Source organism: Musca domestica, unplaced genomic scaffold (assembly GCF_030504385.1).
Source record: "Musca domestica strain aabys unplaced genomic scaffold, Musca_domestica.polishedcontigs.V.1.1 25, whole genome shotgun sequence".
NCBI lineage: Eukaryota > Metazoa > Arthropoda > Insecta > Diptera > Muscidae > Musca > Musca domestica.
This window is the reverse complement of record NW_026712277.1, coordinates 2,904,081-2,975,268: the sequence shown is the minus strand read 5'-3', so window position 1 is coordinate 2,975,268 and position 71,188 is coordinate 2,904,081. Positions and strand designations below refer to the sequence as shown.

Sequence of the window (71,188 nt, the reverse complement as noted above, 5' to 3'; positions counted from 1 at the left end):
GGCTTGGATTTAAACAAATGTCGTAGTTGTTGTTGTCGATAAATTTTACAACAAAATCGCTTATGTTGTTGGAGTTTTTTTTTTTTTTTTTTTGCTTCAATTCAATTCAAGCATCTGTTGTTTGGTGCCATATTTTTTGTAGTTGTTTTTTTTTTTTCAATGGATTTGATTACACCAAGGTGAGCGCTCAGAAATATCATGGCATTTGAACCCAAAAAGAGTATTGAAAAGAAAATTGCATAGAAACTAAATCTAAGGGGAAGGAACTCTACAAAAAGGGGGATATATGATATTCTCTCTATATTTTTTCTCTCCATAGGATCTTGTTGATATTTTCCGATTCTATTATCCTCAGGAACCCAAAATCTTCCTGTGAAATCTTGAAGTGTTTAGTTTGTGTTGGGATACCTTCCCCTTGCCTAACATTCTCAAATTATTTGTGATGGACATCTAACACCTCATAAAATATAATTAAGACATCTTGGCCAATACAACAAATTGTCTTGGCCAAAAGAAATAATTGGCAATTTATTTCGAAGTAATTTAATAGCCTTTCAAAGACCGGCAGGAAACAGATGACAGAAATGGCTGGAAAATTTAGCAGCCATGTAAGAAGGTTGTAAATTTTGCACTGGCTAGACAGGCATCCTGGCCAGGCGATCAAATCCAACAAATTAAGACGGCAATAAAATTCAAAGACAAGACACCCATGCTATTGGAAGCAAAAATTCTCACAACCAAGATGACAGTCCGAACAAACATTTGCTTTGCCACCTGGCAAACTTGTTCATGTCCAGCAATTTTTTTTTTTTTTTTTTTTGCATCTTGGAATGGAGTTTGAATTTTTCTTCAAAATTTATGATAATTCCCAACTAAAATGTTGTCAATTTTTATTGGAAATCTCACGCGAACGGATTTTCTAATGAAGCCTGCTAGCCCTGAGACATTTTTTCTATAATTTCGAATAGGAATTTGAAAAATGCTTTGCCAGTCTGAATGTTAAATGAAACTGAATGAAATACTCAGGGGTATTTTTCGTTACAATTTTTGTAATTAAAGATTTTAATTAGAAACACCTCGGCGGGCAAATGTGAACAAAATACAAATGCAGCTGAGATGCATTTTTTTTTTTTTTTTTTTGATAAAAAATGAGCTGAGCTGAGTTACACAATAATATAGTCAATTCAGAAGAGTTTTATTACAAATTTGAAAACCGAATGGAATACTTAATTTCCTATCGGAATCCTCTATTCATAAAAAATCGAAAATCTTAAAAAATCGAAAATCTTAAAAACGTGTACGTTTGGTGGCATTGACATCCTTAGCAATATTATATAAAAATTCACTTTGAATCCCAACATTATCCTAAAATTCTTGTTCTAAAATTTCTTAGATCCTCAGATTACCCTGATTTTTTTATTTCCAAATTTTTTTCCGAATTTTTTTCCAAATATTCAAATTCAATTCATAAATTTCCAGAAAATCCACAATTCAATATCTGATCCTTTAACTCCTAGATTAATCCTTAGATTGTCCTGGAAATTTTTTTAAAAAAAATCCACTCTCTAACCTCAGAAAGCCCTTGAATTTTTTTTTTAAAAAATCAGACTTCTAAAATATATATTTTCTTAAAATTCAATTTTAATCTTTAGATTTCCTCCAATTATTATTATTTTAAAATCCGCCTTTAATCCTAAGGTGGACCTTAAAAAACTATTAGTTAAAAAAATCCTTAAAAATCTACGTAAAATTGTTATTTAAAATTCCGCAGTTAATATTTACATATTTGAAAATCTGTGTTAATCTTTAAATAATTCTTCCAAAACATATTCTGAAAAATTTCACTTTCAGACATTTTAGTCCTGGAAAAATCTTGTCTTTGAAGCCTAAAAGTGCTTGACAAAATACTCTTAAAAAACTTCACGTTTTATTATCTACAGGGTGAGATAAAAATACTGCAACAAGTCAAACGGCAGAATTTTTACATTTTTATTGTTGTTGTTGTTTTTTTTTAATTTTTTTGATTAAAAGCAAAAAATGTCGGAAATCGGCATCAAATTTTAGAATAAGTTTAGATTAGTTCGAATTAGTCACCTTTGGCAGGAATTATGGCCTTCAACGGCCAATGAAATCGTCACACGCTGCCCGAATGTTGCTCTGCGGTATTTTGGCCCATTTCCGGCGAAGCGCTTGCTTGGGACGATCGACACTTTGGTATTATTTAGTGCCAACCTTGCTTTCCAAAATACTCCAGACACAATAGTCCAGCGGATTGGTATAAGGAGATTTTGCTGGCCATTAACAGCCTTGCTTTCCAAAATACTCCAGACACAATAGTCCAACGGATTGGTATAAGGAGATTTTGCTGGCCATTGTGCGCTGGAAATGAAGCGAGGAACCTTAAAGCCTCATTTTGTAAAAATTCTTGGGTGGCGCGTGCTGAGTTCTGTTGGAATGTCCAAGGTCTTCGGCCAAAATGTTTGCGTGCCCAAGGCTTGCGTGCCTTCCAGAATATTTTCGCTATAATATTCCGCATTTATTCTGATGCCACGGTCGATTAACACGAGCGGAGAACGACCATCGGCTGTTATGGCGGCCCACACCATCTACATGGCCGGCGCCGGGGAGTTCTGGTGGCCAACCCAAGGTGCAAGGTGCATCAGCTGACCTTTTTGGCAAGTAAACCCGATCATTTTGTTTGTTTACAAACCGCTGCTGGATAACGAATGTTTTCTCATCGGAGGAGAGAAAGCCAAATTCGGTAGTTCACCACTTTCGGCCAAGCAAAACAACTTTTTAGCTCCCTTGAGTCTGTTTTCTTTCTGTTGCGGTGTAAGTTTTTGCACTTTTTGGAACTTCAATGGCTTTACTCCGAGCTCATTTTTCAATATTTGCGGAATGGAATATTGCGATATTTTCAGCTCTCGAGCAATTTTTCGGTCACTGCGACGTGGGTTTCGATCAAGTCGCTTCTATACTTTTCGAACCATTTCTGCTGATATCGCTGTTTTCTTCCGTCCACCTTGACGTCCTTGACGTTGCGCTACGCTACCAGTATCAGTATCACGGTAACGAGCGATGGTACGAGACACAAAAGATTTATTCACATTTAAATGCTGGAATGCTCTAACGATAGCAAATTGTGGTTTTCCAGTCAAATATAAGGAGATCAAACTATCACGCTTAGATTCCATCAGGAATAACTTTTTCTTTTCTGAAAAGTTCTCACCAAAATGCTTTTGTACCCTTGATATATAATATAATGAGCTGCCACTGGGATAATTTTAACAGCTATCGGACAAGTGGCTTAGATGACAGCAGTCTGAAGTTGGTTTTTTCATCTCACTCTGTACTACACATTTATGCACTCCACGTTGGGCGCCACTCATTAATCTTTAGACTAATTTGAAAGCTCCAGATTCGTTCTTTATTTTTATTTATTCATTTTTTCCTTAAAATATTTAACGCCAATTGCTATATGTGTAGTGAAAACTCTACTTCATTTACCAGTCCCCACGTTGGGCGCCATTAGATTTTTAGAGAAATTTTGTAAAAAAACAAGTAAGCAAAGGCTATAGTCGTGCGAGGCCGACCATGTGATACCCTACAACACTACAATATAATCTACCATTCTCTGGTGCCTTGGTCCTACGAACAAATACTCATAAATACCCACATTTGCCTGTCTGTTAATCCTTGACAACATTTGCTGATTATTCCCTCATTAAGACCTCCGATTTTGGAAAATCGCTGCTCTCAAAAATCCAATTAATCCCATTATGTGGCAATCGCCCTCATCATTAGACCGACCCCGGGACGTGTGGACAATAATTTTAATTTGTTCGCCCATTCCCAGATCTCTGAAAATAGACAAATCCATTCACCGACGGCATTTTATGCCAGATAGCGATCTCTCTGCTACCATATTCCACAATTTTCATAATTCTAAGGCGATGTAAAAGGCAAAGCTGGGCATTTCAGCTTCTTTTGCATTGGTTGATTTCTAGGCCTTTGCTGGCTTTTTGGGGAATTGTTACGATTTTGGTGGTGTCCATGTGTGTGTGTGTGTGTGTGTGTACATCGCTCGCCCGTCAAGCCGTCAGTCAAGTCAATCAATTGACTCAAAAACCACCCAAATGAACATTGTTGTATCGCGAATTGGTGGTGGTTCACATCTAGATATGCATCGATTTGCTCTGCTTAGGAGTCTGAACGAGTGACGCGACGACGACCACTACCAGACAGACGTCATAATACAATTATGGTGATTCCGGTGTTACAAATCTTCTACTTATGGTCCATGGTGGCTGGTAGGCTGGCTGGCTGGTCGGCTCTCACTCTCTGTGTGCCATGGATTTCCCAACAAGGCAGCCTAAATGAATCGCCAGTTGAACGTGGAATTGGAATTGGAATCACATCACACACAAAAGCAACGCCTTATTGCATCACTTGCATCTGCCAATTGATGATGGAGTAGCCCAGATCTTTGTTTCACTTGGCCAACTCTCCAAAGCAGCAAAAAAAAAAAAAAAGAAAAATGATGTGTGGTTGTGTGATTTGTTAGTTACTAAGTAAAACATGAGGCCAGAAATTCATTTCAAACAACCAAAACGGGGGAAGTATGCCCAAGGGGCAACACTGGAAATTCAAGAGATATTTTTTCAGAATATAAACAACAAAAAAAAACCCAAAACTTCTAGTCATTAATTTACAATTAAAATTTGAAATACTGAAATATGCCCCCAGTTCCCCCTCTTCGGTATACCTCCCCAACTCCTTCCTTCACTCACATCGTGTCTTGTAATTATTTTGCTTTGACTCAAATTCCTGCGATCCATATTTGTGCGATAATTTATATGCCTTGCTTTCAAATTCTAGATCATGAGTGTCGCTTGGCCGGCCGTTTTTTTTTTCGAAAAGCCCTAAAAGAGGACAATTAAAATTCAGTTTCACCATTTCAGGACGACAACAACAACAACATCACAAATGAGCTACATGAAAATTTTAAATACCATGTCCATATTTTTTTTTTTTTTTTTTTTTTTTTTGTAGACCATTAGCCAGCTGTTGGATAGTAACAAGATTTGTACGGATTAGGTTTAGATGGGGATAAATAAGTTGGAGACGATTGCAGGATATGCTACATGAATGATTTCCAAGATGATGGGAAACTATTGAGGGCAAATTAAAGAACCACCCATTGAAGAAACATGGACTTTATGAAAATATTTTTATCAGCCAAAAAATTTGATTTTTTTTTTAATTTTTTCAGGAGCCTTTAAACCACCATTCGGAATTTAATAGTATTTTTTTTCGATTTTTGTTTAAGGACCCTAACTGAAATAACGGTACTTATTATTGGATTTTGTTAACTTAAGCTATCCTTAAAAAATAACAATCCTTAGAACTACAAATGTTAGTCTGCTGCTCTACAGATGATTGGTATTAAAGGAGTTCACCCTAAATGATATCTCATCAACAAATGACTAAAAGGGTAGTTCACATTAAATCATACATGGTTTAAGAACACTACGCCATCAATGGTGGAATTTTTTAAACAATTCTATTTATTTATTTTTTTTTTTTCTAAAATCCTAGGACCTTTTTAAGTAATTGATGTCAGGTTTGGCATTGAAAAAATCTTAAATAGATATTGGCCAGTCTGGCCGTATTTGCCGGCGATTAAAACGTCTCTTGGCTCAAAAATAAATTTTTGATTATTTTTATACACAACCACTTGCTTTTGTAAATGCGGGCAGCTTAAATTTACTTTTTCCAAGTGATACAGCCAAATGAGGCTCTTGTAACTTGTGTGCTTTATTTTCATAATTATCGTCCTTATCGTGGTAGAAGAATACAGGTAGGTGCATCAATGCTTGGGAACATTGATATGTCAAAAAAAATTAAATGTCTTTTCAAATATAAGTAAATTTTTATATGCTTTCTAATACGACATCATTTGGAGGTTATTATAATACGCGTTTTTTCAACGATTTTTACAAATTTAAATAATTTTTCATTCAACATTTTCAATTCTAAAATTGGTTTGACAGTTCATTGTCCCAGCAGCTGTGTCGACGCGCCTACCTATATTCTTCTTTCTTGTCTGCTGCTCTACAGATGATTGGTATTGGGGAAGTTCACACTAAATGACATCTCATCAACAAATGACTAATAGGGCAGTTCACATCAAATCACGCATCGTTTGAGAACACTACACCCTCAATCGTGGAATTTTTGAAACAAATTTATTCATTTATTTTTTTTTTTTAAACCTAGGATCTTTTTAAATAATTGACGTCACTTTTTGGCATTGAAAAATCTAAAAAAATGTTGGCCAGTCTGGCCGTATTATTTAGGTGCATCAACGCTTGGGAACATTGATATGTCAAACAATTTTAAATGTCTTTTCAAATATAAGTAAATTTTATATGTTTTCTAATACGACGTCATTTGGAGGTTATTATAATACGCGTTTTTTCAACAATTTTTACAAATTTAAATAATTTTTCATTCAAAACTTTTAATTCAAAAATTGGTTTGACAGTTCATTGTCCCAGCAGCTGTGTAGATGAGCCTACCTATATACTTCTACCGTGGTCCTTATATACTAAACATAACGGTACTTAATCCTAGATTTTGTTTACTTCATCTATCCTTGAAAAATAACAATCCTTAAAACTACAGATGTTAGTCAGCTGATCTACAGATGATCGGTATTATGGTAGTTCACACTAAAAGATATCTTATCAAATAAACTTCGTTTAAGAACTCTACCCCAGCAATCGTGGAATTTTTTATATATTTTTTTAAGGACCCTTACACGGCTTCACGTTTGACATTGAAAAATTTAAAATATTTCGCTTTAAACGCAGTTTGGCAAATGTTTTGATTATTTGCTGACACAACAAGTTGCCTTTGTAAATGCGGGAGATAAAGCCAATTGAGACTCTTTGTAACTTCTCTGCTTTATTTTCATAATTATCGTCCTTAAATACTAAACATTACGGTACTTAATCCTAGATTTTGTTTACTTCATCTATACTTAAAAATAACAATAACAATCCTTAAAACTACAGATGTTTGTCAGCTGATGTATATCTAATCGGCATTGAGGTAGCGCACACTGAATGATATCTTATCAACTAAAGACTAATAGGGTAGTTCACATTAAATCATATATTGTTTAAGAATCCTGGATTTTTTTAAATACTCGTTCAAGGACCCTAAGATCGTCAAACCTGGGCTTTTAAAGAATATTTGTCTAGATGCCTTAGAGTACTGAACATAACGGTACTTAATCTAAGATTTTGTTTTTTTAATCTATCCTTAAAACTATAGAAAGACAGTCAGCTGATCGGTATTAAGGAAGTTCACACTAAATGATATTTTATCAACTAATGACTAATAGAGTAGTTCACATAAAATACTACATCGTTAAAGAACACTACACCACCAGTTGGGGATTTTTTTAAATATTTTTTTTGAAGACCTTAGAGTTTAAAACGTTGAGTTTTAAGATTATTTTTCCAAGGACACTAAGACTTTCAAACGTGTATTTTTTCAAATATTTTTTCCTGAGACCTTTGAGTTTCAAACGTGGATTTTTAAGAACATTTTTCATAATCCTTAGCCAACCGGACTATAATTTTTTTCAATATTTTTTCGGAAGACCTTACAGCGCCAAACATGGAATTTTTAAAGAATATTTTTCAAGAGATCTCAGACCTCTAAACGAAATTTTTTTAAAGAGACCACAGACTTCAAATCATGGATTCTTTTTAAGAATTTTTTGTGAGAGACTTTAGACATCCTTTGAGTTTCAAACGTGGATTTTTAAGAACATTTTTCATAATCCTTAGCCAACCGGACTACCATTTTTTTAATATTTTTTTCGGAAGACCTTACAGCGCCAAACATGAACTTTTTAAAGAATATTTTTCAAGAAATCTCAGACCTCCAAAAGAATATTTTTTAAAGGGACCACAGACTTCAAATCGTGGATTCTTTTTAAGAATTTTTGGGAGAGACTTTAGACATTCAATCGTTGATTTTTTTTAAAAAAGTTTTCGCAAGAGATCTCTTTTAAGAATTATTTTGAAGAGCCAATAATTACCAAACATGGGCTTTTGTAAGATCCTTTTAAGATCCAGTAGGGTCGGTTTAAAGATAATTTTTTAAGTGACATATTTTCGCGGATAATTTTTTTTTAAGGCCAAAAATTATTTCGTTCCTAATTTATCAATTACCAATCCTTTATTTTAAACAAATTTATGAAGGATTGAAAAAGTATCAAACCAAACCTTTTTAAAATAAAACTTTGATTTTTGAGAGTATTTTTTAAAAGGATTTCTAAAGGATAAAGAACTTATTTTTGTATCCCAAAAAAACCCACTGGTTACCAATCTCAGAATTTTTTTAAAGAACTTCTTTTCGGTTCCCGAAAAAGGCAAGCGTAAACTTTCTAGAGGACTACCAAAAGAAGTTTTTTTCGAGTAGCCCTAGAAAACTAACCGTGGATTTTCAGAGTACTAACTGATAATTTTTTAAAGAACTTCTTTTCGGATCCCGATAAAGCCAAGCGTAGACTTTCTAGAGGACTACCAATAGGGGTTTTTTACATAATTTTTGCGAGAAGACTTAGAAAACCATCTGTGTCGATTTTCCAGAGTACTAACTGAAAACCAAAAGTGGGTTTCTTAAAAGAATTATTTTAAACACCAACAGACAATCAAACATGGATCTTCTAAGGGATTTGTAAAATGTCAACCTTTTTTAGATTTTTGAAGACCATCAGCACAAAAAAGGAGCATATTTTTAAATTTAGGTACTGAAAGCCTTCCAATTGCCCATTAAAAAATGAAAGACCAACAAACATTATTTATATTTGAAATCTTTCAGTCTGGGGTTTTTTTAAGACTTTTGCAAAATCATCAGACTAACCAACGTGGATTAAGAGATAAGCAAGTGATAAGCAATTATGAAGTTTTAAAATTTGTTTTCAAAGCCCTTCAGACTAACAGGCGTGTGGATTAAAAAATTCCAAGGAAATTTAAAAAATAAAATATTTTTTCAAAGAACATCTGACCATGAAACGTGGACTTGAAAAAATCTGACAGAACATAGGAAGTGAAATTTTTAAGAACATTTTTTAATTTGCCATCGAAAAAATCTTAGGCTCTTTAAGAATATATTCTATAGAAATATATCGAATATTCTCAAAAATATTTTAAGATAAAAACAAATTTTTTAACCCTTAACTACAGACGTTAAATTATATGAACGTTAGTACAGACCACCGGTAATTTTACCGGTTATATAAAACACATAAAATTTCTGTAAAACAATTGAAAAATTTGTTTAATATATGTCTGTTATATTTATTTTGTATATCAAGATCTTGAAAAAGTTTTAAAACTATTTACTTTAATAAAACCGCACAAGTTTTTTTGAAGCACAATATATTCAGTCATACCCGAAATTGAAAAATCGTAAATGATTCCCGTTAAAAAATGCCGGTCATCTGTAGTTAAGGATTAATTATTTAATCGTAGTAATTATTTTGCAAATTTTTAGAATATTGAAATGGAGAAATTTAGCCGTGTTTCCTAAAAGGGAAATTCTTAATATCCAGGTTTGTGCTTTCTAAATTTTTTAACGCTTTGCTCGCATTACTTTCAATGGAGTTTTCTGTGGATATGGAGAAAAATAGTCTCGCCATGAGCCTGGCCCTGCTTTAGTACTTCCATTCGGTATCATTCTTCCATAATTGTAGGAGATTCGAAGATAATTCGCCTTATGTTAATTGTCGGATTTCCGGGGCCAACTAACAATGGCCTTTTTGGCCATGACTTATTTGGAGTTGGTTGGAGGATTTTTATAACTTCGTGCTCCAACTTTTCATTTGGCGGACTTCCCTAGTTTAGAAATAAGTCATGTCTCTTCTTAGCTAAACTAGATATATTTATTCGACATGGCCAAAAAGGCATCACCTAAAAGCCAAAACACCAGCAAAAAAACGCCATGACAAAAGATCACCAGATCTAAATGGCAAGATTGTAAAGCGATGAATTCGGCTGGCAAAAGAATTAAAGCATTTAACTTTACAAGTGGCATGCAACATGTCGCACTTCAAACTAACTTTGGTCTGAGTTGACCAGAAGAAAAAGGCCCCCCCCAAAACCCCACACAAAAAACAGACCAATTGACAATGATGCGAACTCGGATTTTGATATTTCAAAGTATCGCTGCAGAAAATATAACTCCGCACTGAATTCTTGTTGGTTTTTTTTCGTTTTTGTGCGAAAACGGCCAGCCAAAAGTTGGTATTTTTGTGATTGTGCGTTTGCGCTTATTTTATTTCAGATTCGCACAACATTAAAAAATCAATAACTAAAATTCTTTTTATGTTTTGTTCGGCAGCGGCGTTTTGTATTTGTTATGATTTTTTTGCTGCTGCTGCTGGTGCTTTTTTGAAAAACTAAAAATTCATTCATTCAATATTTCTTTCCTGAGAATATTGTCGTTTTGCCGCACAGAGTTTTTGTTATAAAAGTAACGACAAATCTGTAATAAATTACAGTTCATCATAACGTATCGAAACGGGTAGTTCGTTGTCTCAAAGAGAATCGTAATCCTTCAAATTTTTGATTTCAATCCTTAAAGAAATCCTTTAAAAAATATTAAAAATGAAATTCTTGGTGAGCAATAGCTGCGATTTTAAATCGAAGATTTTTTTAAATATAAATTTAGCCGTGTTTCCTAAAAGTGTAAATTCTTTGCCATAAATATTTGTTCATGTCTGTGTGTGTGTATGTTTGCAGATCCTTGCCTGTTTGTTTGCTGCTGCCGTGGCTGCTCCCGGTGGATTATATGGCGGCCATGGTGGTTATATTAGCGCTGGTTATGCTGCTCCAGCCATTAGTTATGCCGCTCCTGCGGTCAGTTATGCTGCCCCTGCGGTTAGCTATGCCGCTCCAGCTGTTGTCAAGACAGCGGTGGCTGCCCCAGCCATCAGTTATGCTGCTCCTGCCGTCAGTTATGCTGCACCAACTGTGGTTAAGGCCGTTGCTCCTGCTGCCACCAGTTATTCGACATTCAGCACAGTAAGTATTACTTTTGGAGGGCTAGAAAGAAAATTTTTTTTATTGGGAATAATAATTTTATCTACAAGGACCTCTACCGTCCTCCTTCGTCAAATTACATACCTTCAGCCATTTTTAAAAATATTTTTTCCATGACTTAAAATGTTTCTTTGGGATTTCGTTTTTGGTCTTTTTTGTGAAACGCTTCCTGGATTTATTCAGCTGCAGAAAAAAGTATGAAGTACCTTAAAAATAATAATTTTTTGCAGCTACCTTCATCGCTTACGATTTTTCTCACTTGGGGGTGTAATTCCTAGGGATCCACCGTTCGTGCAGATACCCAGAAAGACTCTTTCATTCGTGCAAGCGCTTTAGAGTCTCGTACAGTCGCCTTAAATTTCCATATTTAACTCCTTCAAATCTCGACGACGGTTTTCCTCATTAAGAAGCCTCTAATGACTCCTTACACTTTTATCCGTTAAAAATATATTTTTCCATTTCCTATAAGGGCGCCATCTTTTATTCAGTTTCCTATAATAACTTATTTGTCACTGGAACGCGAAGAAGACATGGCAGTGTACTATTGTAGATATACCTTGTCTGCAAAGACTCCTTCGCTCGCTTCATTGCTCGTCCAGACGTCAAAAAAGTCCCTTTTAAACGTAAAACGATATTTTCCACTATTTTTTAGTGGCGACATCTTTAATTCAGTTTCCTATAAAAACTACTTCGTTACTGGAACCAAACTCAAGGATCCTTCGATCGTTCAGATGCCCACAAAGACTCTTTCATTCGTTGAGTAGCTTCAGAGTCTCGTCCTGTTGACTTAAAGGTCCACCTTAAACTTCTTCAGATCTCGAAGACAGCTTTCCTCATTAGGAAGTCTCCAAAGGCTCCTTCACTCGATCCATGACTCGTCCAGACGTTTAAAAAGTCCCTTCTACACGTATAACGATATTTTCCACTATTCTATAGGGACGCCATATATTATTTAGTTTCCTATAATAACTTTTTGGTCACTCGAACAAAACTCGGAGAAGAGATGGCAGTAAAGTTCGTAGATGAATTTCAGGAAAGTAGCTACTAAATCTGCAAAAAAATATCTAGAAAGTTTTGAATAAAATGTCGGTCCTTTTTTTATCCGGAAAAATTATATTTTTTCAATTTTCTACAAGGACGCCATCTATTGTTCAGTTTCCCTATTATAACACCTTTGTCTCTGGGATAAACACCGAAGAAGAGCTGGCAGTGTAGTGTAGTTTAATCTGCAAAAAAGGTTGTTGGAAGTTTAGAAAGATCCCATCATTAAAATATTCCATGGCCCTTTCAGATGTTTTACCATCTTTGCTATAGGAACGTCATCTCTCGTTCAGATGCTTAAAAAGACTCGCTGGAGCAAAACTTGAAGTAAAGATGTGAGAATAGTATTGTCCATATTCTCCAGAAAATATTTCAAAAGTATGCGGAAAACTGTCCGCATCACTGGAGCAAAACTTGAAAGAGATTGCAGAATAGTATTGCCCATAATCTCCAGAAAGTATTCCAAACTTTGAGGAAATCTGTCTAACATTTTGGAGAATTCGAAAAGATACCACCATTTCGATTTGATTCCTGCCTATTTGTGACTTCAAAAGAAGATGACGGAGCGGAGGCTTCTAAATATCGTCTAGATGTAAATTTCACGTTTTTATGGAGGCGCCATCTCTTGTTCAAGTGCCTCGTTGGAACAAAACTTGATGAGATATGGCAGTATAGTTTGTCGTTATTCTCAAATAAATATGAAGACGTTGTCGAAACATAATTTGATGACAGATGGCAGTATAATGTTGTCGATAACCTTAAAGAAAAAATGTCCGAACAAAATTTTTGGAAATTCAAAAGAGTTAGGCAATGGTAAATTTGACCCAATCTCCTGAAGAAATGACAGTATCTCAATTAGCTAAGACATCTACCACTGCAAGTTGCATGAAAATGCCATTTCACTACTCTAAATACAGATGGCAATTGGGTAATTGAGAAACCTGAAATGGAAATAGACTACGAGATAGTACTTCAGGACCTTTCGAGACATTAATGACAGACAGTGGTAATATTAATTAATTTTGAGCACGATATCTCTAATAGACACTTCCATCGGTGAAAATTGTTAGCAGTTGTTGCTTCCAGACCTTAAATGCAGATGGCAGTGAAATACCGATTTTATCGGAAATTGCTACAGTTACTCTAGTAAAGACATTCACCACCTAATAATATTTTACTGTGTCGTTTAAATACCTCAACAATGGCATCATTTTACGGGCGATGTTAATAAAATTCTTAGAATTAAAACATAGATGGAAGTGTGACAGATGCCATGTCCAGACAGAAGAAGAACAGATGGCAGTGAGCAAAAAACCCTGCGTATAATTTAATTATTTCGTGGAGATATAGTTGCTAAAATTTCTACGTTAGATGACAGCTTCTGGAAAATTTCTAACGAGGCCTTCCGATACATATCTTCCATGTTCCGAATCCAACTTGAAATCTAGAGGTCGTCTCTCTGACTAAGTGTGACTATTTTTCAACAACTAAAACTTTATACTTTGGAAAACTGATCCACTTCTTTTTTTCAATTTTTCCATTACAATTTTCGACCTAATGCCAAATTCCCATGCTAGGTCTAATTTTTTTCAAAATCTCATTCTCATTGTCAAAATGTATGCTCATAAATCTATTTTTATATACAAATCTTCGATGGGAACCTGTTGTCAATAACTTAAAATTTTTTCAAGGTGAATTGCAGAAAGTGCAGAGCTGGATATTATTATTTGAAATGAGTTTACCTTGTATAAGTAGCTTTACAAATCTTCAATATACAGAATCCGTGTTGACATCTAGATGGCGTTGGATCAAGAAAAGTTAGAACATTTTGTTTAAATTTTTGCTGAATCCGAGTGATGATTTTCTAAACTTCTGTGGTCTCATGGTCCCATAAGAATTTTTTCTGGACCCTGAAGAAATTTTTTTAAACAATTTATTTGAAATCTTTCCTAAAATCCCACTGTATATTAATATATAAATTTCCTTCCTTTCCTTTAAGGTTGTCAGCCATCCTCCAGCTGTCAAAGCTGTTGCCGTTGCTGCCCCAGCCCCTGTCGTCAAGGTAGCCGCTGCTCCCGCCATTTCCTACGCTGCCCCAGCCGTCTCCTATGCCGCTCCTGCCATTAGCTATGCAGCTCCTTCCTACTCATATGCTGCTCCAGCTGTCTCCTACAAGGCCATTGCTGCTGCTCCTGCCATTAGCTATGCTGCGCCAGCATTGTCCTATGGTTATGGTCACGGCTACGGTTATGGACATCATTAAGTAAAAAAAATTTCGAAATTTCAATTCCAAAATCTTCCAAACCGATTTATGACAAGCCGTATGAAATGATTAAGAATTATTTTTAGTCATTAAATTTTTGTGAGAGAATTTTATTAGAATTTATTAAGGATGTGGAACCACGAATCAGTTGATAAACAGAGAAAACGTACGTAGAGAGAAATACATCGAGAGAGAGTGATATACCATCGAGCTAAAAGACAATAAAAATTGACGTTTTCTTTCTTTTTCTTATAATTCTCATTTTGTTTGCAGCAGAAAGAATCAAATGTATTATTTTTTTTTTCTATTTATAAAATAAATTTTTCAAATATCGAAATGAATTTCGATTTAAATAAGTTTTATCGTTTTCTTTTTCGAATTAATCTGAAGTCCTATTACGAAACACTTGAGGTCATCTTTTGCGATGTCTTGAAATTAAACTTATAATTTTTTCCAGTAAAAAACTCGGTCTTAGATTATAGCTCTGGCATTAACATCCATCTATCCCTGAACTTGTGAAATGCGTTGGAAGATTCGCTGAGAGCATCCAAAAAAGGCCACACTATAATGCCATCTATCTTTAAAATTAAAACCAATCAAGTAGGTGACCGATCAGTAAGATCACTGAACGAGTTTAGGTCAACAAACGATTGAAAGATTTTTAGGTCACTGAACAAAAAAAATAGACGTTATAATTCACTCAACAAGCGAGGGCGACCTTTTAGGCCACTGGACGAGTAAGAGTCTAATTAGGCCACTGAACGAGTAAGAGTCTAATTAGGCCACTGAACGAGTGAAGAAGTCTTGATAAATCACTGAACGAGCGAATAAGTCTTTATAAGTTACTGAACAATTGATAGTCTTATAGGTTACTGCACTAGCGATGAAGTCCTTTTAGGTTACTGAACGAGTGAAGGGGCCTTGATAGTCTTAGGAAGTCACTGAACGAGTTCAGATGACTTTCTAGGCCATAAAAAGAGTATGAAGTTATTGTAGGTCACTAATAACCACTGAACGAATAAAGGGTTAATTGTAGGTGGCTCAGCGATTAAATGTATTTATTTTGTAGGTCACTGAACGAGCGCAGATGTCTTTTTAGGCCAGTAAAGGTTATAGAGTCTCTATAAGTCCCTGAGAAAAGAAAAGAGTATTTATAGCCACTGAACGAAGGAGAGGTTATTTGTAGGTGGCTGAACGATTAAAGGTGTCTATTGGTTACTTAACGATTAAAGGTGCCCTTACTAGAAGCCGAACAAGTAAAAGAGGGTGAAGAACTCTTTTTAGATCACTGAACGAGCACAGCAGACTTTTTAAGATACTGAACAAGTGGGGGGGGCTTTTTATGTCACTGAAGAAATAAAATAGACCTTATTGGGCGCTGAAAGAGCCTTTAAGATCACTGAACGAGTGAATGAGTCTTTTTACGAACACAGGAGTCTGAAGAAATAAAATAGACGTCATTGGGCACTGAGGGAGTGAATTAGTTTTTATAAACACTGAACGAGTGAAGGAACCTTTATAGAACACTGAACGAGTGAAGGCGTCTTTTTAAGTCACTGAACGAGCAATGGAGTATATTTAGGTCATTGAATGAGTTGCACTGCCTTTACACGGTGACATTTTTTAACCATGCCATTTTTTTTTTTTGTTGGTAAAAGGTGTAGAGAGACAAGGATAGAAGAAAAAATGGCACGATAAGCCACCGCACAGGGTTACATGCCATTTTCTTTGCATTTCTCTTTTTGCTTCTTCCGAATTTTTTATGCTTTTGACATTTCATATCGTTTCTTTATTGTAATTTTTGATGCGTTTCTTTTATTGTGATGTGATGTTTTTAGTGATTGAATTGTATAGTGAATTATATGAAAATTAATTGGAAGTATTAAAAAGTAAAAAAAGAAAGTTAAAATAAAAGTTAATAATGCAATATTTAACACCTCAATAACTTTTTCCATCATTTCTTCTTTAGATTCACACATTTAATTTTAAATCACTTCTTTATAAATATCTGTTACAAACAATTAGTTCTATACGAAATACTGAATAAAATAAAATGTCAGAAAAAATGCCAAGCACTATTATCGTAAAATGCCACCGTGTAAAGGCGCGAAGATTTACGCAGAAATTTTAAAAGAGAATTGATAAAAATGCCAGCTAAAAATTGCACAGTGTAAAGACAGTGTTGGAAAGTCTTTTTAGGTCACCAAACGAGTAATGGAGTTTTTTTCAGGTCACTGAACGAGCGAGTAGTTTTTTTAGGTCACTGAACGAGAGAGGTTTTTTAAATCACTTAACAAATAAAATGAAAGTTTTAGGTCACGGAACATGTGAAAAAATCTTTAAGTCTACTGAGTGAATGAAGAAGCCTTTATAGGACACTGAACGAATGGAGAAGTAGCATTAAATTACTGAAGTATTCTTCATAGACGCTTGAAAGGGCGAAGGAAATTTGATGGGCAACTGAGCTAGTTACAGATTCCTTATAGGTAATAGAACGGATGACAAAGTCTATAGGTCACTGAACGAGTGAAAGGCTGTGTTTAGTCACTGAACGAGCTATAAAGTCTATGTAGATTTCTGAAAGGGTGAAAAACTCGTTCTAAGCTACTGAACATGTGAAGAAGGACTTTAAGGACACTGAACGAGCGCAGCAGTCTTTTTAGGTCACTGAACGAATGAAAACGTATTTTAAGGTCACTGAACGAGCGAGCGAGGCTTGTAAGGTCACTGAACAAGTGATTCCGTCTTTTTAAGCCTTGAACAAATGAAAGGGACTTGTTAGACAAGTGTAAAACTCTTTATGGGAATATGATAAATAGACCAATTTGAAATAGAGGTAGAGGGGTCTTGTCAGAGTTGACCATTGAAAAGTCTCCTTTGTGTGCACGTGGCTTCTAAAAAGTCCTCTGCCCACAAATTGACATTAGGGTGCCTGTTACTCACTTCCCATGTATCGCTTATCTTCCGAAACATGAAATAGATATTTTTAGCCTTTCAAAAAAAAAGGCTCTAGGTTAAATAACAATAACACAATTCAAAAAGGTAAAGATATGTTACCATTAGTTATGATATGTCTTAATGAACATGTTAAATATGTGGCCAATAGGGATGGCAGTTGGAGATGTCGATTTTTAACTATATGTTTCTTGGTTGTGATAAAGTTTCCCACTTTGGAGTTTCGTAAATAATTCTGGGATGCCTTTAAAAATTCAAACTATATACTCTAAATGATTACATCTATCAAAAATAAAGTATTTGAAAGCAAAATTAAAATATTTAAAAACAATTTCCCCATTTTTGGTAATTTTCCAAAATCTCCTGGATTTTGTGAAAACCATATAAATTTAGCTCTGTCATGGAATGCGTATACCTAAACCAGATCTCATCGATTATGGTCAGCATTGGTCATAGCAAGATCGGGCAGACAATGACAAAAGCAAAAAAACTATGACCACACGCATAATCAACCAGACGGAAAATTTAATTCACAGCACTTAATTTGTTATAAGTGGCAAATGAAATAACAACAGCAAAAACAACATAAAAACAAGTCACATCGCCGGACAGAAAAAAATGATGCGAATTGTTGTTAAATTTTCATTGAAAAAAAATTGCATTGCATCACTGGCCAAATGCATTGCCGGTATTTTGAACTGATTTTTTTTTGCTGCTCCAGCTTGCCCACAATGGTCGCCTCACCATATGGGATTAGACGGTGGATTCTTTAGCCTCTGTTTGGTTTCAACTTCATTTCTATGACGTTTTGGTTTCTTTTTCAGTTTTGTTATAAAAAGTCATGTTAAACCAGTGATGGATTACAGTAACGTCTAAGGCATCCAAACGGGCAGTCCTATAAAACTGACAACGTCTTTTCCTTTGTAAAATTAAACGGAGAGAAAATTATTTGAAAAACACAAATCTCAAATTTCCTTTTTAAAAAAAAATCGAAAAAAAATCCAAAACAAAATGAAATTCTTGGTGAGCAAAAAAAAAATAGAAGAGAAAAAAAAATATTGAAAAAAATTAAAAAAAAACAACGTTTCGAGAAAAAAAAATAATGTGCACCTTATTGTGTTATAGATCCTGATTTCTTTGATTGCCGCTGCCGTTGCTGCCCCCGGTGGATTATATGGCGGTCATGGTGGTTTCTATGGCGGTGGTATTAGCTATGCTGCTGCTCCAGCTGTTAGCTATGCTGCCGCCCCTGCCATCAGCTATGCAGCTGCCCCAGCTGTTAGCTATGCTGCCGCCCCTGCCATTAGTTATGCTGCCCCAGCCGTCCAAGTTGCTGCCGCCCCTGCCATTAGCTATGCCGCTCCTGCTGTCCAAGTTGCTGCCGCTCCTGCTGTCCAAGTTGCTGCCGCTCCTGCTGTTGTCAAGGCTGTTGCCGCCCCACAAGCTACCAGTTTTACCACCTTCAGTAGTGTAAGTTGAAAGTGAAGGGAAAAGAAGAAATGGGGGAGGGTAAAAGTCAGAAGCTTATTAAGGATTTCAATAGATGAATTCAATTTCCAGAAATCCATTTTTCTATGTAGAGCTTTTCCCATCATCGGGGTTTTTGGAATATATAGGCCGAATTATAAGAATTCTGAAGCAAAACAGCTTTTGAGAGGACATCCATCGATTTAAAAACCTTAATAGGTCATAACAAATTAAAGAGACAGTATAGATCACTGAACGAGCGAATGAGTCTTTTTAGATCACTGAACGAGCACAAGAATCTTTTTAGGTTACTGAACGAGTGAAAGGGCTTTTTATGTCACTGAAGAAATACAAAAGACGTTGTTGGACACTGAGAGAGTGAAGAAGCGTTTATGGAACACTGAACGAGTGAAGGATTCTTCTAAACTCACTGAACGAGCAACTAAAAGTGAAGGAGGCACTGAACAAGCGCTATAGTTGCTACTGATCAAGAAAGAGAGAGGGAGAAAAGAAGAAATATCACTGAACGAGAGCAGGAGTGTTTAAAGACAACAAAACAAATGAAGAACTCTTGATAGATCACTAACGAGTGGCAGAGCCTTTTTAGGACACAGGAGGGTTTATGGGATACTGAACGAGTGAAGGAGACTTTGTACGACACTGAATGACTGAAGGAATCTTGATGGGTCACTAAACAACTGAAGACGTCTTTTTCAGTTGCTGAAGAAATACAATAGGAACTATAGGCCAATGAAAGTAAAGGAGTCTTTTCCGATAACTGAACGGGCGCAGGAGTTTGATAGGCTACTGATAAAGAAAAACAGGTCTTTTTATGTCACAGAAGAAGTGAAAAAGTCTCTATAAGTCACTGAACGAGTAAAGAAGGATTTTAGATCACTGAACTAGTGAAGGAGTCTTTTAGGTCACTGAACGAGCGCAGTAGGGTTTATAGGCAACTGAAAGAATGAAGGAGTGTACATAGATCACTGAACAGGTGGAAGAGTATTTCTAGGACACTGAACAAGCGAAAGTGTTTTTAAGGTCACTGAACAATCGAAAGAGTCTTTATAGGCCACTGAAAGTGTATTTTTAAGTCACTAACCAACGTAGCAGGGTTTAAGATCACCCTACCAGTGAAGGTGTCTTTTTAGGTCACTGACTCAAGTGAATGAGTTTTTTTAAAGAGTAAAGGATTCTCCATACCCCACTGAATGGGTAAAAGAGTCGTTATAGTTGAAGAAGAAGGTTTTGTAGGTCTTTATTGTCGCTTAAACGAATGAAGGATTCTTTTAAGGTCACCGAACGAGTGAAAAGGTCTATTCAAATTACTGAACGAGTAATAGAGTCTTTTTAGTACACTGAACGAGCGAAAGAGACCTTATATGCCACTGAAGGTGAAGGTTAGGTCCCAAAACGGACTCAGTAGAGTTTATAGGTCATCGAAACACGGAATAAGTATTTTTCGGTCACTGAACGCGTTTCATTCTATTGAACGAGCGAAGGTGTCTTTATAGGTGGCTGAGTGAGAGTAAGGCCTCTGAGCAAGTGAATGAGTCTTGTCAAGTCACTGAACGAGTGAAGGAGTCTGTTTTAGTCACTGAACTATTGAAATAAAGGTTTTGATCACTGAACGAGCGAAAGGATATTTATTGGGGATTAAATGAGTAAAGGAATATTTAAAGTCACTGAACGAGTGACGGAAGGTCACTGAACGAATGTAAAAGTCTTTTTTTCGGTTACTAAACAAGAGAAGACAGCCGGCTATGCTGTTCAAAAAATACTCCTAGAGAGAGAGAGAGAGAGATGACGTTTTTAATCTGTCTACTTTTGGCCGAAGATCTTGCCTTTGTTTCTCATAATTCCAAGAACATCCTACATTCTCCGAACAATATCCTCTTAACAACCTATTTTCCCTTTCCCTTTTCAGGTTGTAAATCAACCAGCCGCCGTTAAAACAATTGCCGTCGCCGCTCCCGCCCCAGCCATCTCATATGCTGCCCCCGCCGTTAAGGTAGCCGCTGCTCCAGTTGTAGCCGCCGCTCCAGGCATTTCTTATGCCGCTCCAGCCGTCTCCTATGCTGCCCCTGCCATCTCCTATGCTCCCTCCATCTCGTATGCCGCCCCAGCTGTCTCCTATGCTGCCCCTGCAGTTTCCTACAAAGCCGTTGCCGCTGCCCCCGCCATTAGCTATGCTGCCGCCGCTCCAGCCATATCTTTGGGCTATGGTTATGGAGGTGGTTATGGCTACGGTCATGGACACCACTAAACATTTCATATTTCACGGAACAAAGCAATTGTGAAATCATTCCAAAAACAAAACCGCCGCATTGTAACCTACGAATTTCTGAAGACCATATAATTTCATTTAATTTTAAGTTTGAACAAAAAGAAAAAAACGCCAACTGCGAGAAGCAAAGCACTTTGACAGAAAGAATCAATCGCATATACGTAATAAGCCAACTAATTTTCATTGTTTACTTTTCCATTTCTCATTAACCCAATGTTTTTTTTTTATTATTATTATTGTTATTGCATACTTTATTAAACTTTCTTGTAATCAGCTTTAAAGGGCACAGAAGAAAGTTCATCAAAACAAAACTTTTGAAAACTAAAAAAAAAACAGAACCACCGTGATTTTTTGTTGAACCATTTTGTATCTCAAGAATATAAAAAAAATTAAAAGAAATAATTTCTGAAAAATTTACCAAAAAAAAAATATGTTAAAATAAAAATGAACTTTTTTCAATTGAAAGTGCAATCTTTACTGTTTTATTACGAGGGGAGTTGGAGGGGTTTCGAAACCAATAATGTTGAACGGTTTCAAGAAGATCTGACTGAATTTTTTAATTGAAAACTTAGCAATCCCCCACAAAGATCTTCATTTTATTCTTCTTGAAAAACAGCAGGAGTTTTCATAGGAAATTGGAGTATTAAAATTTTTTCGAGGTCGGAGGGCAAATAAGATCCTTCAGTTAATCCCAAGCCACCTCAGCTAAGCTCCCTATAAGGGCATTCTAATCTTGGATTCCCTTCAACGAGCCTCGTCTCTATCTGGCCAGTGTGCGTAGTCTTCCTATGGCCAGTGTGCGTAGTCTCCCTCAGGTCTGCAATCCTAGTCTCCCACTGATCATCGAGCCTAATCTCCCTCTGATCAGCGATCCTAGTTTGGCCCTGGTCAGCGAGCCTAGTCTCCCTCAGGTCAGCAAACCTAGTCTCCCCCTGATCATCAAGCCCAATATACCTCTGGCCCAGGTTCGGTCTCCCTCTGACCAGCGAGTCTAGTCTTCTTTTAGTCAGCGACCCTACCCTTATCTCGGCAGCGAACCCAGACTCTCTTTGGTCAGCGAGTCCAGGGTATCCCTGTTCAGCGAGCCCAGACTCTCAGCTAGCCTGGTCTCCCCTGGTCACTTAGCCAAACTCCCTCTGATCAGCGAGCCCAGCGAACCTAGCCTCATTCTGGTCACTTAGCCCAGACTCCCTCTGATCAGCGAGCCCAGAATCCCTCTGGCCAGCGAGCCTATACCCACTATATTCACCGAACCTAGCCTCCTTCTGGTCAGGGAGTCCAGACTCTCTCTAGTCAACGAGCCCAGAATCCCTCTGGTCGAACCTAGTATCCCTATAGTCGACGATTCTAGTCTCCGGTCGGCGAGTATAGTCTCCCTCTGGTCACCGAGCATATTCTCCCTTGCCACAAGAACCCGTGATGGTAGATTCCCTACCTAGCGAAGATAACTTCCTAATAAGTGATTCTAACCTTCCGAACCAACGTAGACATTCCAAGCGAGAGACTTTCAAGTGGGCAACAATTTCCAGTGACTAAAGGATCCCAAAAAAGTGACGCTAGTCTCTCTTATTACTTACCCTACCTTCCCAAACCACACGCTGTCAAACATGTGACGCTAGCCTCCCAAACCACTCACGCTAGCTTTCCTAACCAGTGACGCTAGTCTCCCAAAACAGGTAAGCTAGCCTCCCAAAGAGACATGGTAGGTCACTGTTTCGAAGCAAGCCTCCTTAACTTGTTACTATAGCCTCCCAAACCAGTCAAGCTAGCCTTCTAAACCAGCCACGCTAGTCTCCCAAACATGTGACGCTAGCCTCTCAAACCAGTCACGCTAGTCTCCCAAATCAGTCACGCTAGCCTTCCAAACCTGTCAAGTTAGCTCCCTAACCAGTGGCGATCACCTCTCAAAGAGAATCGAGCCAGTAGCCTGTTCGACGCCAGCCTCCCTAACTAGTTACTTAAGCCTCCCAAACTGGCGATGATAGCCTTCCCAACTTTATAAGATAGGCTGCCTAACCTTGACGCTAGCCTCCCAAACCAGTCACGCTAGTCTCACAAACCCGTTACGCTAGCCTTACCAGTTACGCTCACCTCTCAAAGAGAAACCTATAAGCCTAGCTTCCATAACCAGTGCCGCTAGTCTCCCTAAACAGGTACGCTAGCCGGTGATGCCAGCATCCCAAATCAGTGACGCTACCCTTCAAAACCGGTGACGCTAGCCTCCCAAACCGATGACGCTAGCCTCCCAAACCGATGACGCTAGCCTTCCAAACCTGTAATCCTAGCCTCCTTAACTAGTGACCCTAGCCTCCCTAACCAGTAGTCCTAGTTTCTCTAACCAGTGACGCTAGCCTCCCAAATAGGAACGCTAGCTTCCCAAGCCGGTAACGATATAATGGAATAAGGTGGCATCTTTAGCCAGTGTCGCTGGCCTCCCAAGTAAGTCGCACTAGGTTCCGTTTAATGTGACGTTAGTCTCCCAAGCAGAGATGCAGCTAGCCAAGCGAGTGACGATAACTTCCTAAGTCAGTAACGCATAGCTGGCCTCCCAATTTAGTGACGTTAGCCTCCCAAACAAAATACGCTAGCCTTCCTAGCAAATTACGCAATTCTCCCTAATTAGGGACGCTAGTTTCCTTACTAGCAATGCTAGAATCCCCACCTATTGATGCTAACATGCCCAACTAAGTTTGAACGATGATAAGATGCGCCAGTTTCCTTAGAGCGGTCACTTTTATCTCCGTAATCGCGCACAGCAGGTCTGCCCCACACAGTCTTCCTTATCAGCGATCTCCAGGGTTCTGATTACAACATGATGTTATGACCGATCCTCAGAATTCCTATTCCGCTAGCTCAAGTCTCAGCTTATATTAAACCTAGTTTTCCATAATTAACGGGCCTATGCATGTCTCAGTAAATCTCACAGGTCTTTCTTTGCTGCGAGTATGCTTTCCCTTTAAAGAAGCGATGGCCCAAATCAGAGAAGAACTTTTGGGAGATCGCCCACCTCTATAACATGTGTAGACTTGGGTTTTAGACATTTTCCCATACCCCCAAACATTGTTGCTCCACGACTTCCACAAACCTCCCATTAAAGGCAAATCAGAACAAATAGGAAAAAAATCTACAGCAATTAGCCAAAAGTTGTGAAATGAACTCAAGAAGTTTCTCCCAATCGGAGTAGCACCATAAATATTTTCACAGCTTTTTGTTACTTCTCTCGATCGATTGCAACAATTTTCCTCATTTGTTTGCTATTGCGGTGCTGCAACTATTTTAGATTGTAAGCTTTGCCAAATAGAAAACCGAAACCGGCCAAAATTCTTGTCGTTGGTTAATTTTTGGTGAGCATTTTGATATCGCCTGGTGTTTGGCTATGGATTTCATGCGCTTGTGTTTTTGCCCAATTTGTTCGCCATGGCTGTTTGTTGCGGTTGTTTGGCTAGGTTGTTATAAAAGTTACAACAGCATCACCGTTTGATGACAGTAACTCATAACACTTCTAATCGTTGCGAAGTGTTGTCGTGTATTCCGGTAGCTAGAGCTAAGATCCTTTGACGAAAACCGAAACGACGACGAAACGTTTGTGAAAATGCAAATTTTGGTGAGCAGAACGAAATGCAAGTGACGAAGTCGGAAGAGAGATTCTAAAAAAAAAAAACAATGTCTAAATATGTGTTGTAGATTTTATTCGCTTTGATTGCCGCTGCACTGGCCGCCCCCGGTGGATTATATGGTGGGCTTGGTGGATATTATGGTGGCGGTCTTAGTTATGCAGCCGCTCCCGCCGTTTCGTATGCGGCAGCAGCACCTGCAGTCAGCTATAAAGCTGTGGCGGCAGCACCTGCCATCAGTTATGCTGCAGCTCCAGCGGTGAGTTATGCTGCTGCTGCACCAGCTGTAAGCATAAAAACAGTGGCGGCCGCTCCCGCCATCAGCTATGCTGCTGCAGCACCTGCCATTAGTTATGCTGCCCCAGCACCGGTTGCTGTGGCGGCTGCCCCAGCCATTCAATATGCTGCTGCTGCTCCAACTATTCAATATGCTGCCGCTGCTCCTGCCATTGCCGCCGCACCAGCTGTTCAGGTAGCTGCTGCGCCAGCTGTACAAGTGGCTGCTGCGCCTGCCATCCAAGTTGCCGCCGCTCCAGCTGTAAAAGTTGCTGCTGCCGCTCCTGCCGTACAAATTGTTAAAGCTGTTATTCCTGCATCGACCACTACCACAACGTTCAGTACCGTAAGTATTTGGGCCGAGAGATCATATTTCCCAAAAAAGTGAACCAGGAACGCAAGGCTACTAAACTGGAATGATATCTTCTGTCGACTAGCCGCACTAGGAAAACCGAGTCGAGGTGAGGCTAGCCTCCCAAACAAGTGAGGCAGGGTTCCCGTACCAGCGGCACTAGCCTCCCTAACCAGCAACTCTAACTGAAGCTAGCCTCCCTAATCAGTGACGCTAAGCACCAGTTACTATAGCCTTCCCTGAAGCGTGGCTCGAGGTTCCATAGCTTCCCAAACCAGTGAGGATAGTATCCCAAATCAGTGAGGCTAGCCTCCCAAACCAGTGAGGCTAGCATCCCTAACCAGTAGGGGTAGTCTCCCAAACCAGTGAGGCTCCCAAACCAGCGACTATATTATCCCTAACCAGCGACGCTAGTCTCCTTAACCAGCAACGCTAGTCTCCCAAACCAGTGAGGATAGCCTCCCAAACCAGAGAAGCTAGTCTCCCTAACCAGTAGCACTAGTCTCCCTAACTAGTAGCTCTAGTCTCCCTAACTAGTAGCTATAGTCTCCCTAACCAGTCAGGCTAGCATCCCAAACGAGTGAGGCTAGCCTTCCAAAGCAGCGACTCCCTAATCAGTGACGCTAAGCCCCAGCATAGTGATAGTGGTTATAGTTCCCTAATTAATGAGGCTACCCTTCGAAGTTGTCTTACTCTCGCCAGTGAGTCTCGACTCCCTAGCCTGCAAAATCTCGACTCCCTAGCCAGCAAAGTCTCTACTTCCTAGCCAGCGGGTATCGATTCCCAAGCCACCAAAGTCTCAACTCTCCAGCAAGTCTCTAGGCAGTGAGTCTCGACCCCTTGCCAGCGAGTATGTCTCAAGTATCGACTTTCTTTCTATCGAATCTCGGGTACCGACTGCCTTGGCTCCCTGGCCAGCGAATCTCGACTTCCAAGCCAGCAAGTTCTGACTTCCTGGCCAGCGAGTTTCGCGCCTCGACTCCCAGGCCAATGAGTATAGACTCCATGAGCAGCGAGTCTCGAGTATCAACTTCCGAGTAAACAAGTCTTGCACACCCGACTCCCTGGCTAGCAGGCCATAAAATATTAACTTCCTGATCAGCGAGTATCGACTCCCTAGCCAGCAAGTCTTGCTTCATGTTCAGCGAGTCTCGACTCCTTAACCAGTGTGCCTCTACTCCAAGCCAGCGAGTCTCGAGTGTCGACTGCCTAGCCTGTAAGCACCGAGTAGCGACTCTCGCCAGCAAGTCTTGACTCTTTTTCCATCGAATTTCGAGTACCGACTGTCTTGACTTCCTGGCCAGAAAGACTCGCGACTCGACTCCCAAGCCAATGAGTCAAAATTCCATGGTCAGCGAGTCTTAACTCCATAACCAGCGGGTCTCGACTCCCAAGCCAATGAGTCAAGATTTTACGAATATCAACTCCCTAGACAACGAATATTGACACACTAGCCAAAAAAGTTCGACTTCCTTGTCAGCGAGTCTCAACTCACTGGCCAGCGAGTCTCGAATATCGAATCCCTAGCCAGCAAGTCTTGTTCCATGTCCAGCGAATCTCGACTCCTTAGCCCGTGTGTCTGGACTATTTTCCCATCGAGTACCGACTGTCTTGGCTCACGGGCCAGAGAGTCTCGACTCCTTAATCAACGAGTTTCGAATATCAACTCCCTAGTCAACAAATCTCGACTCCTTACCCAGTGTGCCTTGACTCTCTTCCCAGCGAGTCTCGATTGGCGACTGTCTTGGCTCCCTGGCCAGTGAGAGTCGACACCCAAGTCAGTAATCTTGACTTCTGGCCAGTGAGGCTCGTAACTCGATTCAAAAGCCAATGAGCCTAGATTCCCTGGCCAGTGAGGCTTAATTCCGGGCCTCGAGTATTAATTCTAGGCTAACCACCTTTACCATCGAAGCTACTCTCGCTGATGCTACTGTCCTAACCCAATGATCCTAGCCTACCTAACCAGTGATGCTACTAATTTTTGTAAAACTTTACCCTCCAGTACATCAATCATCCTCAAACTGTTCGCGTTGCAGTAGCTGCACCAGCACCCGTTGTTAAGGTGGCCGCTGCTCCTGCTGTTCAAGTTGCTGCGGCGCCTGCTGTACAAGCGGTTCAGGTTGCTGCCGCCCCCGCCGTTCAAGTTGCTGCCGCTCCAGCCATTGCTGCTGCTCCTGCCATTTCATATGCCGCCGCCGCTCCTGCCATATCATATGCTCCTTCCATTTCCTATGCCGCACCAGCTGTTTCCTATAAAGCCGTAGCTGCTGCTCCGGCAATTAGTTATGCCGCAGCTGCCCCGGCAGTTTCATTCAAATCAATTGCTGCTGCCCCAGCCATTAGTTATGCTGCCGCTGCTCCGGCAGTATCTTTCAAATCCATTGCCGCTGCTCCGGCCATAAGTTACGCGGCCGCCGCCCCAGCTGTCTCCTTTAAATCCATTGCCGCTGCTCCAGCCATAAGTTATGCCGCTGCTGCGCCTGCCGTCTCATTCAAATCCATTGCCGCTGCTCCAGCCATAAGTTACGCGGCTGCTGCCCCTGCTGTCTCCTTCAAATCCATTGCCGCTGCTCCAGCCATAAGTTACGCGGCTGCTGCCCCTGCCGTTTCCTTCAAATCCATTGCCGCTGCTCCTGCTATCTCATTGGGTTATGGTGGTTTCGGAGGCTATGGCTATGGTCATCATTAAATCAATTCGGATATTTAGACTTTTCATGAGCATAACGGAAGAATAATGGAATCGCAACGTTTTGAAATAATGATTTTTGTGAAATTTTCGATAATTTTAAGAGTTACCATGCAAGGGAGAACCGCTGTGGCATTCAAAATCCATCCAAGGCTGAGGCGATTGCAACAATTGTGTGTTTATTTTGTTTTAAGCAGAAAGAATCATGTTTTTTGTATAGTATTTTGTTATTCGCTAATTTTCTTCGCAATTTTCCAACTAACATCCATTTTTAGGTTAGGATTTTGTTTTTATGAATTATGTACCTGTATTTGTTTATTCGTTCGCGTGTAATGGCATAGAAGAAAGTTCTTCACCAAAAAAAGAAAGAAACCAGGGATAGTGACCATTTTTGTGTTTACGGCTCAAAAGCTATAAAGAATATGTGATTTGAAAGAGATTGAATTCTGAATGTATTGAATTATGAAAATAAAATTGAACTTTTTTCGTAAAAATGCAAATTTATTGTCGAATTTTAATCGAATTCCTAAGGAAGATGTTGTGGATGGTTTAAAAGGCAGATTTTCCCACAAAAGCGAACCAGCATATCTAACAAGTGACCCAAGGTTCCCTAACAAGTGAGGCAAACCTTCCTAACCCGAGGCGTTATCCTTTCTAATCCCAGACATTAGCCTTCCTAATCCGGCTGTCAGTTCAGCGACGCTAGTTAATCATATCTGTGACGCTAGTCTTCCCAAGGGTACTTCCAAACTAGTGTTACTAGCCTCCCTAATCCGTAACTCTAGCCTCCTCAAACAGTGACGCTAGGATCCCCTACCTGTGAGGGTCGGCTTCCTAGCCATTGAAGCTAGCCTTCTTAACCAGTGAAGCTAGCATCCCAAACCACCGACGCTGGCCTCCCTAACCGTTGAAGCTAGCTTCCCTAACCCGTGACGCTGGGTTCCAGTACCAATCTCCCCCCTAACAAGTAACACTAGCCTACATAACCACTGACGCTAGCCTCGATATGCGGTGATGTCAGCCATCCTTGCCGGTGAAGCTCTCCTCTCGAATTAGTTACACTAGACGCTCTAAATAGTAACTCCATACTCTTCAACACGTAACTATAGCCTCCCTAATCCGTGACGCTAGTCCTCTTAAGCAGTTACGCTAGCCTCCCTAACCAGTGAGGCTAACTTCCCAAACAAGTGAGGCTAGCCTCCCTAACCAGTGACGCTAGTCTCCCTAACCAGTGACGCTAGCCTCCCTAACCAGTGACGCTAGCCTCCCTAACCAGTGACGCTAGCCTCCCTAACCAGTGACGCTAGCCTCCCTAACCAGTGACGCTAGCCTCCCTAACCAGTGACGCTAGCTTCCCTAACCAGTGACGCTAGTCTCCCTAACCAGTGACGCTAGCCTCCCTAACCAGTGACGCTAGCCTCCCTAACCAGTGACGCTAGCCTCCCTAACCAGTGACGCTAGCCTCCCTAACCAGTGACGCTAGCCTCCCTAACCAGTGACGCTAGCCTCCCTAACCAGTGACGCTAGCCTCCCTAACCAGTGACGCTAGCTTCCCTAACCAGTGACGCTAGTCTCCCTAACCAGTGACGCTAGCCTCCCTAACCAGTGACGCTAGCCTCCCTAACCAGTGACGCTAGCCTCCCTAACCAGTGACGCTAGCCTCCCTAACCAGTGACGCTAGCCTCCCTAACCAGTGACGCTAGCCTCCCTAACCAGTGACGCTAGCCTCCCTAACCAGTGACGCTAGCTTCCCTAACCAGTGACGCTAGTCTCCCTAACCAGTGACGCTAGCCTCCCTAACCAGTGACGCTAGCCTCCCTAACCAGTGACGCTAGCCTCCCTAACCAGTGACGCTAGCCTCCCTAACCAGTGACGCTAGCCTCCCCAACTAGTGACGCTAGCCTCCTAAACCAGTGAGCCTAGCCTCCCAAACCAGTGAGGCTTGCCTCAGTAAACTGTGACGCTAACCTCCTTTACCAGTGACGCTAGCCTTCCTAACCCGAGACGTTCGGCTTTCTGCCGTTCGGTAGCCTTCTATATCATTAACGTTAGTCTCTCTAACCAGTGACGTTAGCCTCTCTAAACAGTGACGCTAGCCTCCCTAACCAGTGACGCTAGCCTTTATCACAGATGTCGCTCGCCTACCTAACCAGTGACTCAGGGTACCCGTACCAGCGACACTAGCATCCCTAAACAGTGGCTCGAGGTTCCCTTCCCAGTGGTTCTGGTTCCCTAATTAGTGAGGTTAGTCGAAGTTAGTTACCTCACCGGCTCCATGACCAGTGAGTCTCCTCCCTAGCCAGCAAAGTCTCGAGTCTCTAGGCAGCAGGTCTCGACTCCCTTGTCAGTAAGTCTCTAGTCAGCGAGTATCGGCTTTCTAGTCAGTAAGTCTCGATTATCGACTCTCCCCAGCAAATCTCGACTTTATTCCCATCGAGTACCGATTGCCTTGGCACCCTGGCCAGCGAGTCTCGAGTATCAACTTCCGAGGCAATGAGTCTTGCACACCAGCAGGCCTGTAAGTATTAACTTCCTGACCAGCGAGTATCGACTTGTAGTCAGCAAGTTTTGCTCCATGTTCAGGAAGTCTCGAATCCTTAGCCAGTGTGCCTCTACTCCAAGCAAGCGAGTGTCGACCGCCTAGCCAGTAAGACATGGGTATCGACTCTCGCCAGCAAATCTTTACTCTCTTTCCCTCGAGTACCGGCTGTCTTGGCTTTCTGGTCAGCGAGTTTCGACTCCCTAGCCATCGAGTCCCGCTCCATGGTCAGCGAGTCTCGAGTGCCGAATGTCTTGGCTCCCTGGCCAGTGAGTCTCGACACCCAAATCAGCAAGACTTGGTTCCCTGGCCTGCGAATCTCAACTCCCAAGCCAGCAAGTCTTGACTCCCTAGTCTCGAGTATCAACTTCCGAGTCAACGAGTCTTGCACACCCAAGCCAAAAAATCCCGACTCCCTAGCCAGCAGGCCTGAAAGTATTAACTCGTTGAACAGCGAGTATCGATACCCTAGCCAGCTTGTCTAGCTCCATGTCCAGCGAGTCTCGACTCCTTAGCTGATATGCCTCTAATACCAAGCAAGCGAATCTCGAGTATCGACTGTCTAGCCAGTAAGTCACGAGTATCGACTTGACTCTCTTTCCATCGAATATAGAGTAGCGACTGCCTAGGCACCCTGGCCAGCGGGTCTCGACTCCCAAGTCAGCAAGTCTTGACTTCCTGGCCAGCGAGACCATGCCAATGAGTCAAGATTCCATGTCCAGCGAGTCTAAACTCCCTAACCAGCGGGTCTCGACTCCCTAGCCAGCGAGTGTCGAGTATCAACTCCCTAGCCAACGAATATTGACACCCTAAGCAACAAATCTCGAATACTTAGCCAGCAAGTCTCAACCCACTGGTCAGCGAGCCTACATGTATTAACTCCCTGACTAGCGAGTCTCGAATCCCTACCCAGCAAATCTCAACTGTCCTGTCCAGCGAGGCTACAAACTCTCTGAACAGCGAGTCTCGAGTATCGAATCCCTAGACAGTAAGACTTGCTCCATGGCCAGCGAATCTCGGCTGCTTAGCCAGTGTGTTTCTACACCCAGTCTGGACTCTTTTCCCATCGAGTACCGACTGTCTTGGCTCATGGGCCAGAGAGTCTCGACTCCTTAGTCAACGAGTTTCGTGTATCAACTCCCTAGCCAACAAATCTCGACTCCCAAGGCAGCCAGCAACTCCTGATTTCCTGGTCAGCAAGTGTCGGCTTCCCAGGGAGTGTCGACACCCTAGCCAAAGAGTCTCTGAACCCTTGCAACGAGTTTTCACATCCTGGTCTTGAGAATTCCTAACTAGTGATTCGATGATTATGATACAAACATCAGTAGCCAGCAAGGGTTAACACTCTAACCGAGGACTGAAGAGCCCTTAAAATCTAAGACGTACAAAAATGATGTCCCTTAGGAAAGCTTCAGATCACCTTTTGTGTGAATAAGATTCAGTCTTCTTCGACTTCTCCCTCTAACCAACGCTTCTAGAGTCCCTAAAGTCTAAGACGTACAAAAAGTATATACCTTAGGTAAGCTTCTGTTCGCCTTTTGGGTGAATAAAGTTTCGGTGAGGACGTCTTCTTTTCAGCCAGGTTGCTTGGGAAAAACTTCTACTCATCCCGGCAGATTGAGGTTTCCCTAGTGTAGAGTTCTATTCAGCCTGGCCGGCTAGGGTTTCCTTTGGGAATGAATAAAGGTTTCCCTGGGGAAATTTTCTATACATCCTGGCGGAATAGGGGCTCCCTGGAGAATAGTTCTATTTTAGCCTGGCTGACTAAGGTTTCTTTGGAAATTAATTGAGGTTTCCCTGGGGAAATTTTCTACACATTCTCGCCGAATAGGGGCTCCCTGGGGAAGAGTTTTATTTCACCCTCGCTGACTTTGGTTTCCTTTGGGAATGAATAAACGTTCATTGGGGAAAATCTACTCATACTGGAAGAGTAGTGTTACCCTGAAGTAAAATTTTATTCACCCTGGTTAAGTAGGGTTTCCCAGGGCAAAACTTTTGCTCATCCTGGCGAAATAGGATTTCCGTGGTGAAAACTTCTATGCCACCTGCCTAAATTGGGTTTTCCTTGGAAAAACTTCTATTTAGTGCGGTTGAGTAGCGTCCTCCTATCCAACCCAACTAGTTTCGAATTTTTTTTTTTTTATAGAAAACCAACTTTCCATCGCGATATTCAATGATGGTATGCATAACCGAATCTGCCACCTGGTGTCGTACGCAACTTGTCATGCCTTTTATGGTCCTGGGAGGAGGTTACATTACAAGCCACTGATGCTAATTGCAACAATTCTTTACAACAACAAACCAAAAAAACTGATCGACTTTGTTGGGGCGTTGTTGTTGTTGTTATAGTTTTTTTTTTTCAATACTTTTGCACTAATTTCAGTTTCATTACTTGTTTTGGCATTCATGTGAATGTACTTTGGCATGGCATGGTCCGCTCCACCAATCGTCGTTGGCTTGTGAGTGTGTGTGTGTGTGTGTGTGTGAGTTTCAGATTTTTTTTTTTTTAATTTTTTATACCCTCCACCATACTATGGAGGGTATATTAATTTTGTCATTCCGTTTGTAACTCCTCGAAATACTCATGTCAGACCCAACAAAGTATATATATTCTTGATCAGCGTAAAATTCTAAGACGATTTAGCCATGTCCGTCTGTCTGTCTGTGTGTCTGTCTGTCTGTCTGTCTGTCCGTCTGTCTGTCTGTCTGTCTGTCTGTCTGTCTGTTGTAATCACGCTATCTTTCGAACAAATTGAGATAGAAGGCTAAAATTTTGCACACATGTATATTTTGCCTGTAGGCAGGTTAAGTTCGTAAATGGGCCATGTAGGTCCAAGTTATCATATAGCCCCCATATAACTGTACCTCCCGATATTCAGTATTTTTATGATTTTAGCGACATTATTCGCCGGAATTGTTTCAAATTTGGCATTTGAAGTTCGTAATGAATACTACAGCCTAAAACAGAAAATTATCTGTGCAGGTCCATGTCTTCGTGTAGCCCCCATATAACGGTACCCCCCGATATTCGGTATTTTTATGATTTTTGCGACATTGTTTACCGGAATCGTTTCAAATTTGGTATTTGAACTTCGTAATGGATACTACATCCTAAGTCAAAAAATGAGCCATGTAGGTCCACTTCTTCATATAGCCCACATATAACGGTACCCCCCGATATTCGGTATTTTGATGATTTTAGCGAAATTATTCAGCGAAATCGTTCCAAATTTGGTGTTTGAAGTTCGTAATAGATACTGCAGCATAAAACAGAAAATGGGCCATATAGGTCCACGTCTTCATATAGCCCCCATATACCGTACCCCCCGATATTCGGTATTTTGATGATTTTAGCGACATTATTTACCGGGATTGTTTCAAATTTCGCATGTGAATTTCGGAATAGATACTTCAGCCCATGCCAGAAAATTGTCTGTGCAGGTCCATGTCTTCGTATAGCCCCCATATAACGGTACCCCCCATATTGCGTATTTTAATGATATTAGCTAGATTATAAACAGATTTTTCTTCAAGTTTCGCATTTAAATAGTGTAATAACTTATGACAAAAGTTGCCTATGCTGGCCCACGTCGTCGTATAAGCATTCGGTATTCTTAAGATTTTAACAGAATTTTTAACGGATTTTATTTATTAGAAAATGCCAAATTTGTACCAAATGGTGGAGGGTATTAAAAGTTCGGCCCGGCCGAACTTACAGCTTTTTAACTTGTTTTTTGTTTGAATCTCCAAATATTGTTGTGTGTCATATAAAAGTATCTGCAACATGTTTGATTGATTACAGTATCGCATAACATTGCTAACCTAGAAGACCATTGAGCAGCAAGTTTTCAGATTTTCGTGGTGAACTAGAGATCCTGTGAGAATTTTGAACGAAAATAAAAAAAATTATGAAATTCTTGGTGAGTCTGCGGGTGGTGGAAAGGAGATGATTTTTCAAAGGATAATGCGGTTTTGGTTTTAGATCCTTGTATCCTTAATCGGTTGTGCGTTGGCGGCACCCGGTGGCCTGTTTGGAGGCCATGGTATTTCCTATGGTGCCCCAGCCATTGCTGCTGCTCCGGCCATTAGTTATGCTGCCCCTGCTGTCAGTTATGCGGCCGCCGCCCCTGTGGTGGCAGCAGCTCCTGCCGTAAGCTATGCTGCCCCAGCCGTTAGCTATGCTGCCCCGGCTGTGCAAGTTGCTGCCGCTCCTGCCGTTCAAGTTGCCGCCGCCCCGACTGTTGTGAAAGCTGTGGCTCCAGCCGCCACCAGCTACTCCACCTTTACCTCGGTTGTGAACCAGCCAGCCACCATCAAAGCTGTGGCTGTTGCTGCCCCAGCCGTCAAGGTGGCAGCTGCTCCCGTGGTGGCCGCCGCCCCAGCCATCTCTTATGCTGCTCCTGCCGTCAAAGTTGCCGCTGCTCCCGTTGTGGCTGCTGCCCCTGCCATATCCTATGCTGCTCCGGCCATTAGCTATGCTGCTGCCGCTCCAGCCATTTCCCTGGGTTATGGCCATGGTTTTGGTGGTTATGGCTATGGCCATCACTAAGGAAGACACATGTGATCGGACAAAGGACAAAGGACCCCCCGAAAAGGATTTCATGAACTCAGTCAAATATTGTTAAACTTCCATATTATTTTTTTAATTCTAAGGATACATGAAGCAGACTTCCAGGACATGCGTTAGATATAGGGTCACACAATTCGTCAACAGCAGAAAGAATCATTTGAAGTATTAATTTTGTAGTTTCCAACCTTTTTTTTAAGAGATGCGCTCTAATTTTCCTTTAATTTTTCCAATTAACTATTTTTTTTTTTTTTATAATTTTCCGAATGGCATAGAGAAAAGTTCTAAGGATAATCTCAAGAAATATTGAAATATAATAACAAACAAATTTTGGAACTTTTTTCACAAAAATACATTCGATTTTATTTTATTTTTTTTAATTTTATAAAAAAAAACTGGATTTCAATAATTAAGGCTAGACATGAGGCAACAGGGTGACCACCACCAATACACAGACAATGTTGATCAACACAAAACACAAGGCATTCAGGATCTTGGCCACCTCGCACCATGGTTGCTGCTGGGAGTCGATGAAGTCGTCGGACTGAAAATGGAATAAAAAAATATTCTTTTTTTTTGGAATGGGAGTTTTCTTGACGGAAATTCTCCTATTCAGCCCAGGCTGACGAAAATCCTATTAAGCCAGGATGAATGGGAGTCATTTCCTGACGGAAATTCTCCTATTCAGCCCAGGAGATTTCCTGACGAAAATCCTATTCAGCCAGGCTGAATCGGAGATTATCAGACGAAAATCCTATTCAGTCCAGGCTGAATCGGAGATTTCCTGACGAAAATCCTATTCAGCCCAGGCTGAATCGGAGATTTCCTGACGAAAATCCTATTCAGCCCAGGCTGAATCGGAGATTTCCTGACGAAAATCCTATTCAGCCCAGGCTGAATCGGAGATTTCCTGACGAAAATCCTATTCAGCCCAGGCTGAATCGGAGATTTCCTGACGAAAATCCTATTCAGCCCAGGCTGAATCGGAGATTTCCTGACGAAAATCCTATTCAGCCCAGGCTGAATCGGAGATTTCCTGACGAAAATCCTATTCAGCCCAGGCTGAATGGGAGTTTTCCTGACGAAAATCCTATTCAGCCAGGCTGAATCGGAGTTTTCCGGACGGAGATACTCCTGGTCAGCCCAGGCTGAAGGGGAGTCATTTCCTGACGGAAATTCTCCTATTCAGCCCAGGCTGAATGGGAAATTTTCCTAATGGAAATTCTCTTATTCTGAATGGGGATTTTCCCTGACAAAAAATCTCCTATTCAGCTCCGACAGAATGGGAGTTTCCCCGAATGGAAACTCTATTCCGTTAAAATAAGTGAAAACTTACATCACTCAATCTCATGCACAGCACCAGCCTCAAGGGTGAGAAATTAATGGCCGATGTCAGCCAGCCATAGGGTTTACACTTGGGTGGGTATAACTCCAGCCACATAAGGCAGATATGCAGGATATAACAGAATGTGGCCGTTCGCAGGATGTGCTGATAGGCCAACACTGAAATTTTCCAAAAAAAAAAATGATTTATTTAATACGATTCTCGTTCCAAGTGTTTGACCTACTTATGGGTGGTATGTAAAATGTGGGAGCATGTTTGGTTAGGAACATTAGGCCCAGCATCAAGACTACCATAACAACCAAAATTAAAGCGCCACGGCGATAGCCGCGCAGGAGAAACGACAATATGATGAGGATTTGGGAAGCTTAAAAGAGAGAAAGAGAAAAAGAGAAAGAGAGAGAGAGAGAGAGAAAGAAGAGAAATCATTATTATAGTTAGGAGAATAAAACATTCCCCTCCCAGTCTCACCCAAAATCGGCATCGAAAACACATTCCTATAGAAACGTCCATTTCGGGCAATGGCAAACTCCAACGCCACATCTCCATCCATGGCCTGCAGAATTTGTTTGTCGGTATAACGCATATTGGCACCACCGGCAACGGGAGTTACCCGGATCTCACGCAAACTCCATTCCGATAGGGAATTTATGACAGGATGTGACCATGTTCCATTGTAGCTTAAAGTCAACGACTCCAAAGGTCCCTGATCCAGCCCAAAAACAATGTCACACGTCAGTTCTTCATTTGGCCAATTTTCATAGGGATTTGGGCACCAGGTACTAATGAAGACATTGTAAAATTCCACACCCACCTGGCCATTGTGACGAATTTTGATTTTATGTTCCTCCTGCAGCAGGGATTTGGAATTCGAAACACCACTGAGTGGAGGGGGAAAGAGGGAATTTGGATTAGATTTTTGAGAGATATTGGATTGGATATCTTACTCACTTGACAACCAATAGATGGGGCAGCCAGATCTCATACTCATCATGCTGTATGGCATTTATGTTGCCGAAATTCTTGGGGTCCCAAATAATGCGGGAATCCAACCAATTCTGGAAGTGGATTTGAAATTAAAAAATTTGTATTGAAAAATTTTTTTTAAAAATATTTAAAATATCCTCTTTCGAAAAAAAAATAATTTTAAAATGACCAGGAAAAATATATAAAAAAAATTTCAAAGGTCCTTGAAAAGGGATTTGGATTGACAAATATTTTTTTTAAATTAAAAAAAAATAAAAAAAAATCCAAATCTCAAATGTCCTTGAAAAAAGGATACAAACTTAATTTGGATTTAAAAACAATTTAACAATTTTGTTTTTTTTTAATTAAAAATATCCTCATTCTTAAAAAAATATTTTAAAATGTCCTGAAAAATATTAAAAAAAATCCAAATTACAAAGTTCCTTGAAAAAAGGATGCAAACTTAATTTGGATTGAAATATTTTTTTTTTAAAAATATTCAAAAAAAAAATTATTTTAAAATGTCCAGGAAAAAAAGAATTTAAAAAAATCCATATTTCAAAGGTCCTTTAAAATGGATTTTTGGATTTAAAAAAAAATTAAAAATATTCAAAATATCTTCATTCCAAAAAAAATAATTTTAAAATGTCCAGAAAAAACCAAATTTTAAAGGTCTTTGAAAAAAGGATTCAAACTTAATTTGGATTTAAAAACGTATTTAAACAAAAAAAAATATCCTCATTCTTACAAAGGTTTAAAATGTCCAGGAAAAAATATTTTAAAAAATACAAATTACAGAAATCCTTGAAAAAAGGATCCAAACTTAATTTGGATTGAAAAATATTTTTTTAAATATTCAAAATATACAATTTCTTAAAAAAAAAATTAATTTTAAAATGTCCAGAAAAAAATATTTAAAAAAAATCCAAATTTCAAAGGTCCTTTAAAAAGGAATTTCAAAGTTCCTTGAAAAAAGGTTTTAAACTTAATTTGGGTTGAAAATCAATTTTTTTAAATATTCAAAATATCATCATTCTTAAAAAAAAATATTTTAAAATGTCCAGAAAAAATATCCAAATTGAAAAGTTCCTTGAAAAAAGGATCCAAACTTAATTTGGATTAAAAATAATTTTTTAAAAACATTCAAAGTAACATTTACACAATAGAAAATTAATTTTAAAATGTCCAAAAAACATTTAAAAAATCCAAATTTCAAATATCTTTGAAAAAAGGATCAAGATTTGATTTGGATTAAAAAATATTTTTTTTAAAATTATTTAAAATATTCTCTTAAAAATAATGTTAAAATGTCCAGAAAAAAAACATTAGAAAAAATATAAATATCAAAGGTCCTTGAAAATAGTATCCAAACTTAATTTGTATTAATTTTTTTTAAATATTCAAAATATTCTTCTTAAAATAAGAATAAGAATTTTAAAATATTCGAGAAAACAATTTTTAAAAAATCCAAATTGCAAAGGTCCTTGAAAAAAGGATCTAATCTTAATTTGGCTTTAGGAACATTTTTTAAATATTCAGAATATCCTCATTCATAAAAAATGAATTATAAAATTTCCAGGAAAAAAATATTTAAAAAAATCCAAATTTCATAGGTCCTTGAAAAAAGGATCCAAACACAATTAGAAATTAAAAACAATTTTTTAAAAATATTCCTAATTTATAAAAAAAATATTTCAAAGTGACCCGAAAAAAAATATTTAAAAAAATCCAAATTTCAAAGGTCCTTGAAAAAAAGGATCCAAACTTAATTTGGATTTAAAAACAATTTTTAAAAAAAATATTCCAAACATCCTCATTCTTAAAAAAAAAATTCCAAAATGTCAAGCAAAAAAATATTTAAAACAAATCCAAATCCCAAAGCTCCGTGAAAAAAAGGATTCAAACTTAATTTGGAATTAAAAACAATTTCTTGTAAATATTCAAAATATCTAATTCTTAAAAAATGATAATTAAAATTTCCAGAAAAACAAAATACTTTAAAAAATCCCAATTTCAAAGGTCTTTGAGAAAAGGATTCAAACTTAATTTGGATTGAAAAATATTTTTTTTAAATATTCAAAACATCCTCATTCCTAAAAAACTAATTTTAAAATGTTCAGAAAAAAATATTTAAAAAAAAAAACAAAATTTCAAAGGTCCTTGAAAAAAGGATCCAAACTCAGTTTGAATTTAAAAAAAACATTTTTTTTTAAATATTTAAAATATCCTCATTTAAAAAAAAAATTAATTTGACCAGAAGAAAATATTTAAAAAAACCCAAATTTCGAAAATCATTAAAAAAAAGGATCCAAACCAACTTGGATTTAAAAACAATTTTTTAAATATTCAAAATATCCTCTTTCTTAAAAAAATGTTTTTAAATGTCCAGGAAAAAAATATTTAAAAAAATACAAATCTCAGAGATCCTTGAAAAAAGGATCCAAACATAATTAGGAATTAAAAACAATTTTTGAAAAATATTCCTAATTCCTTTGTTTGGATTTAAAAACAATATTCAAAATATACTAGTATCCATTACGAACTTCAAATACGAAATTTGAAACAATTCCGGTGAATAATGTCGCTAAAATCATCAAAATACCGAATATCGGGAGATACTGTTATATGTGGGCTATACGAAGACGTGGACTAACACAGAAAATTTTCTGTCTTAGGCTGTAGTATCTATTTCGAACTTCAAATACCAAATTTGGAATTGTTTCATTGAATAATGTCGCTAAAATCTTCAAAATACCGAATATCGGGAGGTACCGTTATATGGAGTCTATACGAAGACGTGCACATGCACAGACAAATTTCCGTCTTGAGCTGTAGTATCCGTTACGAACTTCTAATACCAAATTTGAAACAATTTCGGCGAAGAATGTCGCTATAATCATCAAAATACCGAATATCGGAAGTTACCGTTATATGGGGGCTATACGAAGACGTGGACCCACATGGCCCATTTTCAATATCAAAAGTCCTGCAGACATAATATACATTTGAGCAAAATTTTATCAATCTACTTCATTTCGTTCGGAAGCTAGAGTGATTTCCACAGACTGACAGGCGGACGGACATCGCTAAATCGACATAGAATTTTATGCTGATCAAGAATATATATACTTTATGGGGTCTAAAATATATATTTCGAGGTGTTACAAACGGAATGACAAACTTAATATACCCTCCTTACCATGGCGGAGGGTATAAAAATCAATTTTTAAGATTTTAATTTTTTCTACCCCTGAATTTCCATTTTCTCGCTCATTTTTCCCTCACTCACCATTCTCAAATTCAGTCTGGCCTGCAGCATTCCCCGATCATGCTGATAACTTACGGACGCCACAACAAAATCAAATTCCACTGTTTTCAAATCAACCGGAAATGAGCCATTCTCAGCCATGGCGGTAATATTTTGCACCAACCGCTGCTGTGGCGTTTGCTCACGCACCTCCTCCTCCAGTTCATTGGCAAAGCCATCAAATTGACAATCATAGAACCAACTGGCCGGTACACCGTCATAGGTTGTGAAGCTTAGATACTCAACGGCCAATGGTGAGGTGTCGGTAAAATTCATCAAGGGTTCGTCTTTGAAACCCGTTATGTAAACCAACAAATTGGCATCTAAAAAAAAAAAAACAACAAAAAAAACAAAAACAATGCATTTCATTCCGTGTTTTTATCGCTCGACATGTGTGTTTTGTTTTTGTTCTGCTAAAAGGTCATACCCTTCGTCTGAATAACTTCAATGGGTGTGGGATCGAGCATTGATAAAATACTGGGATCCTGATTGGTGGCAACACGTCCACGTCCCATGTTGAGGCGTATCGTTGAGAATGAATTGCGACCGGCACCAATGACTGGTGATGGGGGTAACGAGAAAAAAAAAAAAACAAAAACATAAAAACAACAAAAGTAAGTTAGTGTCGATTAGAATTTCCACAGCACCACTCACCGATTTCATAGACCTTGTCAGATAAACGCGGATGATCTGTGGTCGCCAACAAAATGTGGGCATCCCGCGCCGCCATGACGTAGAATTTCAAATGCAACAATTCATTGTCACCCAGTTTGTTGTTCTTTAAATGGGTCAAATGGAAAAAATCCGCATAATGATAACCCCGATTTGTGGGTATCGTATAGTGACGACATGTATCCATTTGGGCCAAACTGACATTGTATTTGAAGTCGGCCATAGCCTCTTGGAGCCCAATTGATATGGTCCACAAAACTAAAAATATTTTTTTCAAACCCATATTCCACTCCGCGATCTTTTTTTTATTTCTTGAAAAACGAACCGATCTCCACGACTTTAAATTAAAAACTGAAATCAAATCCAAGGGTTTTGGATATGAATGGAATTGCATGGCTATCAGAAGCTGCTGCCACAGGGAAACTATGAGGACGCTTATCACCAAACTCATTATGAGAGAGGGAGAGTTTTTCTTTTATCGTAAAACAGCAACAGGCAAAACTGAACGTCTTTTTTAAAGTGCTGGTATTTTAAAATTAAAATACGTATATTATTTTTAATCATAGATGGGCAAGTAAGCACGCTAGCATTGGAGTTCCTTATTCTCCGTCATGAGTAAGACATAAAAAAAAGACATATATGAATAATTTTAAACAATTGTTTCTGTAAAATAATTTTTGAGCTAGTTTTTATTTTCTTTTTGTTGAAAAACTCTAAAAAAGCTTAAATTCAAGGCAGGAAAGTTATTTCAAAATTCTCTTAAAAATTTATTTTGCCCTCCTATGTTTTTACTTCAACTTAATTTCTAATCAATTAATATCATAAAAGGACTGTCTTAAAGTATGCCAGAGAATATTTGCAACACTATTTTCTCATAATTTATAAAGGAAATGTTGATTTCTAAATATATTTCAACCAAATCTTCCCATCGCAACGTCTAATGATGTAGTGAACACACAAACGCCTGAAAGTATGCTTTGAAATGTAATATCTTCATTTATGAATGACTGTGTTGCCGTTTACACAAAAAAATATGACCAGTAACATTTTCACTAATGAAAAAATATGTTAGACGTAAAAATATAAAAAATTGATGAAAATATAAAAAAAATTAATAAAAAAAATACATGTTTTAAAAATCTGTGAAAAAATATTTTTTCCAAATTTCTCAAAAAAAAAATTTTCTTTAAAATCCAATTTTGTATAGCCTTATTCTTTTTTAAATCCGTGTTTCTACATTTCTAATTTTTTTTTTTTAAACTCTTGTTTCTATATTTTAAAGAAATATTTTTTTTCAATTCCACTTTTCTATATTAATCAAAAATATTTTGTTTAATTATTCCTCGTTTCTATAGTCCTTAAGAAATTATTTTTTATAAGTCTTCAGATTTTTTTAAATACAAATTTTTATAATCTTTGGAAAAATATTTTTTAATAAATCCACGTTTCTGCAGTCCCTAAAATAATATTTTTTTAATTCAGTTTCTACAGTCCTTGAAAAAATATTATTTTAAAAAATTCAGTTTCTACAGTACTTAAAAAAATATGTTTTTAAAAGAATCCACCATGAAAATATAAAAAACACAAATCTACAGTCATTGAAAATATATTTAAAAAAAACTCCAACAAAATTTGTTTTTCAGTTTTGAAAAAGGTATATTTTTAAAAAAAATCATTTTTATAATTTTTAAAAAATATATATTTCTTAAAGATCCACGTTTCCACAGTCCATAACTTTTTTTTTTTTTTTTTTTTTTTTTTGTTAAAGATCCACGTTTATACAGTCCTTCAAATTTTTTTATAAAAATCCACGTTTATACTGTCTTTGATTTTTTTTTATAAAAATTTATTTTTCATCCTTGAAAAAATATTTTTTTAAAAAATCCACTTTTTTTGTCTTTGAAAAAATATTTTTAAAAAAATCTACGTTTATATAATTTAAAAAATATATATACATATTTTTTAAAGATCCACGTTTCCACAGCCCATAAAAAAATTAAAGATTCACGTTTATATAGTTCACGGTTAGTATTAAAAAATATATATTTTTTAAAGATCCACGTTACATAGTGCTTGAATACATTTTTTTAAAAATCCCCATTTGGTCCTTGAAAAAATATTTTTTTCTTTAAAAATGCACGTTATGTCCTTAAAAAAATATTTTTAAAAAAATCCACGTTTATATAATTTTTTAAGATAACATTTATTTTTAAAATATCTACGTTTCCACAGTCCATAAAAAATTAAAGATTCACGTTTATATAGTCCTTTGAAAAAATATATTTTTTAAAAAACACGTTTATATAAGATTTAAAATATATATATTTTTTAAATATCCACGTTTATATAGTCCTTGAATAATTTTTTTTAAATCCATATTTCGTCCTTGAAAAAATATTTTTTTAAATGCACGTTTCGTCCTTGAGAAAAACATTTTTTAAAAAAATCCACGTTTATATAAGTTTTAAAAAAATATATTTTTTAACGATCACCGTTTATATAGTCCTTGAATATTTTTTTTTTTTAAACCACATTTCGTCCTTAAAAAATATATTTTTTTAAAAAACCCCATTTCGTCCTTGAAAAAAATATTTTTTTAAAAAATGCGCGTTTCGTCCTTGAAAAAGATTTTTAAAAAATCCACGCTTATATAATTTTTAAAAAATATTTATTTTTTAAATATCCACATTCCCACAGCCCCTTAAAAAATTCAAGATTCGCGTTTATATTATCTTTGAAAAAAAATTATTTTAAAAAAAAATCCACGTTTATATAAGTTTTAAATATATATATATAAATATATATATATATATATATATATATATATATATATATATATATATATATATATATATATATATATATATATATATATATATATATATATATTTATATATATATATTTAAAAATATAAATATATATATATATATATATATATATATATATATATATATATATATATATATATATATTTATATATATATATTTAAAAATATAAATATATATATATATATATATATATATATATATTTTTTTTTTTTTTTTTTTAAAGATCTAAGTTTATATAGTCCTTGAATATTTTTTTTTAAATCCACATTTCGTCCTTCAAAAAATATTCTTTCAAAAAATTCAAGTTTCGTCCTTCAAAAAATATTTAAAAAAAAAATCCATTTTTTTTTTTAATTTTTTTCCTACCAGCATTTTGTAGGAAATTAATGCTGTCAACTTCAAAACATCGAAAATGAGAAGGTACAGGCATGGTACAATGAAGAGAAGGTAGATCAACTTTGAAAAAATTGCAAGTATAGAGGTCTACCTGTTTGGCTTGTAATGTCAGAAATAGTATCAAAACAATAACAAAATCAAACAACTTGTTGCATTTATTTTGAATAAATAATTGAAAACCGCGAAAACTGATTTAAAGGTCAACACTTCTTTTCAAAACCAGGTTCTATATATCTCTAAAGGATTATTTCGCTATAAAAACTCCAGATTTTGTCGATGCATACGATGAAATAAACATTTTGAAAACATCCGAATTTGAATGTTTTCTGAGCAATTTATTTGTTATTGAAAAGAAAACACATACATAAACAAATAAAGATGACATATTAAGCCAAGAAAATAAAAAAATTGAAATCATATGGTATCATAGCCCTACCTTGATATTATTGTACCATGGGTACAGGTACATATGAGGCCTGTAAAAAGTCAATTTTTAAGAGTAACTTTCAAATCATTGTGTCAATTTAGAATTTCATGGTAATCAGGAAGTGTGTCTAATGCGTATTTGGATATTTTCCTTAATTTTTTATTTAATAATCTAGTTTTATTTAGTTATTTTATTCAACTAAAGAGGTATTAAATATGAAATTACGGTGTCTTTTGCCTCCCTGTAAATATCGATAACATTTAGCTATCGATAGTTATTGTCGTTGCTGCCATCGGTTTTTAGAACAAAAGTCGACTTACACATCCCTAACTCAGTTATTGGATTTTATTGGTTGACTTCGGACGTGGTTTTAAGCGCGCTTAAAACGTCGTGCTCGTGGGATAATTTTCACCTAATTGTTGTTATTGTTGAACTTACAATTATTACAAAGTTGTTAATGAAACGAAAGAGTAAATAATACCACGTTCCAGAAACTAAATTAAAAACATTGTTAGAAGGCAGGCGCTTGTGTACTTTTGCATGTCTGGACGTGTCTGTTGCTTTTATCTTTACAAACACCCACCTCCCACCTGTGCTGCACTGCTCATATCATCACATAACCGCCGACCGTTATAAAGGTGAGTTCGATTTCTATTACAACCTGTTTGATTATTAAAATAATATTGAAACCTATTGAAGGGACAAACATAAGAATGTGTCTGACCGGCCAAACACCAACCAAAAACAGAAAGAAGACAAACGTTTCAATTCTTCTGTTTCTTTGTCGGTCTTAACCCGGTTGGGCTTCATTAGTAAAGAAATCACGTAGGGGGTTTTCGATGGTGTTGGCTGGCTTTGGCTCTGATGATGATGGTGATGAGTAAAACTAAGCTATCGAATAAACACAATAAATGGTAAAATTTGGGGGGAAAAAGAAAGTTGAGGAAGAGCTCTGCTGTGTGTTAGCATGTTTGTGTGTGCATATAATTTTTCTTTTTTTCGGTTGCTAGTTGTGAGTTATGTTTTGTTGTTGTTGTTGGTGTTAAACACTAATGGCTGAATACATTCATTCTACTGATACGTTCATTCGCTGGGTTCAATCAATATATGTTGTTTTTGCTTGACGGTTATCTAAAGTCTTTGGATTTGAATTTTTCGAAAAAAATAACCTACCATCGTTTGTTAAATTCGTGTTTTGAAATAGAAAACATAATTAATATGCGGTTTCATCTCTTGCCATCTAATAGCTTTGCATCTCCATAACATGGGGTATAGAAGGTACCAAACAACATTGTTTTTTGCCGAGGTTTTGATTCTGCTTATCAACCAGCCATCATCTAAAGATTATCAAAATTAAAAATAGCTGTTAGACTTTGGAATATGTTGTAGAATTATGCGGTGACCTGGCAACATGAGTCAGCTACATATAACATTAGTTGCTTATGCTGCTCACACGGCTAAGGACTTTTGTACTCAACACTGTGGTGGACATTATTTTCAAATTGCAAGAAGAAACAAGATTGCTTCACGTCCTTGGTTGAGTACAACCCAGATCAGACCGGATCACCCAAACGACTTCCATAATAATAATATTTTTAAAACTAGATTAATGCATTTCCACCTCCTCCTTTTGACCATATAGGTATCTATTACTGAGATTTTGAAATCAAACCTATAACGATGACAACATTGCATTCCCATTTAGTAAAATGTAGATGTTAGAAAAGGTCATTCCTTATTTGCAAAAGGCGTAAAAAATCGTTCTGATCAAATTCCGTCCGGCCAGCACCAGTTGTTAGTAGGTGATTTAATGAGATTTATTTTAACAATTTGCAAGTCACTTGGCACTTTAATAAATTAATGGAATTCATGTGTAACTTTTAAGATGTTTTGCAAATATGAATGTTGAGACATGATTCATTGAAAATTCGTGAAAACTTTTATGCAGTAATGCTGATATTCAGAATTCTCTTGCCTAGATTGCTCCTTAGAAAAATTCTACAGATAAATACGACGTTAAGTCATGCTGAACCGAACAAGGAGTCAAGATATCGACAGCGAATTTAAAATGGTCAACTGATTTGTTTTGAAATTTGAAACCAAAAGTTTCAAAATACCGAAAGTAAGAGGGTACGGTTTCATAGGGATAAGACCCAAAATTTGACACACATTGAATATGGTTTGCGGGGAGATCAACTATCCAGTGCGAACCTGAAATATCAAATTATAGCTGATTTGATTACCTGAATTGATTCCAAAAGCTTTGAATAACTGAAAATTAGGAGATACCGTTCCGTGGAAGCCATACCTAAAAGCTAACATACATTGCATATTTTTTGCGAGGAGGTTAACTATTCATAGATAACCCAAAATGTCAAATAAGAGGTGATTCAATTCGAAATTTGGGGGGGAGGGGGTATATTCAAAATCTTCAGAATTCCGAAAATCGGGAGGTACCGCAATATCAGACTGGACCAAAAAATGAACTCACTTCGAATAATTTTTGCGAGGAGTTAAACTAGTCATTAAGGACCCAAAATGTTAAATGACAATTGATTCAATTTGAAATTTGGGGACAAAACCTTCAAAATACCAAAAATCGGGTACCATTTTATGGGGACTGGACTAAAAAGTGGACTTACATCGATTACTTTTTGCGAGGAGTTAAACTAGTCATTGATGACCCTAAATGTCAAATGACAGCTGAATATATACATAATTGGGGGTCAAAACCTTCAAAATACCGAAAATCTGGAGGAACCATTATATGGAGACCAGGCCAAAAAGTGGACTCACATCGATTACTTTTTGCGAGGAGTTGGACTAGTCATTGAGGACCCTAAATGTCAAATGGCACCTGATTTAATTCGAAATTGGGGTCCAAAAACTTATGGAGAATAGACTAAAAAGTGAACTTACATCGATTACTTTTTGCGAGGAGTTAAGTTAGCCATTGAGGAACCAAAATGTAAAATGAATTGAAACGAAATTGGGGGCCAAAACCTTCAAAATAATGAAAATCGGGAGGTAACATTTTATGGGACTAGACCAAAAAGTGAGCTCATACGAATACTTTTTGCGAGAAGTTAGACTAGCCATTGACAACCCAAATGCCAGCTGTTTTAATGCAAAATTGGGGGACAAAACCTTCAGAAGTATTGCAAATCAGGAGGTACCACTATGTGGGAGCTATTTAGGATTTAGTTTAATACTTTTGTGAGGGTTTAGACTGGCCAAATGTTCTTCGGAACATTACAAGGGGGGTGTAACCACCAGTTTTGTTTGAATCTCTTGGAAAAGTGTTCATGTATCGCACGAAAGAAGTGGCTCAGGGTGATCAACCGAGTTCCCAACTTCCATGTCAGTTGATTTGGATTCCTGTTTTGCCAATTCATCTGGCGCCTAATTATCTGGAATACTTCAATGACCTAAAACAAAACTTGATGGACAATCCTGGGCTATACCTAAATATGGACCAATAATAATACATTTTCAATACCAAAGATCCGAGGTACAATAATAATGCCTGTCCAAAATCTATCTTTGATAGGGCGAACTCTATCATGACTTCAACAGAAAGACGACTTTCGACTTAGAATTTTAAGACGATCATGGATATTTACAATTTATGGGGTTTCTAAAGAATATTTGGATGTGTTTTAAATTAATGACAAATTTAATATGGGTACACTCCATCGGATGGCAGATGGTATGCAAATATTCTTAACAAATGGAGATTTTTGGTCTCTTGCTACTTCAAAAATGCCAGTAAATTTAATCTACTGTTATGGGTTCTGAAAGATCTCCAAATGTATATTTTTTTAAAAGATAAGCCTTTTTCCCTCTAAAAGATGCCCCAAAAAATCCAAAATAATGCATTGCCCTTTATTTGGTTTATGTCAACAAATTTCATTGTTGTTAATACGGCTTTAAATAGTGTAAACATTTATTTTTCTTTTCGTCTTCAACAAGGTTTTGCTTTTATTTAAATTTTGTTTGTTTATTTGTTTGACTGTTCAAGACTTTCTTTAACGGAACCTCTGCATTTCATTTCTGGCCCACATAAGTTAATGAAACGCTGACGTTGATGAGGGCTTGCGTTTTTTTTTTTCGCTTCTTTTTGCTTATTGCAGTTTCTCCAAACTGTTCATGGTGGTTTGGCATCGAACCGCTGTGATCGATCGATGACAAATGCTAACCGTATAAAAGTTGTAGGAAAAAAACTGAAGTTTAATTTGTTCATTTGAATAAAAATTTGTTCAGGTGGATATTGGGGTGAAATGATTTGAGGTTTTTTTCTTTCTTTAAATTTTAGGAAAATGATTTTTCTTAGAACAAGAAATTAGACCTTGTTTTAGTTGTGTTTTAAATTTTGTATATATTTTTTTTAAAAATTCCCTTTTTTAAATATTCAAATTTCATTACACCCTTTTGTGTGGATATAATTTGTTTTATGCGTTCCTTTTTCTTTGTAAACATTTTCTGCTTTTTTGTTGCTATTAGTTTAAAAGTCTTTTGCTTGTTGGTATCTCAAAACTCACGTTATAAGCCAATGAACTTGTGAGTTGAAAATCTTTCACCCAACAGCAAACAGCAATTAATGGCAGTGTTACGCTAACGACCTCTCTCTCACTTAGATGCCACCAAAAACATTGGCAAGACGATGTAAGACGAAGACATATGGAAAAATGTTAACCGAGGTCCAAATCAAGGTTACATCATGTAAGATCTTTTTGAACAACCTGTTATGGTTTAGAGGTAATTAAAGTAATTATCTTTTGATGTTTTTTATTTATTACGACTAAATTTTAATTTCCGTTTTAGGCATGATATTGATCTCGAGGTTTTTTTGGTTGTTTTTTTTTTTTTGGATCTGAAAACAATAAAACAAATTACCATCACATGAGTCAGAATGGAGCCTTAACTTTTATTGTAATTGTCACCTGTAACATCTTAAAAACCACACTTAAAACAACAATTAATTTCAAGATGAAAACATTTTTACCTTAGTCATGTCTTTGTTTTAAACTTACGTTGCATTTTTTTTTTTTGGAATTTACATTTGTTGTTATGGCTGACTAGGGGAAATTAGGTCAGCCCGCTCAGAAATAAAACAGTTATTGGACTTGGTACTGTCAACCGAATTAATGCTGATCTCGGTTAATTATGAAAATTAATTTCAGCCCATTAGCACAGAGAATGAAAGTGGCCACGACAAAAACCAAAAAAAAAAAAAAATCCCAAAATTTCCCCATAAACATTTTAAAATATTTTTACGGCAAATGAAGATTAAAATTAAACTTTTGCATTGCATTTCGATCTCAGCACTTGGCGGCTAAAGTTAGCTTTCATTCAAACAACGCTGCACAAAATGTAAATATTTTCATTTTATTTTTCGAAAATGTTAAGAAAACAAAGTTTATTCGTTCACGTGTTTAAATGTTGAAATTTCCATTTTAGGTGGTTTTTTTAAATACTAAAGTGATATTTACTTTTTTCTAAGGCTCTGAATAATTCTCATTCTCAGATAATAAAAAAAACAGTTAAGAGGGTTTTTTTCTATAGGCCTTTGAAACCCCCAAGTAAATATTCACCTTTGTTCAATATTGATATTTATCTACCAAACTGAAAGCCTAAAGCGCAAATTATTCTCCTTCATTGTATTGGGGGTTTTGGGGTATCTTGGCTGAAAATCTAAAACGAATTGAAAAAAAAGGCGTGTGTGGTTCCGAACAAAAAATACAAAAATATACAGAGTTTGGTTGGTAGGTTTTTTGGCGTATACCTTTACAAATTAAAAGTGAAATCGCCAAACCATGTAATATGCGATGATGATGATGTTATTGTTGTTGTTTTATTTTGTTAGATTAACAATCTTGACCTTGGCTGTTCTTGGGAGCTACGCAATAGAAGAATATTCAACGTAGATGTATTAAAGTAAACAAATATGGGTATATTTATATGTTTTGATTTATGTAACATAAGGCCTATAAGACCATATGCAAATATTACATAGCTACAAATAAATATAAATGTATTTTATTTTTTTTTTTTAAGTTTTTATTTTTAAATCAATTTTTAAATAATTTGTTTACTCCTTTTTTTCAGATCACAAACCCCCCTTCACCAAACACCATAATCTACCTCACATTGTAATCAGCACACCAAAATGTTCTTAATACTATTCACCCTACTTTTTGTGATGTTGGCCTGTGCCTTCTGGTTCACCAAGACCACCAAAGAAATGCCAAAGACCTGGTATGAATGGAAAACAGAGTTTCGCTATCAATATATTGGCATGACCAGTTTGATGGATGATTTCAAATATAGATCGGTTGATAGAATTGGTGGGTATTTGGAATTTATCATTATTTTGATATAAAATTAATATTTTCGATTTTCGTATAGAATTGTATAAACAACCAAATCGCATTGCTGTTATTACCGGAGGCAATCGTGGTATTGGCCTGAGAATTGTGGAGAAGTTGTTGGCCTGTGATATGACCGTTGTGGTTGGTAAGTAGGGGAAAAACTTAAATGTGATTGGTGATCATTTTTAATTTTGGAAAATTGGATTGGTCTACAATTTTTTACAAGAAAATATTATTGAAGTTTCTTTTTGACAAAGAAAAATGGCATTGAGGAAAATTTTTTTATGAAAAAATTAACATTTTTCTTTGGAAAATTGCCATTGGAGATAATTTTTGTATGGAAAACAAGATATTCGTGACAATTTTTCTGTAGAAAAATTTCATTGGTGAACATTTTTCTATAGAAAAATCTCATTGGTGAATATTTTTCCATAGAAAAATATCATTGCTGAAAATTTTGCCAAAGAAAAATACCATTGCTGAGTTTATTTCTATAGAAAAATGCCATTGGTGAACATTTTTCTAAAGAAAAACCTCATTGGTAAAAAATTTTCTATAGGAAAATTTCATTGGTGACAATTTTTCTGTAGAAAAATTCCATTGGTGAATATTTTTCTAAAGGAAAATTTCATTGGTGGACATTTTTCTGTAGAAAAATTTTATTGGTGAATATTTTTCTACAGAAAAATTTCATTGGTGAACACTTTTCTATAGAAAATTTTCATTGGAGAACATTTTTCTATAGGAAAATCTGATTGGTGAGAATTTTTCTATGGAAAAATATAATTGTTTACAATTTTTCAAAGGACAAATGCGATTGGTGAGAATTTTTCTATAGAAAAATGCGATTGGTGACAATTTTTCTGTAGAAAAAGTGCATTGGTGAATATTTTTGTATAAAAAAGTTTTATAGGTGAACATTTTTCTATAGAAAAATTTCATTGGTGAACATTTTTCTGTAGAAAAATATCATTGGTGAAAATTTTTCCATAGAAAAATACCGTTGGTCATAATTTTTCTATAGAAAAATACCGTTGGTGATAATTTTTCTATAGATAAATACCAGTGGTGAACATTTTTCTATAGAAAAATTTCATTGGTGAACATTTTTCTATAGAAAAATTTCATTGGTGAACATTTTTCTATAGAAAAATTTCATTGGTGAACATTTCTTTCATTGGTGAAAAAAAAAAATTTTCTAAAGAAAAATGCCATTGGTGAAAATTTTTCTAAAGAAAAATGCCATTGGTGAAAATTTTTCTAAAGAAAAATGCCATTGGTGAAAAATGTTCTAAAGAAAAATGCCATTGGTGAACATTTTTCTAAAGAAAAATGCCATTGGTGAGAATTTTTCTATAGAAAATTTCATTGGCGATCATTTCTCTACAGAAAAAATTCTATGGAAGAAACTTGTGACAGTTTTTCTATGGGAAAATGTCATTGGTCACAGGTTTTACAACAACAATGTCTTCATTGAAGATTTTTCCTTAGAAAAATGTTATTGGTGAAAATTTTTCCTACAGAAAAGTTTCAGTGGTGATTTTTTTTGTCATTGGTGAAAATATTTATACATAAAAATGTCATTGGTGTTAATTTTCCTATACAAAAATGTTATTGGTGACCATTTTTTCCATTTAAGCATATCATTGATAAACATCTTCCTCCGAACAAAATCATCATTGAATACTTTTTCTCTAGAAAAATATAAGTTTTGCCATCTTTTTTCCATGCAAAAATGAACATCAAACGCTGTCCATAAAAACTATTGACTTGACCTATTTCCATTGTTTTGATTTCGGCTTTAGATGCCAAATATTGTGACCACAACGTTATATTCAAATAATTTGCATTTGATTGTGACGTGATGTGGTTTTATTACATGTTTTGAATCGAAATAAGAGATCCATATCAAAGATTATGTGGCCATGAAATCATGTTCGTTTAATGCCTAAAAGTATGCTTTAAATGTGATTTTCTTTTGTAATTCTCTTACAGGTGTACGCAATCCCAAAGCTGCCCAAGAAGCAATCGAAAAGATTGTCGATTTAAAAACAACCGGTGGCAAACTTTTCTGTGAAGAGTTGGATGTGGGTAGTCTGAAATCGGTTAGAGCTTTTGCCCAGAAAATTAAAAGCAAATATGAGAAGATTGATATTCTCATTAATAATGGTAAGAGATCTTTTAATGTTAATCGAAATTTGAATAATAATTGTATTCTAACCCTTTTAGCTGGCATTATGTTTGCTCCCTACAAAATCACCGAGGATGGCTATGAATCACATTTTGTTGTAAACTTTTTGGGTCACTTCTTGTTGCAGCATTTACTTTTGCCCTTGTTGAAGGCTGCCGGTACGGAAGAGAAACGGGCACGTATTGTAAATGTTTCCTCCTGTGCCCATTTGGTGGGACGCATTAACTACAAGGATATTAATGGAGAGTAGGTTTAGTTTTGCGATTAAGAAATAATATTTCAAATTATTTTAATTTGTTTTTTTTTTTTTTTTTTTTTCTTTAGAAAATATTATTCCCCCGGTGATGCCTACAGCCAATCGAAATTAAGTCAAATCCTTGGCACACGTTACTTGCAAAAGGTCTTAGATGATGAGAATGCCCATGTCCAGGTGTTGGCCGTACATCCCGGTGTTGTGGACACTGATCTCTTTGAACATTCTGCCACCACTGCTGTACCATGGTTCAATAAGTTGCTGTTCAAAACTCCCGAACAAGGTTCCCGTACCCCTGTCTATGCCGCCATTTCGCCACGTATTGAAGGTCAAGGTGGCCTCTATTTGAGCAATTGTCGCAAAGGTGCCGTACATCCTCATGTCCTGAAGGCTGATAAATGTGAAAGATTCTTTAAATTCGCTTGTGATCTGTTGAAAATTGAGCAATTTGGATCGGGCAAATAATTCGTCTTCCAAAATCTGCTGCCTTTCTAATTTTGTAAAAAGAATACTGGATTAACAATCTCTTGAACTCACAGCTCTTCATCTGGATATTTAAATGGCGACAACGAATAACAACTTTTTTATATATCTCACAAAATGTATTTATATATATACCTCTTGATATAGTTTTATTATTACATTCCTTTTTTCCCCTCTTCCATATAAGCAACAAAATTGTATTGAATATGACGTCCAATATTTATATAGCGTATTTTTTATATAACATTTTTTAAATATAGCTCTCATCAAGGATTTCTTTAAGAAGAAAACAAGAATAATAAAAGAAATAGATAAATGTGGATTTAAATTAAATCTTGATCGGATATTTAAAGGAAGGATTCAAAAGATAATTTAAGAGCAGATGAATGGTATAACATGGTGGCATCCATGTCGAAGTTTGAGCAAAATCTGTGTCTTTTTCAAATGAAAGGAGAAATACCCTTATCGGATATTCAAAGAAAGCATTCAAAAGATAATTAAAGACCAGATGATTGGCGTAACAGGTGACATCTAAATCGAAGTTGGAGCAAAATCTATGTCTATTTTAAATCAAAGGAGAAATATAGAAGTTGTTGGGAACAATTCGAAAAATTGTAACCAGGAAAAAGTTTTCTCCAAAGAAGAGGTAATTGGAAATGTTTAAAAGAAGATCGACAAGGAATAATCGATTAAATCGAATAGAATCAAAAAAGCTAATTTGTTCTGACCTCTTGTATACCCAGTTAGTGGCATCCAAATCGAAATTTGGGCAAAATCTGTGTCTTTTTCAAATGACAGGAGAAATAAAGAAGTTATTGGAAGCAATTCAAAAATTTGAAACCAGGAAATAAATTCTCCAAAGAAGAGATAATTTAAAAAATCATTAGGGACGAGTCCCAAGGTGTTTGAAAGAAGATCGACAAGGAATAATCGATTAAATTGCCTAGAATCAAAAAAGCTAATTTGTTCTGACCCCTTCTATTTAGTTGGTGGCATCCAAATCGAAGTTTGGGCAAAATCTGTGTCTTTTTCAAATGAAAGAAGAAATAAAGAAGATTTTGGGAACAATTCAAAAACTTGAAACCAGGAAAAAAACATCTCCAAAGAAGAGATAATTGGAAATATCATTAGGGACGAGTCGCAAGGTGTTTAAGGATCGACAATAAATAATCGAGTAATTCCGATATAATCAACAAAGCTAATTTGTTCTGACCCCTTCTATACTCAGTTGGTGGCATCCAAATCGAAGTTTGGGCAAAATCTGTGTCTTTTTCAAATGAAAGGAGAAATAAAGTAAGTAGTTGTGGAAAACAATTCAAAAACTTGAAACCAGGAACAAATTTTTCCAAAGAAGAGATAATTGGAAATGTCATTAGGGACGAGTCCCAAGGTGTTTGAAAGAAGATCGACAAGGAATAATCGAATAAATCGCCTAGAATCAACAAAGCTTAATTGTTCTGGCCCATTGTATAATCAGTTGTTTTAGTCAAAAGTTGTGCAGAAATATTGTCAATAACCTCTTGGAGGGAAAGAGAAGTAACTCCATTTATTTGCCTTGAGAAGCTTGTATTCCCAATTGCTGGTTTTCTTTTTTAATTCAATATATAAAGTCTTTAAGAAACAAAAAATCAATTATTAATTATTCAGCTTTATTAGCTCCACGACTCGAACAAAAGAAAATCCCCAAAAAGATCCGATGTGGTTTCTTTTAATTTCAATATTCATTTGTTGCAGTATTTTAAAGTATTTCCAAAAATTAAATTATTGGCGTAGCCATGGTGTGAAAAATATAAGTTTCATACGCCTAATATCCAATGTCCTCAAACGGCAAATGGGTGTGGCATTGGGGGATATTTATCAACAACTTTATGAAGAAAAAGAACCATTTAAAGTTGCCTTATCCCCTTTTCTTACTGTTCTAATTCTACAGGATATGGAGTCAATAAAGGATGTGATGATCAAACAATTTGAGAATTTCCCTGAACGAGGATTCTACACCAACCATCGAGATCCATTGAATACAAATCTAATACGCCTGGAATATGAATGGTGGCGGCCATTGAGGCAAAAATTAACTCCGGTATTTTCTCCGGCTAAAATGCAAGCCATTTTTCCTACGCTGCTCAAGGTGACGGAGCTTTTTGCCAGCAAAGTGAAAACCACAATGGAAGAGGAGGAAAATGGAGAGCTGGCCATTTATGATCTGTGTGCCCGTTTCACTACTGATGTGGTGGGCAGTGTGGCCTTTGGAATTGAATTTAATAGTCTCGAGGATCCCAACTCCCAGGCCCGACGACAAGGTCTAAAAATCTTCGATTATGTATGGCATCCAATTTTAGATAGCCTTGCCGGCCATTATCGAGCTGTGAAAAATTTTTTCAATATCAAATTATTTAAACCCGAAATAAGTGGATTTTTCCGGAAATTGGTATCAAACATTATTGAATATCGTCAGAAGAATGGCATAAGGCGTGAGGATTTAATGGATACCTTGATAGAGCTTAAGCAACACGACGAAAGGTCTAAGCAGGAATTTGCTTTGTCGCTGGAATTGATTGTGGGCCAGGTGTTTGGATTTTTTGGTGCTGGATTTGAAACCTCTTCGAATACCTTGACATATGTTCTGTATGAATTGGCCAGGCATCCAGAAATTCAAGAAAAGGCAAGGGAGAATGTAAAGGAAGTCCTAAAAAACCATGGAAATGAATTTACCTATGAGAATATCCGGGAAATGCAGTATTTGAAACAAGTTATTAACGGTAAGGTTTTCCAAAAATTTTAAGAGAAATTTGTAAAGTTCCGAGGAAGGTTTATAAATTCTATAGAAATTATGTAGACCCCACGCAAGGGGTTTACAATTTTTTGAGATTTTTCAGAGCTCGGTAGACTCCAAAAGTTTTTATAGATATATACGATTGGCCCCTAATATCTTAATTACAACCAAAAACATCGGAAGTTTACTTCTCCTTGTACGTGCCTATGTACTTGACAGACATTCCGATGTTTTTTTGGCTGTAATAAGGACATAAGGATTCATTACTTTTGGAAGGCTCTACAATTTTTATAGAAAAATATACAGAACCCAAAAAGGCTCACAAATGTACTACAGAGTTTGAAGAGCCCACAGAGGATCTCAAATTATTCATTCAGTTATTACTTTTGCGCCACCTTTTATAGACCCCATAGAAGGCTCTACAATTTTTATAGGAAAATATACAGAACCTAGAAAGGCTCACAAATGTTCTATAGAAATTTGAAAAGCCCACAGAGGGTCTCGAAAATATATTTTAGACATTTTTAGCGCCCAGAAAAGAGTTTGAAATTTTGATATAATAAAAATATAGAGGGTCTAATTTTTTTAATTTAATTTGTCTCTGGAAGAACTCAGAATGTCTTTAGAGGGTCTTAAAAATTAAGAATTTTCTATAAAAATTGAACTTATCTCCGGAAGAATTCAAAATGTCTTTAGGGGGTCTAAGAAGATAAGAATTTTCTATAAAAATTTAACTTGTCTCCGGAGGAACTAAAAATGTCTTTAGAAATTGTGTAGACGCCTTAGAGAAGTTCCAAAATGTTCCTTATAAACTAAAAAATGCATTCACTAATTGTTTTTGTTTTTTCCTTTCAGAAACCCTTCGTCTACATCCTCCCGCTCCCTACACGGTGCGAGTTTGCCGCCAGCCATGCAGCTTAACAACCAAAAGAGGTTCACTCAAAATACCTCTGGGCACCAAAGTTATGATACCCATTTATGGAATACATCATAATCCGCAGTATTATCCTCAACCACATCTCTTTCGGCCAGAACGTTTTGACGCCAATATGGAGTTGGGCTGCAAATTTCCGTCCTGTGCCTATATGCCCTTTGGTTTGGGTCCAAGAATTTGTATTGGTGAGCGTTTGGCTAAAATGCTCTTGACATTGTCATTGGCCATGCTTTTGCAACGTTATCGTTTCTCCTGCTGTCCTGCAACGCCCAAGGAATTGCATTTCGATCCCAGGAAAATGTTGGTGCTGTCGTCGAAAGAGAAAATTGTTTTGAAGGTGGAAACGGTGTAAAAAAATAGGCGAGGGAGGGGTGAGAGGGGGTGATAAATAATAAAAAAGGAGAACATATGATACATGACACTTTGGGATATTATGGGCATTGGGCATTTTATGGATATAATTGTGGATCTTTTTAAGTCAATTTTCAAAGGCTTTTAAAAAATATTGGATTTTCTAAAAAATTGTACAAAGGGAAAGGAAATAATGAGGAGGGGAGAGAAGGGAAAGGGCAATAAATATTAAAATTGAGAACATATTCTGTATAGAAATTTGTGGAGGACCTTCTAAAGGGCTCTCAGGGATATATTTTGGATCTTCAAAAGATAATTTTCAAAGGATTTTTTAGAGAATATTGGATATTCTAAAAAAATGTACAAAGACAATACAAGCTGTAACCATAACCGCAATCTCAGTCGAAATCATACATTTGTTTAAGGAATATTTTTAAGGGAAATTTTTAAAGGACGATTTTGACTGGTACAAAATCGTGTATTTGTTTGTTTTTGAAGGCCAAACGATGGATTTGTTAGAGAATATTTTTTAGAAAAAATTTCAAAAGCCATCCCAGTCAAAAACGTGGATAATTGAAAAAAAAATATTTTTATGGGGAATTTTCAAAGGAACTTCCAGTAATTTTGGAGACTATCCAGAAGAATTTTTTCAAACACACTTTAATAATCGTTTTTTTTAAGAATAGTTTTTAAAGGTCGTTCCAGTTATAGTTGCGAATTTTTTAAAGAAAATTCAAATATTTTTAATATTTCTTTTTTTTGTAGAGGACTTTCTCATGGTCTCTCAGGGGTAAAATCAGTTTTTTGAATATGTTTTTGAAAAATATGTTTTAATGAAAAGTAGACAATTCCAGCAAAATTTTTGGAATTTTTAAAGTATATTTTCCAAAAACAATACCAACCATAATTATGGATTTTTTAATGCCATGGCAGTATAAATCGTGTATTTGTGTCGTGTATATCTTTCAAGGACAAAGAAAACTGTGGATTTGTTAAAAAATATGTTTTAAGGACAATTTTTGAAGGCCATCCTTGTCAAAGCGGTGATTTTGTTAGAGAATATTTTTGATGGACATTTTTAAAATCCATTCCTGTCATAATTTTTGATTTTCTTCAAATGTTTTTAAAAAATACCAGTTATAATCGTGGCTTTTTAAGACCATCCCGTCAAAATCGTGGATTTCAAAGGTCATTCCAGTAATACTGCAGACTATCCCCAAGAATTTTTTCAAATACCCTTTGAAGCTATAATTGTTTATTTATTAAGAATACTTTTCAAGGATCATCCCGGTTATAGTTCCGAACTTTTTAAAGACAATTAAAATATTTTTAATATTTATTAAGAGAATATTTTTCAAGGATTAGTGGTGGAATTCTCTAACTCAATTTTTAAGTTATCTACAAAATTCGGTAAAATTAAAATACTTATAATTTCGGTAATTAACGAACTTTATCGGTAAGTTACTGGCGAAATCTAAAGTAATCGCTAAGACCTACCGATAGATGCCAATGTTTTAAACTTTAACTTCTTTTTTATACCCTCCACCATAGTATGGAGGGTATATTAAATTTGTCATTCCGTTTGTAACACCTCGAAATATACATTTTAGACCCCACAAAGTATACATATTCTTGATCAGCATAAAATTCTATGTCGATTTAGCAATGTCCGTCCGTCTGTGGAAAACACTCTAGCTTCCGAACGAAATGAAGTTGGTTGATAAAATTTTACTCAAATGTATATTATGTCTGCAGGAACTTTGGTATTGAAAATGGGCCATGTACAGTGGTGGCCATATCATATGCAACTAAGATTCATCTTCGTTAAAAGGCTATATAAATTTGTAAATTTCACAACGAAGTATATAAAGATGGGTTAATTATAGTCAATACGTTCTTACGATTTCAAATTATTATCAAAATGTGCAGCTTTTGTTTATATCTCTATGTTCACACGTGTTTTGTTGACAAATATGAAATTTGGTGTGGTCAAAACATATGCAACTTTATATATTTGGTTTAAATAACGGCATTTTTACAATTTCCTTTGTTATATTGTTCTTCTTATTATTAGCTAGAGACACTGCGTAAAGAGATTTAAAGATACCTTCACATTTTTATTGCGTTGTTTTTTCACAAAGCTAAAATAGAGTTTGTTCAAAAATGGCACGCGATAAATTTGGATTTGAGCTCAGGCAACGAATTGTGACTGCGTATTCTTCTGGATTATCACAGAAATGTATTGCCGAGAAATATACCGTTCATAAAAGCTCCATATCGCGCATCATTAATAATTACAAAAAAAAAATCACAAGTCTCTGTTATACACCGTGGTGGTCGAAGTCGAAAAACAAGCGATCGGACGGACAAATTAATAATCAGACACGTGAAAAAAGGTCCATTTATATCTTCCTCTAAGATAGTGGAAAGATTTCAGTTGCCAGTTTCTGCTCGCACCATCCGTAGAAGACTTTTACAAGCCTCTCTCAGCGCAAGACGTCCTGCAAAAAACCACTGATATCGAAGCGAAACCAGAAAAAGCGTTTGTAATTTGCTAAAGCTCATATAAATTGGACAGAGAGTAAATGGAGAACTATATTATTTAGTGATGAGTCCAAATTTAACATCATTGGTAACGATGGCATGTGCTATGTAAGGCCACCAGAAGGAAAACGACTCGAAGCACGTTACTGAAAAAAAACGGTCAAGCATGGAGGGGGCAATATAATGGTGTGGGGTTGTTTTTCTGGTGCTGGAGTTGGCCCACTGCATAGAATTGTTGGTATTATGAATAGATTTATGTATAAAGACATATTGCAAAGGGTAATGCTCCCATACGCAGAATATAATATGCCATTGCGGTGGGTCTTTCAACAGGACAACGACCCCAAACACGCTTCGAAGGTGGTCAAATCGTGGTTTGCCGATAATAGAGTTACGGTAATGGAATGGCCACCCCAATCCCCAGATTTAAACCCAATAGAGAATCTGTGGGAAATCGTAAACAAAAAAATTGATCGAGAAAATTGTACAAATTTAGATGTTTTATTTTGCCGGCTGGAAGATGCCTGGAAATCAATCCCAAAAAGCGTCATTGACAATCTTATAGCGTCAATGCCTCGAAGATGTCAGGCTGTAATCGACAACAACGGATTTGCAACAAAATATTAACTTTATTTGCACTTTACTGAGCTCGATTTAATTAGTTGCATATGTTTTGGCCACTTCATAATAAGACTGAATATCTTTTTCTAATTTTTTTTTTATAAATGAATTGAATATCTATGGAGTATATGTTTTTTTCTTAAACTACAAGCAATAAAAAATAATATTTAAAAAAATAATTGCATAATTTTGTTTTCAGAAAAATTTTTCACGGTTTTTGGTAAAGGTTAGATTTCAGTTGCATATGATATGGCCACCACTGTAGGTCCACGTTTTGGTGTAGCCCCCATATAATGGTACCTCCCTATTTTCGGTATTTTTGTGATTTATGCGACATTATTTACCGGAAATTTGGTATTTGAAGTTCGTAATGGATACTACAGCCTATGACACAAAAATTATCTGTGCAGGCACACGTCTTCCCATATAACGGTACCTCCCGATATTCGGTATTTTGATGATTTTAGCGACATTATTCACCGAACTTTTTTTCAAGATTCGCATTTGAATATTCTAATGGCTTATGACAAAAGCTGCCTATGGCTACATTTGGTATTTTTAAGATTTTAATAGAATTGTTAACGGATTTTATTTTTTTGAACTCGTTCCAAATGATGGAAGGTATTCAAAATTTGGCCCGGCCGGCTTTTTTACTTGTTATATCAAAATTTTGGATATCAAAGATATCGATTTTTGTAGGTAGCTCAAAAAATAAGTTAGAGAACCCTCAACCGGTCAAGATTTTTTTAAAAATATGAAAACTAGTTTTATGAACGGATATTTTTAAGAGATCAAACCTAAAATTTTCCAATTTTTTTAAAGTTTTTTCTTATATATTATAAGATTTATTGTTTGGAATTTTTTTAAAGAACAATTCTAATTTTGAAATTTTATAAAGTAAAGAATTAATTTCAAGATTTTTTTTTTCAATTACCATTAAATCAGTTTTTAGGACATTTTTTCAATATATCATCAACTCCTTAATTTCGGAATATTGCAGAATATATTTTGTAATGGTCATTAGAGTTATAATAAATTTATATTTATATTCTCCACATTATAACTGGTTTATTTTTATCCAACTCCTGTAGACTTTGCTGAATATCAGCCAATACCGAAAAAATTTGTCTCCACAGGACATTAACTATCAGACGTATGAAACCTTTGTCCTTCATATCGTGGCTGAGTCAATATTGGAATTTTTCGAAACACTTTTGAAACATATAGCCATAAAAATTTGTAAAAAAATTAATATAATTAATTAGTCCGTTTTTAATAAAAATTGACTTAAATTATTACTAAAAGATAATGCATTTATTTTAGAGATTTTTATAACGTTTTGAAATACGTAAATTTCCTTTTTTCTCCATTATGGATTTAGGGTTCAATGACATATTTTTTCAGAATGGATCCAAAACACTTGGATATACAATGGAAAAGAGGTTAAGGAATTTGTTTGAAATATTTCTAAAGAAGAATATATGTGAAGATCGTGATGGGTATTAGATGGCTTCAGGTTCTATTTGAGTCATGGATTTTTCAAATAATATTTTTTAAGACCGAGTTACTATTCAAACTTGGATATTTTGAATAGTTTTTTTATTTTTGATTTTTTTAAATATATCCTGATTCTGAATTTTTAAAAAAAAATAATAATTTATTTTTTTAGTTTGTCTTTATTGCCCTCCAAGATGCTCTCATAAAATGTAGCTAGCAAATCCCCTTCACTCGATTTTGTGCTACTTGTTCTTCGCGTAGTTTAGCGCAATTATTTATACGTTTGGTTACCACCTCCAAAAATATTTAATTTTTTAAACATTTTTATGTGCCTCGAGTTTAAATTATATTAAAAAAAAATCCAAATCCAATTATTTAGAGCGTTTGAGAGTTGCATAAAATTCATCATCACATGTGAAGAATGGCAGCAGCCAACACGCTGGCATTGCATGCATGTGGCGGGTGTAATAATAATCCTCCGCTACTAATCCATCCATGTTGCATGGAACACATTGCGGTCCATAACATGTTGTCTGGCAACAATTTGTCGCTGTCATTGGACGCATTTGTGCAGCATTTGTGAAGACGACAGGTTGGCAAAAAAAAAAAAAAAAAACAAAACGACAACAAAAAGGATGATCACGATTTTTGACACATATTCGTGTCAGTCAGTGCTGGTCGGTGGTTTGGTCTTCTTTTGAGCACCAAATTTTTTTTTTTTCAAAAAAAAAAATGGTTTTATAAAAAAATCCGTACCACATAATGTAATATATTGTAATTTGTTGTTGCGGATTACAAAATTTGTAAAGAGGTTTTTGCTTGGGTTCCTCTTTCCCTCTCTTCACTGCCAACTAGTCTCTCAAAATAAAAAGACACAATGAAGTGGCTGGCTAAGGAAGTACCGCAGCACCGGCATGTCTTGTGTGGCAACTGGAAAATGTTGAAGCAAACCAAAACAAAAAAAAGTAGAGAATATCTGTTACAATTTTGAAATAATTTGTGTGTGATGGGCTATTTGGTTGAGATAGGGTGGCCAGATGGAGATTTTGCAGGGATGCTTCATACAAAAAAAAATAAATAAATAAATAAAATAAAAATGTATCCTCTATTGTTGCAAAATAGTCAGGCTTAATCCCATTATTGTTGTTTTATAAAAACAAAGTTTTTTTATTTGTGGAGAACGATGGTAATGTTTACCAGAGGGTAAGGCAGGGAATACCTAGGTTTGGGAAAAAGCCACCAGTCCTCATTAGTTCCCTTTTTTTTCTCTGGGATATACTCTCCAGGAGTTATTTTAAAAAATTACTTCTATGACAAAAAGCCTTTTTACCCAAGTGACGAGTTCGTAAGCTCAATAGAAGTGAAACCAAAGATTTACATAAACCTAAAACTATTCTGAAAAATCTTCTAAACCTTACAACCGTACTTATAAACATTTTCATCTTTCTCCACTTGTTATGCTTTCGTTTTACATTCTATTTTCTATGTCGATTTAGCGGCACTCTAGCTTCCGAACGAAATGAAGTAGGTTGATAAAATTTTGCTCAAATGTGTATTATGTCTGCAGGACATTTGGTATTGTAAATGGATCAAGTAGGTCCACGTTTTGGTATAGCCCCCACATAATGGTACCTTCCGATATTCGGTATTTTGATGATTTCAGCGATATTATTCACCGGAAATGCTTCAAATTTGGTATTTAAAGTTCGTAATGGGTACTACAGCCTATGACAGAAAATTGTCTGTGTAGGTCAACGTCTTCGTATAACGGCGCCTGGCGATATTCGGTATTTTGATGATTTTAGCGACATTATTCATCGGAAGTGTTTCAAATTTGGTGTTTGAAGTTCGTAATAGATACTACAGCCTGTGACAGAAAATTGTCTGTGCAGGTCATCGTTTTCGTATAACGGCACCTGGCGATATTCGGTATTTTGATGATTTTAGCGACATTATTTATCGGAATTGTTTGAAATTTGGTATTTGAAGTTCGTAATGGATACTACAGCCTATGATAGAAAATTGTCTATGCAGGTTCAGGTCTTCGTATGGGCCACAATCCTCCCGATATTTGGTATTTTGATGATTTTAAGGACATTATTTACCGGAATTGTTTCTAATTTGGTATTTGAAGTTCGTAATGTATACTACAGCCTATGACAGAAAATTGTCTTTGCAGGTCCAGGTTATCGTATAGCCTCCATATAACGATATCTACCTATATTCGGTATTTTGATGATTTTGGCGACATTATTCACCAGAAATGTTTCAAATTTGGTATTTTAAGTTCGTAATGGATACTAAAGCCTATGACAGAAAATTGTCTGTACAGGTCCAGGTCATCGTATAGCTCCGATATAACGGTACCTCCGTATATACGGTATTTTGAGCGACATTATTCACCGGAATTGTTTCAAATTTGGTATTTGAATTTCGTAATGGATACTACAGAGTAAGACAGAAGATTGTCTGCGCAGGTCCACGTTTTGGTATAGCCCCCATATAACGGCACCTCCCGATATTCAGTATTTTGATGATTTTAGCGACATTATTCACCGGAATTGTTTCGAATTTGGTATTTGAAGTTCGTAATGGATACTAAAGCCTATGACAGAAAATTGTCTATGCAGGTCCACGTTTTGGTATAGTCCCCATATAATTGTACCTCCCTATTTTCGGTATTTTTGTGATTTAGGCGACATTATTCACATATATTGCTTCAAATTTGGCATTTGAAGTTCGTAATGGATATTACATCCTAAGACAGAAAATGAGCCATGTATAGCCCCCATGTAACGGTACCTCCCGATATTCGGTATTTTGATGATTTTAGCGACATTATTCACCGAACTTTTTTTCAAGATTCGCATTTGAATATTCTAATGGCTTATGACAAAAGCTGCCTATGGCTACATTTGGTATTTTTAAGATTTTAATAGAATTGTTAACGGATTTTATTTTTTTGAACTCGTTCCAAATGATGGAAGGTATTCAAAATTTGGCCCGGCCGGCTTTTTTACTTGTTATATCAAAATTTTGGATATCAAAGATATCGATTTTTGTAGGTAGCTCAAAAAATAAGTTGGAGAACCCACAACCGGTCAAGATTTTTTTAAAAATATGAAAACTAGTTTTATGAACGGATATTTTTAAGAGATCAAACCTAAAATTTTCCAATTTTTTTAAAGTTTTTTCTTATATATTATAAGATTTATTGTTTGGAATTTTTTTAAAGAACAATTCTAATTTTGAAATTTTATAAAGTAAAGAATTAATTTCAAGATTTTTTTTTTTTCAATTACCATTAAATCAGTTTTTAGGACATTTTTTCAATATATCATCAACTCCTTAATTTCGGAATATTGCAGAATATATTTTGTAATGGTCATTAGAGTTATAATAAATTTATATTTATATTCTCCACATTATTATTGGTTTATTTTTATCCAACTCCTGTAGACTTTGCTGAATATCAGCCAATACGGAAAAAATTTGTCTCCCCAGGACATTAACTATTAGACGTATGAAACTTTTGTCCTTCATATCGTGGCTGAGTCAATATTGGAATTTTTCGAAACACTTTTGAAACATATAGCCATAAAAATTTGTAAAAAAAAAATAATATAATTAATTAGTCCGTTTTTAATAAAAATTGACTTAAATTATTACTAAAAGATAATGCATTTATTTTAGAGATTTTTATAACGTTTTGAAATACGTAAATTTCCTTTTTTCTCCATTATGGATTTAGGGTTCAATGACATATTTTTTCAGAATGGATCCAAAACACTTGAATGTACATCGGAAAAGAGGTTAGGGAATTTGTTTGAAATATTTCTAAAGAAGAAAATAAGTGAAGGTCGTGATGGGTATTGGATGGCCTTAGGTTTTATTTGAGTCATGGATTTTTCAAATAATATTTTTTAAGACCGAAAATATTTTTTAAGACAATTCCAAAAGTGGGTATTTTAAATAAAATTAACACTCTTTATTGAAATTTTATTTGTTTTAAGACATATCCTGAATCTGAATTTAAAAAAAAAAATAATTTATTTTTTTAGTTTGTCTTTATTGCCCTCCAAGATGCTCTCATAAAATGTAGCTAGCAAATCCCCTTCACTCGATTTTGTGCTACTTGTTCTTCGCGTAGTTTAGTGCAATTATTTAAACGTTTGGTTACCACCTCCAAAAATATTTAATTTTTTAAACAATTTTTATGTGCCTCGAGTTTAAATTATATTTAAAAAAATCCAAATCCAATTATTTAGAGCGTTTGAGAGTTGCATAAAATTCATCATCACATGTGAAGAATGGCAACAGCCAACACGCTGGTATTGCATGCATGTGGCGGGTGTAATACTAATCCTCCGCTACTAATCCAGCCATGTTGCATGGAACACTTTTTTTGTGTTGTGGTCCATAACATGTTGTCTGGCAACAATTTGTCGCTGTCATTGGACGCATTTGTGAAGGCGACAGGTTGGCAACAGCAAAAAAAAAAAAAACAAACGACAACAAAAAGGATGATCACGATTTTTGACACATATTCATGTCAGTCAGTGGTGGTCGGTCGTTTGGTCTTCTTTTGAGCACCAAATTTTTTTCTTCAAAAAATGGTTTTAAGAAAAAAATCCGTACCACATAATGTAATATATTGTAATTTGTTGTGCGGATTACAAAATTTGTAAAGAGGTTTTTGCTTGGTTCCTATCCCTCTCTTCACTGCCAACTAGTCTCTCAAAATAAAAAGACACAATGAAGTGGCTGGCTAAGGAAGTACCACAGCACCGGCATGTCTTGTGTGGCAACTGGAAAATGTTGTAGCAAACCAAAACAAAAAAAAGTAGAGAATATCTGTTACAATTTTGAAATAATTTGTGTGTGATGGGATATTTGGTTGGGATAGGGTGGCCAGAGGGAAGTTTTGCTGGGATGCTCAATAAAAAAATTGTATTTTTTAACAAATATATTTTCTAAAAATCAGCGTTGTTTGGGTATATTCATATCAATTTTTTAAAATGTGTTGCAAATATGAATTAGGCTTTTGACCTCTTTTAGGACCTATAGTAGAATTTTATGACAAATAATTTTGTTGAATACTTTAACTTGCTACGATCCCGTTTGGAGGGAATATAAAATTTGTCAATCCGTTTGTAACAACTCGAAATATACATTTTAGACCCCACAAAGTATATATATATTCTTGATCAGCATAAAATTCTATATCGATTTAGCGATGTCTGCCCGTATGTCCGCCCGTGGAAATCACTCTAGCTTCCGAACGAAATGAAGTAGGTTGATAAAATTTTGCTCAAATGTGTATTATGTCTGCAGGACATTTGGTATTGTAAATGGATCAAGTAGGTCCACGTTTTGGTATAGCCCCCACATAATGGTACCTTCCGATATTCGGTATTTTGATGATTTCAGCGATATTATTCACCGGAAATGCTTCAAATTTGGTATTTAAAGTTCGTAATGGGTACTACAGCCTATGACAGAAAATTGTCTGTGTAGGTCAACGTCTTCGTATAACGGCGCCTGGCGATATTCGGTATTTTGATGATTTTAGCGACATTATTCATCGGAAGTGTTTCAAATTTGGTGTTTGAAGTTCGTAATAGATACTACAGCCTGTGACAGAAAATTTTCTGTGCAGGTCATCGTTTTCGTATAACGGCACCTGGCGATATTCGGTATTTTGATGATTTTAGCGACATTATTTATCGGAATTGTTTGAAATTTGGTATTTGAAGTTCGTAATGGATACTACAGCCTATGATAGAAAATTGTCTATGCAGGTTCAGGTCTTCGTATGGGCCACAATCCTCCCGATATTTGGTATTTTGATGATTTTAAGGACATTATTTACCGGAATTGTTTCTAATTTGGTATTTGAAGTTCGTAATGTATACTACAGCCTATGACAGAAAATTGTCTTTGCAGGTCCAGGTTATCGTATAGCCTCCATATAACGATATCTACCTATATTCGGTATTTTGATGATTTTGGCGACATTATTCACCAGAAATGTTTCAAATTTGGTATTTTAAGTTCGTAATGGATACTAAAGCCTATGACAGAAAATTGTCTGTACAGGTCCAGGTCATCGTATAGCTCCGATATAACGGTACCTCCGTATATACGGTATTTTGAGCGACATTATTCACCGGAATTGTTTCAAATTTGGTATTTGAATTTCGTAATGGATACTACAGAGTAAGACAGAAGATTGTCTGCGCAGGTCCACGTTTTGGTATAGCCCCCATATAACGGCACCTCCCGATATTCAGTATTTTGATGATTTTAGCGACATTATTCACCGGAATTGTTTCGAATTTGGTATTTGAAGTTCGTAATGGATACTAAAGCCTATGACAGAAAATTGTCTATGCAGGTCCACGTTTTGGTATAGTCCCCATATAATTGTACCTCCCTATTTTCGGTATTTTTGTGATTTAGGCGACATTATTCACATATATTGCTTCAAATTTGGCATTTGAAGTTCGTAATGGATATTACATCCTAAGACAGAAAATGAGCCATGTATAGCCCCCATGTAACGGTACCTCCCGATATTCGGTATTTTGATGATTTTAGCGACATTATTTACAGGAATTGTTTCAAATTTATGACAGGAAATTGTATGTGCAACTCGACATTTTGGTATAGCCCCCATATAATGTATCTCCCTATAATGATGATTTTAGCTACATTATTCACCGATATTTTTTTTCAAGTTTCGCATTTGAATATTGTAATCGCTTATGACAAAAGTTGCTTATGCAGGTCCACGTCGGCTACATTCGATATTTTTATGATTTTAACTGAATTTTTAACGGATTTAATTTTTTTGAAAATTGCCAAATTTTTTCCAAATGGTGGAAAAAATAGTTCGGCCCGTCCGAACTTTAGGTATTTTTACTAGTTTTAGCTCTCCTTTTTTTAAATCTCGTTGTGGAACCCTTAATGAATATTTCTTTAAAAAATTCGTATAACTTCAAAAAATCATTTTTTGTTTCTGTTGGCCACCCAAAAACAATTTCCCCTTGAGCAAATTCGACATGCCCTCGTACAGATAATTTTTGACAATTTTATTTTTTCGAAAAACAACAAAGACGCTTTGTGCAAATATTCCCACATTGATGACGTTTTGAATGCATTCGGTTTTCGGATAGACAGTCGGCATACGACATTCAGTCAATGAGTCGGCAAATCTATGACCATAAAAAAAACATACATACACTTCAAAATTAAGTTCAAATTTTGAAAAATGAAGAAAAACACAACCCACTGGTGGATACGCAAACAAAAAAGCCACAAAAATGTATTTTTGTTTGGCGCAAAAAAAAACTCCATTCCATTTTCCACACAATGTTCCCTAGAGGTAGAAGGGAGAACCCATTCAATTTCGTTGTAAAGGGGAAGGGAAAATAAAAAATCTACAAAGCCTTGTCATGACCATCATAGGAGCATGCAATATCAGCCCAAAGACGTTCAGTCATCATGCAAGATCTTTAAGAATGGCTGAGGGTGATCATCTCTCAATGTGAATGAAGATGATGATGATTATGACTATCGCCTCCGTTGTAGTCACCAGCATTCCAGCATTTGTACATCATACATGTCGCGTGTGTGTATGTGTATGAGATCCTAGGACAAAATAGATGTGCTCTATAGCAATTATTTTGTTGCCATTCACACTATTTTGGGGCACAGTGGTTCAGAGGTAGCCAAAACAGACATTTTATTAAAAATACTCGACCCTGAGAACTCTGTAAAAAATATTTCTTAAAAATTCATGATTTTTGTCCTGAAAGTCTTATAAGTCCTATACAATATTTTCTTTGAAATCCACGATGGTTGTCCTGAGTGTCCCTTAAAAAATTCTTCTAAAAATTTACATTTTTTAACCCTTAGTCCTTGTAAAAATATGTTTAATATGTAGGCTAATCTTAGGATTTTTGTTTTCAAAAATCTACCATTATAACTGGAATGGACGTTGATAAATTCTCTATAAAAAATTCTGGATAATAGATAATATAGTTTCTAAATAATAT

At 36.2% G+C, this 71,188-nt stretch overlaps 5 protein-coding genes across 6 annotated transcripts; 4 read left to right on the top strand and 1 right to left on the bottom strand.

Annotated features, from left to right (window-relative positions):
* The first annotated feature begins 10,569 nt into the window (after positions 1 to 10,569).
* Positions 10,570 to 21,283, top strand: LOC101894279 (chorion protein S36-like). The gene is made up of 6 exons (XM_059123495.1): positions 10,570 to 10,700; positions 10,824 to 11,105; positions 14,164 to 14,410; positions 14,960 to 15,027; positions 18,508 to 18,852; positions 20,771 to 21,283. The coding sequence occupies exons 1-6, from the start codon at positions 10,689 to 10,691 to the stop codon at positions 21,113 to 21,115; spliced, it is 1,299 nt and encodes a 432-aa protein (XP_058979478.1). The 5' UTR covers positions 10,570 to 10,688; the 3' UTR covers positions 21,116 to 21,283.
* A 641-nt stretch (positions 21,284 to 21,924) lies between these two features.
* On the top strand, positions 21,925 to 35,174 carry LOC101893936 (ice-structuring glycoprotein-like). Its single transcript, XM_059123494.1, has 6 exons — positions 21,925 to 22,101; positions 24,821 to 25,372; positions 27,381 to 28,056; positions 30,766 to 31,056; positions 31,517 to 31,704; positions 34,586 to 35,174. The coding sequence occupies exons 1-6, from the start codon at positions 21,925 to 21,927 to the stop codon at positions 35,150 to 35,152; spliced, it is 2,451 nt and encodes an 816-aa protein (XP_058979477.1). The 3' UTR covers positions 35,153 to 35,174.
* Positions 35,175 to 35,498: 324 nt separating this feature from the next.
* Positions 35,499 to 41,783, bottom strand: LOC101893266 (uncharacterized). Its single transcript, XM_005186994.4, has 8 exons — positions 41,440 to 41,783; positions 41,213 to 41,344; positions 40,768 to 41,108; positions 37,464 to 37,570; positions 36,984 to 37,393; positions 36,739 to 36,879; positions 36,507 to 36,673; positions 35,499 to 35,714 (listed from the first exon to the last, which is right to left on the bottom strand). Exons 1-8 carry the CDS (start codon positions 41,738 to 41,740, stop codon positions 35,586 to 35,588), a joined length of 1,728 nt encoding a protein of 575 aa, XP_005187051.2. The 5' UTR covers positions 41,741 to 41,783; the 3' UTR covers positions 35,499 to 35,585.
* A 3,663-nt stretch (positions 41,784 to 45,446) lies between these two features.
* On the top strand, positions 45,447 to 54,640 carry LOC101893091 (dehydrogenase/reductase SDR family member on chromosome X). Of its 2 annotated transcripts, none has more exons than XM_005186993.4 (6): positions 45,447 to 45,748; positions 51,219 to 51,457; positions 51,519 to 51,626; positions 53,477 to 53,650; positions 53,711 to 53,918; positions 53,997 to 54,640. In XM_005186993.4, exons 2-6 carry the CDS (start codon positions 51,280 to 51,282, stop codon positions 54,388 to 54,390), a joined length of 1,062 nt encoding a protein of 353 aa, XP_005187050.2. In that variant the 5' UTR covers positions 45,447 to 45,748; positions 51,219 to 51,279; the 3' UTR covers positions 54,391 to 54,640. The 2 variants fall into 2 exon arrangements, with proteins under 2 accessions (XP_005187050.2, XP_058979673.1); XM_059123690.1 differs by lacking the exon at positions 45,447 to 45,748 and adding an exon at positions 50,465 to 50,483.
* A 1,400-nt stretch (positions 54,641 to 56,040) lies between these two features.
* Positions 56,041 to 58,467, top strand: LOC101893767 (probable cytochrome P450 6a14). The gene is made up of 2 exons (XM_020038037.2): positions 56,041 to 57,167; positions 58,037 to 58,467. The coding sequence occupies exons 1-2, from the start codon at positions 56,105 to 56,107 to the stop codon at positions 58,465 to 58,467; spliced, it is 1,494 nt and encodes a 497-aa protein (XP_019893596.2). The 5' UTR covers positions 56,041 to 56,104.
* The last annotated feature ends 12,721 nt before the right edge of the window (positions 58,468 to 71,188 follow it).

Excerpts from the sequence above, each read along its gene's own strand:
- LOC101894279 (XM_059123495.1), top strand. Across the intron at positions 11,106-14,163 it reads GTTATTCGACATTCAGCACA|GTTGTCAGCCATCCTCCAGC; the intron begins GTAAGTATTACT and ends CTTTCCTTTAAG. Across the intron at positions 18,853-20,770 it reads GTTTTACCACCTTCAGTAGT|TTTCAGGTTGTAAATCAACC; the intron begins GTAAGTTGAAAG and ends TTCCCTTTCCCT.
- LOC101893936 (XM_059123494.1), top strand. The coding sequence starts at position 21,925 with ATGGCCAGTGTGCGTAGTCTCCCTCAGGTCTGCAATCCTAGTCTCCCA. Across the intron at positions 22,102-24,820 it reads CCAATATACCTCTGGCCCAG|ATTTTATTCGCTTTGATTGC; the intron begins GTTCGGTCTCCC and ends TATGTGTTGTAG. Across the intron at positions 28,057-30,765 it reads TTTCGGAGGCTATGGCTATG|TACCGGCTGTCTTGGCTTTC; the intron begins GTCATCATTAAA and ends CTTTCCCTCGAG.
- LOC101893266 (XM_005186994.4), bottom strand. The coding sequence starts at position 41,740 with ATGGGTTTGAAAAAAATATTTTTAGTTTTGTGGACCATATCAATTGGG. Across the intron at positions 36,880-36,983 it reads GTTTTCGATGCCGATTTTGG|CTTCCCAAATCCTCATCATA; the intron begins GTGAGACTGGGA and ends CTCTCTTTTAAG. Across the intron at positions 35,715-36,506 it reads TGTGCATGAGATTGAGTGAT|TCCGACGACTTCATCGACTC; the intron begins GTAAGTTTTCAC and ends TTCCATTTTCAG.
- LOC101893091 (XM_005186993.4), top strand. The coding sequence starts at position 51,280 with ATGTTCTTAATACTATTCACCCTACTTTTTGTGATGTTGGCCTGTGCC. Across the intron at positions 51,627-53,476 it reads TGATATGACCGTTGTGGTTG|GTGTACGCAATCCCAAAGCT; the intron begins GTAAGTAGGGGA and ends ATTCTCTTACAG. Across the intron at positions 53,651-53,710 it reads TGATATTCTCATTAATAATG|CTGGCATTATGTTTGCTCCC; the intron begins GTAAGAGATCTT and ends TAACCCTTTTAG.
- LOC101893767 (XM_020038037.2), top strand. The coding sequence starts at position 56,105 with ATGTGGTTTCTTTTAATTTCAATATTCATTTGTTGCAGTATTTTAAAG. Across the intron at positions 57,168-58,036 it reads TTTGAAACAAGTTATTAACG|AAACCCTTCGTCTACATCCT; the intron begins GTAAGGTTTTCC and ends TTTTCCTTTCAG.